The sequence below is a fragment of the Zea mays genome, chromosome 3 (assembly GCF_902167145.1).
Source record: "Zea mays cultivar B73 chromosome 3, Zm-B73-REFERENCE-NAM-5.0, whole genome shotgun sequence".
NCBI lineage: Eukaryota > Viridiplantae > Streptophyta > Magnoliopsida > Poales > Poaceae > Zea > Zea mays.
Window position 1 is genome coordinate 215,395,162 of NC_050098.1, and position 70,822 is coordinate 215,465,983.

General features: G+C 48.8%; 3 protein-coding genes across 4 annotated transcripts; 2 read left to right on the top strand and 1 right to left on the bottom strand.

Annotated features, from left to right (window-relative positions):
• Positions 1–31,515: 31,515 nt before the first annotated feature.
• Positions 31,516–33,103, bottom strand: LOC100381571 (Cyclic dof factor 2). The gene is made up of 3 exons (NM_001174396.2): positions 32,459–33,103; positions 32,189–32,267; positions 31,516–31,983 (listed from the first exon to the last, which is right to left on the bottom strand). Exons 1-3 carry the CDS (start codon positions 32,885–32,887, stop codon positions 31,802–31,804), a joined length of 690 nt encoding a protein of 229 aa, NP_001167867.2. The 5' UTR covers positions 32,888–33,103; the 3' UTR covers positions 31,516–31,801.
• Positions 33,104–39,629: 6,526 nt separating this feature from the next.
• LOC103651370 (ubiquitin-conjugating enzyme E2 36) lies at positions 39,630–42,902 on the top strand. Its single transcript, NM_001347940.1, has 8 exons — positions 39,630–39,871; positions 39,993–40,020; positions 40,113–40,199; positions 41,566–41,624; positions 42,044–42,085; positions 42,163–42,236; positions 42,435–42,532; positions 42,622–42,902. Exons 1-8 carry the CDS (start codon positions 39,836–39,838, stop codon positions 42,657–42,659), a joined length of 462 nt encoding a protein of 153 aa, NP_001334869.1. The 5' UTR covers positions 39,630–39,835; the 3' UTR covers positions 42,660–42,902.
• Positions 42,903–45,196: 2,294 nt separating this feature from the next.
• On the top strand, positions 45,197–48,143 carry LOC100194193 (Hydroxyproline-rich glycoprotein family protein). Of its 2 annotated transcripts, none has more exons than XM_023301829.2 (3): positions 45,197–45,924; positions 46,055–46,339; positions 46,647–48,143. In XM_023301829.2, the coding sequence occupies exons 1-3, from the start codon at positions 45,826–45,828 to the stop codon at positions 47,856–47,858; spliced, it is 1,596 nt and encodes a 531-aa protein (XP_023157597.1). In that variant the 5' UTR covers positions 45,197–45,825; the 3' UTR covers positions 47,859–48,143. The 2 variants fall into 2 exon arrangements, with proteins under 2 accessions (XP_023157597.1, NP_001266367.2); NM_001279438.2 differs by having other exon boundaries at positions 45,360–45,924; positions 46,046–46,339; positions 46,647–48,142.
• Positions 48,144–70,822: the final 22,679 nt, after the last annotated feature.

A 70,822-nucleotide genomic window follows, 5' to 3' on the forward strand; every position in this document is an offset into this window, starting at 1 on the left:
TATGATGCCTTCGACAGGGCCTGACTGCCTGTCAGTTTCACTCTATCAAGTGGCACCGCAGTCGGAGTGGCGCAGGCGGCGCTGTCCTTCTGTCAGGTCGGTCAGTGGAGCGGCGAAGTGACGGCGGTCACCTCGGCTCTGCCGGCTGGGGGGCGCGCGTCAGGATAAAGGTGTCAGGCCACCTTTGCATTAAATGCTCTTGCGATTTGGTCAGTTGGTGCGGCGATTTGGTCAGGGTTGCTTCTTAGCGAAGGCAGGGCCTCGGGCGAGCCGGAAATATGTTCGCCATTGGAGGGGGGCCTCGGGCGAGACGGAAATCCTCCGGGGTCGGCTGCCCTTGTCCGAGGCTAGGCTCGGGCGAGGCGTGATCGAGTCGCTCGAATGGACTGATCCCTGACTTAATCGCACCCATCAGGCCTTTGCAGCTTTATGCTGATGGGGGTTACCAGCTGAGAATTAGGAGCCTTGAGGGTACCCCTAATTATGGTCCCCGACAGTAGCCCCCGAGCCTCGAAGGGAGTGTTAGCACTCGCTTGGAGGCTTTCGTAGCACTTTTTTGCAAGGGGACCAGCCTTTCTCGGTTGTGTTTCGTTCCGGTGGGTGCGCGCGAGCGCACCCGCCGGGTGTAGCCCCCGAGGCCTCGGTGGAGTAGTTTCACTCCTTCGAGGTCTTAATGCCTTGCGTAATGCTTCGGCTGGTCTGGTGGTTCCCTCATGCGAGCTGGTCGTAGCCCGGGTGTACGGTCGGGTCCCAAGTTCTCGGGCTGGTATGTTGACGCTGTCAACGGTTCGGCCGGAGCCGGGTTTGCGAGAGCAGCCCCCGAGCCTCTGCACAGGGCGAGAGGGTGATCAGGGACAGACTCGGCTTTTTTGTATACGCCCCTGCGTCGCCTTTCCTCAAGGAGGAGGGGGGGAAAGCGCCATGTTGCCCTCGATGGGCGCCGAACATGGTGTCTCCGGTGAGCTGCAAGCGGGTAATCCGAGTGGACGTCTGTGCCCCGTTCGTTAGGGGTCGGCTAGGGGCCCAGAGGCACGCCCAAAAGTACCTGCGGGTGATCTGCCGGACCCGGTCCCCTGGCGACGGGGTCCGAGGGCTCGATGCCTCCCTCTGATGGGATTCCGTTACAAGATCGTTCCTGCTGGTCTCGAAAATGTCCTAGGGTACCTCGGGAGCGCAGCCCGAGCCTTGGTTATGTATCGAACGTACCCGTGGTCATCCCTCGCTCGGCGTCTGAGGCGGCTGTGAACCCTTCGGGGGCCAGCCTTCGAACCCCTGATCAGTAGTGGGCGCGGAGCCCGAGCAGCCTGAGGCGGCCGTGGAACCCTTCCGAGGGGCCGGCCTTCGAACCTCTGACCAGTAGTGGGTGTAGGGCCCACGCGATCTGAGGCGGCTGTCGAACCCTTCCGGGGGGCCAGCCTTCGAACCTCTGATCAGTAGTGAGGCTCGGAGCCTGGTTCCTTCACGGGGAAGGATCCTTTTCGGGGTATCCCCCTTTCCCGGTCCCTGTTGCAAGAGAGAGAAAGAGGAAAAAAGGAAAAGGATACGAAATCGAACGACGCGGCGTACCTTTTTTGGTGTGGTTATTATGGCGAAGGCGAAGCGTCGCCTGCTTCTCCTGCCAGAGGCGCCGCCTGTCCCACCGCGGAGTTAATGCGACGAGGCGAGTGGTTCGCGGGGCGACCGTTGCGCGTGCGCGAGCCGTCCGGGGAACAGCTGTTTCGCTTTGCGTTTTCGAATCCCGCGTCCGGTCCGGGCGGAACGTTTGAACCGGTCTCGCCTTGGTCTTTATATACCCGGGAGAGGGTCTGGTGACGGTTCTTTGCTCCGCTTCCTGCCTCCCTCTTAGGTTTTCGCAACCCGAGAGACTTAGCCAGAGAAGAGGAAACCGCCCTCCCTGCCCCTTGCGCCGCCACCCCTTCCGCTCGGTGATGGTTGACCGGGTGACCATCATCTCGCCGCGCGACCCATGGCCTTTTTCCACGGTGACGGCGAGTGATCTGGAGGATCTTGTTGGCGAGGGTTTACTTCGCCCTCTCACCGATGAGCAGCGACCGGAATGGATTCCTCCTGTGGGCGGAGCCGCTCCGTCCCCACCGCCGGGGTACATCGTGAGCTTTGTCTCCTTCCACGAGCGGGGATTTGGTGTGCCGGCGAGCCGCTTCATGCGGGCGATCCTGCACCACTACGGGGTGGAGTTGCACAACCTCAGCCCCAACTCCATCTCGCAGGCCGCCATCTTCGTAGCGGTGTGCGAGGGGTACTTGGGGATCGCCCCCCATTGGGATTTGTGGACCCATCTCTTTTTCGCGGAGCTTTTTGCTTCGCCGACGGGGGAGAGGAAGGTCCGCGCAGCGGTGCGGGCCGGCAGCTGCACCCTCCTGCTGAGGCAGTCGCGGGCGTCGCTGTATATTCCCGCCATCCTCGCGTCCTCGAACAAGGGGTGGCAGCGCCGGTGGTTCTACCTCCGGAATGACGGCGAGTTGCTCCCGTCGTTCTCCCAGCGAGTAGTCACCACCGCCACCGATGCTTGGCGCCACGGGACCCCGCACGAAAGACAAAAGAACCTCGAACCCCTTCTCAAGGCCTTGGAGGCGTTGCGGAAGGGGGGACTCACCGCTGCGGGAGTGATTGCCGCCATCCACCGTCGGAGGGTGCTTCCCTTGGCGGAGTGACGGCTGTCGCTTTGGGAGATGAAACCTGAAAGGGTAATGTGCCCTTGGGCCATTTCTAAGTATTTTGGTGATTTAGTGTCTAACACAAGTGCTTAAATGTAAAATGGTGGACAAAGTACAAACCAAGGATAAAGGTATGTTTCTCAGACTTAGTACATTGTTTTATGGACTAATGTATTGTGTCTAAGTGCTGGAAACAGGAAAAATCGAATTAGAATTGTCTTGGCTCGAGCAGCCAAGACTCTGCTCAGTCTGGGAGCACCGGACTGTCTGTTGGTGCACCGGACAGTGTCCGGTGCGCCAGGCTGGTCCGAGCGAAGTGGCTGCTCTCGGGAATTCACCGGCGACGTACGGCTATAATTCACCGGACTGTCCGGTGTGCACCGGACTGTCCGGTGAGCCAACGGTTGGCCGGGCCAACGGTCGGCCGCGCGATCTGCGCGGGACACGGGGCCGAGCCAACGGCTAGAAAGAGGCACCGGACTGTCCGGTGTGCACCGGACATGTCCGGTGCGCCAACGGCTCCAAGTCTGCCAACGGTCGGCTGCGTCTGTTAAGGAAAGAAATCTGGCACCGGACAGTGTCCGGTGTGCACCGGACTGTCCGGTGCGCCAGACGGCAGAAGGCAAGAATTGCCTTCCCAGATTGCTCTCAACGGCTCCTAGCTGCCTTGGGGCTATAAAAGGGACCCCTAGGCGCATGGAGGAGTACACCAAGCATTCCTACAACATCTCTAAGCACCAAGACATCGATTCCGCACATTTGTTTCATTGTGATAGCATATAGAGCTCTAGTGGAGTTGTGAACTCATTGAGTTGTGTTGCGAGCTCTTATTATTGCGACTTGTGTGCGTGGTGTTGCTGTGATTTCTTGTCTTGAGTGTGTTGCTAATCCCTCTCTTGCTCCGTGCTTCTTTGTGAATTTCAAGTGTAAGGGCGAGAGGCTCCAAGTTGTGGAGATTCCTCGCAAACGGGATTGAGAAAAAGCAAGCAAAACACCGTGGTATTCAAGTGGGTCTTTGGACCGCTTGAGAGGGGTTGATTGCAACCCTCGTCCGTTGGGACGCCACAACGTGGAGTAGGCAAGCGTTGGTCTTGGCCGAACCACGGGATAACCACCGTGCCATCTCTGTGATTGATTTATTGTGGTTATTGTGTTTTGACTCCTCTCTAGCCACTTGGCAATTATTGTGCTAACGATTAACCAAGTTTTTGTGGCTTAAGTTTTCAAGTTTCACAGGATCACCTATTCACCCCCCCTCTAGGTGCTTTCAATTGGTATCAGAGCCGTTCTCTTCAAGAAGGGACTAATCGCCCGAAGAGATGGATCCTAAGGGAAAGGGGATGGTGATCAACAACAACGAGAAGGAGTCTTATCTTCAATGAGCCGAAGGATGACAAGCCTACCGACTCGGGCTCGAGCCACAAGCGCAAGGACGGGAAGAAGAAAAAGACAAGGCGCATCAAGGAGATCGTCTACTACGACAGCGACGAATCTTCCTCTTCCCAAAAGGATGACGACGACTACGAGAAAAAGAAAACGGTCAATTCGAACTTTTCTTTTGATTACTCTCGTATTCCTCAAAGTAAAAATGCTCATTTATTATCTATTCCACTTGGTAAACCTCCTTATTTTGATGGAGAGGACTACGGATTTTGGAGTCACAAAATGCGTAGTCACTTGTTCTCTCTCCATCCTAGTATATGGGAGATTGTAGAGAGTGGAATGCACTTTGGTAGTTCAGATAGTCCCATGTTCATTAATGAGCAAATTCATAAGAATGCACAAGCTACTACTGTTCTTCTAGCTTCATTGTGCAGGGATGAATATCACAAAGTGAGTGGCTTGGATAACGCCAAGCAGATCTGGGACACCCTCAAGATTTCACATGAAGGGAACGACGTCACCTTGCTCACCAAGATGGAGTTGGTGGAAGGCGAGCTTGGACGATTCGCGATGATTAGGGGCGAGGAGCCAACTCAAACGTACAATCGGCTCAAGACCCTTATCAACAAAATAAGGAGCTACAGAAGCACACGATGGACGGATCACGACGTCGTCCGATTGATGCTAAGGTCCTTTACCATTCTTGATCCTCATTTGGTGAATAACATTCGTGAGAATCCCAGGTACACCAAAATGTCGCCCGAAGAAATCCTTGGAAAATTCGTAAGCGGGCGAATGATGATCAAGGAAGCGAGGTACGTGGACGACGCTCTAAACGGTCCAATCAATGAGCCTCAACCCGTTGCTCTCAAGGCAACAAGGAGCAAGGAGGCGTTACCCAGCAAGGTAGCACAAATTGAGGCCGCCGGACTTAATGATGAAGAGATGGCCCTCATCATCAAGAGATTCAAGACGGCGCTTAAGGGTCGCAAGGGACAGCCAAGCAAGACCAAAGCCAAGGGGAAGCGCTCATGCTTCAAATGCGGTAAGATTGGTCATTTTATTGCTAACTGTCCCGACAATGATAGTGATCAGGATCAAGGGAACAAGAGGGAAAAGAAGAAGAACTATAAGAAGGCAAAGGGCGAGGCGCATCTAGGCAAGGAGTGGGATTCGGATTGCTCCTCTTCCGACTCCGACAATGAAGGACTCGCCGCCACCGCCTTCAACAAGTCATCCCTCTTCCCCAACGAGCGTCACACATGCCTTATGGCAAGAGAGAAGAAGGTATGTACTCGAAACTCTACTTATGCTTCTTCAAGTGAGGACGAATCTAGTGATGAGGATGAAATAGATTATTCATGTTTATTTAAGGGCCTAGATAGAACCAAGGTAGATAAAATTAATGAATTAATTGATGCTTTGAATGATAAGAATAGGCTTTTAGAAAAACAAGAGGACTTGTTGTATGAAGAACATGACAAATTTGTTGAAGCACAAAAATCTCATGCCTTAGAAGTTAAGAGAAATGAAGTGCTTTCTTGTGAATTATCTTCTTGCCATGAGACAATTTCTAGCTTAAGGAGCATTAATGATGATTTGAGTGCTAAGTTAGAAATAGCTAGTAAATCAACAAATTGTGTAGAAAATGTTGTTATTTGCAATAGATGTAAAGATTTTGATATTGATGCTTGTAGTGAACACATAGCTTCTATTGCAAAGTTAAATGATGAAATGACTAGTCTTAATGCCCAACTTAAGGCTAGCAAAAGTGATTTTGATAAACTAAAATTTGCTAGGGATGCCTACACGATTGGTAGACACCCCTCAATTAAGGATGGGCTTGGCTTCAAGAGGGAAGCCAAGAACTTAACAAGCCATAAGGCTCCCATCTCCGCCAAGGAGAAAAGGAAGGCCCCTATGGCAAGTAGTACTAAAAAGAACCATGCTTTTATGTACAATGATAGAAGACAGTCTCATAGGAGTTGTAATACTTTTGATTCACATGCCTATGAATCTTATGCTATGTATGCTTCCAGTTCTTCCTATATGCATGGTAGAAATATGCCTAGGAAAAATATTCATCATGTGCCTAGGAAGAATATTGTTCATGTTCCTAGAAAAGTTATGAATGGTCTCTCTACAATTTATCATGCTTTAAATGCTTCCTTTGCTATTTGTAGAAAGGATAGGAAGATAGTTGCTAGGAAATTAGGGGCAAAATGCAAGGGCGATAAAACTTGCATTTGGGTCCCTAAGACAATTGTGACTAACCTTGTAGGACCCAACAAGAGTTGGGTACCTAAGTCCCAAGCCTAAATTTGCCTTGCAGGTTTATGCATCCGGGGGCTCAAGTTGGATTATCGACAGCGGATGCACAAACCATATGACGGGGGAGAAGAAGATGTTCACCTCCTACGTCAAGAATAAGGATTCCCAAGATTCAATCATATTCGGTGATGGGAACCAAGGCAAGGTGAAAGGTTTAGGCAAGATTGCAATATCCAATGAGCACTCTATCTCTAATGTGTTTTTAGTTGAGTCTCTTGGATATAATTTACTATCTGTCAGTCAATTATGTAATATGGGATATAATTGTCTATTTACAAATGTAGATGTGTCTGTCTTTAGAAGAAGTGATGGTTCACTAGCATTTAAGGGTGTACTAGACGGCAAACTTTATTTAGTTGATTTTGCAAAAGAGGAGGCCGGTCTAGATGCATGCTTAATCGCTAAGACTAGCATGGGCTGGCTGTGGCATCGCCGCTTAGCACATGTGGGGATGAAGAACCTTCACAAGCTTCTAAAGGGAGAACACGTGATAGGTTTGACTAACGTGCAATTCGAGAAAGATAGACCTTGTGCAGCTTGTCAAGCAGGTAAACAAGTGGGAGGAGCACATCACAGCAAGAATGTGATGACCACTTCAAGACCTCTGGAGCTGTTGCATATGGACCTCTTCGGACCCGTCGCCTATCTGAGCATAGGAGGAAGTAAGTATGGTCTAGTTATTGTTGATGACTTTTCCCGCTTCACTTGGGTGTTCTTTTTGCAGGATAAGTCTGAAACCCAAGGGACCCTCAAGCGCTTCCTCAGGAGAGCTCAAAATGAGTTTGAGCTCAAGGTGAAGAAGATAAGGAGCGACAACGGGTCCGAGTTCAAGAACCTTCAAGTGGAGGAGTACCTTGAGGAGGAAGGGATCAAGCATGAGTTCTCCGCTCCCTACACACCACAACAAAATGGTGTGGTAGAGAGGAAGAACAGGACGCTCATCGATATGGCGAGGACGATGCTAGGAGAGTTCAAGACCCCCGAGTGCTTTTGGTCGGAAGCCGTGAACACGGCTTGCCACGCCATCAACAGGGTCTACCTTCATTGCCTCCTCAAGAAGACGTCGTATGAGCTTCTAACCGGTAACAAACCCAATGTATCTTACTTTCGTGTATTTGGGAGCAAATGCTACATTCTAGTAAAGAAGGGTAGAAATTCTAAGTTTGCTCCCAAAGCGGTAGAAGGGTTTTTGTTAGGTTATGATTCAAATACAAAGGCGTATAGGGTCTTCAACAAATCATCAGGTTTGGTTGAAGTCTCTAGCGACGTTGTATTTGATGAGACTAATGGCTCTCCAAGAGAGCAAGTTGATAATCTTGATGATGTAGATGAAGAAGATGTTCCGACAGCCGCAATACGCACCATGACGATTGGAGATGTACGGCCTCGGGAACAATTGGAGCAAGATCAACCGTCTTCCTCAACTATGGTGCATCCCCCAACCCAAGTGACGAACAGGTACCTCAAGTGGAGGAGCATGATCAAGGGGGAGCACAAGATGATCATGTGATGGAGAAAGAAGCGCAACCGGCACCTCCAACCCAAGTTCGAGCGATAATTCAAAGGGATCATCCCGTCGATCAAATTCTGGGTGATATTAGCAAGGGAGTAACTACTCGATCTCGATTAGTTAATTTTTGTGAGCATTACTCCTTTGTCTCTTCTATTGAGCCTTTCAGGGTAGAAGAGGCCTTGCTAGATCCGGACTGGGTGTTGGCCATGCAGGAGGAACTCAACAACTTCAAGCGCAATGAAGTTTGGACACTGGTGCCTCGTCCCAAGCAAAATGTTGTGGGAACCAAGTGGGTGTTCCGCAACAAATAGGACGAGCACGGGGTGGTGACGAGGAACAAGGCTCGACTTGTGGCAAAAGGTTATGCCCAAGTCGCAGGTTTGGACTTTGAGGAGACGTTTGCTCCTGTGGCTAGGCTAGAATCAATTCGTATCTTGCTAGCATATGTCGCTCACCATTCTTTCAGGTTGTACCAAATGGATGTGAAGAGCGCTTTCCTCAATGGGCCGATCAAGGAGGAGGTGTACGTGGAGCAACCCCCTGGCTTCGAGGATGAACGGTACCCCGACCACGTGTGTAAGCTCTCTAAGGCGCTCTATGGACTTAAGCAAGCCCCAAGAGCATGGTATGAATGCCTTAGAAACTTTTTAATGGCTAATGCTTTCAAGGTTGGGAAAGCCGATCCAACTCTTTTCACTAAGACTTGTGACGGTGATCTTTTTGTGTGCCAAATTTATGTCGATGACATAATATTTGGTTCTACTAATAAAAAGTCTTGTGAAGAGTTTAGCAGGGTGATGACGCAGAAATTCGAGATGTCAATGATGGACGAGTTGAACTACTTCCTTGGGTTCCAAGTGAAGCAACTCAAGGATGGCACCTTCATCTCCCAAACGAAGTATACGCAAGACTTGCTAAAGCGGTTTGGGATGAAGGACGCCAAGCCCGCAAAGACTCCGATGGGGACCGACGGACACATTGACCTCAACAAAGGAGGTAAGTCCGTTGATCAAAAGGCATACCGGTCAATGATAGGGTCGTTACTTTACTTATGTGCTAGTAGACCGGATATTATGCTTAGCGTATGCATGTGTGCTAGATTTCAATCCCATCCTAAGGAGTGTCACTTAGTAGCAGTGAAGCGAATCCTTAGATATTTAGTTGCTACGCCTTGCTTCGGGCTCTGGTATCCAAAGGGGTCTACCTTTGACTTAATTGGATATTCAGATTCCGACTATGCTGGATGTAAGGTCGATAGGAAGAGTACATCGGGGACGTGCCAATTCTTAGGAAGGTCCCTGGTGTCATGGAACTCTAAGAAACAAACTTCCGTTGCCCTATCCACCGCTGAGGCCGAGTATGTTGCCGCAGGACAGTGTTGCGCACAACTACTTTGGATGAGGCAAACCCTCAGGGACTTTGGCTACAATCTGAGCAAAGTCCCACTCCTATGTGATAATGAGAGTGCTATCCGCATGGCGGAAAATCCTGTTGAACACAGCCGCACAAAGCACATAGACATCCGGCATCACTTTTTGAGAGACCACCAGCAAAAGGGAGATATTGAAGTGTTTCATGTTAGCACCGAGAACCAGCTAGCCGATATCTTTACCAAGCCTCTAGATGAGAAGACCTTTTGCAGGTTGCGTAGTGAGCTAAATGTCCTAGATTCGCGGAACTTGGATTGATTTGCAGCATACATGTATTTATGCCTTTTGATCATGTTCCTTCTGCATTTTGTTGCTTAATAATGGTGCTCAAGTTGTACAAACACTCCCTGGACCTCACAAGTCCGTTGCAAAGTGGTGCACATGTTTAGGGGGAGATGTGTTACAACTTGACCCTTTGAGACTAACCATGTGCTTGAGTTTGCTTGTTTTAGTCTCAAAGGAGGTTTGAAAGGGAAAAGGTGGACTTGGACCATGAAAGTCTTCCACTGCACTCCGATAAGAGGGTAACTTATTCCAAGTTCATCTCATGTACTCTTATTGCCTTTGTATTCTTATTGAAGATTTTGGTGAGGCAATGGGGTTCAGGGGCCAAGATTTATCTCGTTTTGGTGCTTGATGCCAAAGGGGGAGAAAATAAAGGCCAAAGCGATAAATGGATCAGCTACCACTTGAGGGATTTTGAAAATAGTCTACCACTTGAGATATTTTGAAAATAGTAGAATAGAGTTTTTTGGTTTTTGGTTTGTCAAAACTCTTTTATTGTCTCTCTTGTCAAAAGTTGGCTTCTTGTGGGGAGAAGTGTTGATTATGGGAAAAAGGGGAGTTTTTGAAATCTTGAATCAATTTCTCTTGGAATCACTCTCTTTATGTCTTAACATGTGTGTTTGACTTAGAGATAGAAAATTGAGTTTGATTTGCAAAAAAAAAAAACAAACCAAGTGGTGGCAAAGAGTGATCCATATATGTCAAATTTGAATCAAAACAATTTGAGTTCTTATTTGAAGTAAGTATTTGTTCTACTTGCTTTATGTTGTGTTGGCATAAATCACCAAAAAGGGGGGAGATTGAAAGGGTAATGTGCCCTTGGGCCATTTCTAAGTATTTTGGTGATTTAGTGTCTAACACAAGTGCTTAAATGTAAAATGGTGGACAAAGTACAAACCAAGGATAAAGGTATGTTTCTCAGACTTAGTACATTGTTTTATGGACTAATGTATTGTGTCTAAGTGCTGGAAACAGGAAAAATCGAATTAGAATTGTCTTGGCTTGAGCAGCCAAGACTCTGCTCAGTCTGGGAGCACCGGACTGTCCGGTGGTGCACCGGACAGTGTCCGGTGCGCCAGGCTGGTTCGAGCGAAGTGGCTGCTCTCGGGAATTCACCGGCGACGTACGGCTATAATTCACCGGACTGTCCGGTGTGCACCGGACTGTCCGGTGAGCCATCGGTCGGCCGGGCCAACGGTCGGCCGCGCGATCTGCGCGGGACACGGGGCCGAGCCAACGGCTAGAAAGAGGCACCGGACTGTCCGGTGTGCACCGGACATGTCCGGTGCGCCAACGGATCCAAGTCTGCCAACGGTCGGCTGCGTCTGTTAAGGAAAGAAATCTGGCACCGGACAGTGTCCGGTGTGCACCGGACTGTCCGGTGCGCCAGACGGCAGAAGGCAAGAATTGCCTTCCCAGATTGCTCTCAACGGCTCCTAGCTGCCTTGGGGCTATAAAAGGGACCCCTAGGCGCATGGAGGAGTACACCAAGCATTCCTACAACATCTCTAAGCACCAAGACATCGATTCCGCGCATTTGTTTAATTGTGATAGCATATAGAGCTCTAGTGGAGTTGTGAACTCATTGAGTTGTGTTGCGAGCTCTTATTATTGCGACTTGTGTGCGTGGTATTGCTGTGATTTCTTGTCTTGAGTGTGTTGCTAATCCCTCTCTTGCTCCGTGCTTCTTTGTGAATTTCAAGTGTAAGGGCGAGAGGCTCCAAGTTGTGGAGATTCCTCGCAAACGGGATTGAGAAAAAGCAAGCAAAACACCGTGGTATTCAAGTGGGTCTTTGGACCGCTTGAGAGGGGTTGATTGCAACCCTCGTCCGTTGGGACGCCACAACGTGGAGTAGGCAAGCGTTGGTCTTGGCCGAACCACGGGATAACCACCGTGCCATCTCTGTGATTGATTTATTGTGGTTATTGTGTTTTGACTCCTCTCTAGCCACTTGGCAATTATTGTGCTAACGATTAACCAAGTTTTTGTGGCTTAAGTTTTCAAGTTTCACAGGATCACCTATTCACCCCCCCCCTCTAGGTGCTCTCAACACCGGAGGTTGACTTGGAGGGCTCGCGGATGTCCTCTGATCCTCTTCCCTTCGTCGTCCTCCACGGGCGGGTGTCCGTCGCGTTGGGGAAGCCGGACCCCAACGCCTTCTCCCAGCTTTTGATGCGCCCAGACCAAGGGTGCGTGACTCTGGTGAGTGTCCGCTTCTTCCTTTCTCTTGCATCGGGTTGCTCCTGGTTCTTACGATTGGGGTTTTCCCCCTTCTTCAAGAGGTGGGGTGGCACAAGCCTTCCCTGCCACGGGTCCCGCAGGATGCGGTGGACCGAGCAGCGCGGCGGGTTGCCGCGGAGGAGAAGAAGAAGAAGAAGGACGCGGAGAAGGCCCAGGCCCGCGAGCGGAGGCGGGCTCGAGACGCCTTGGAAAAGCTTCGTCGCCGGCAGGAGAGGGAGGGGCTCCCGAGGGAGCCGTCGCCGGAAACGCTCGACGACGACGACGATGATGAAGATGATGACGAGGAGGACGACATGGCTGCCCGCCTTGGCCTCAGCCCCGGCTTGGGGTTTGGCCAGGAGCCGTCAAACCAGCCCCCGAGCGGGCTGATGCCGTCAGTCCCCAGAGTCGGGACGCCGGGGTCCCGGCCCGAGGGGCGGGGGCAATCCGAGAGGGTACCTGACCCCTCGGCTGGAGGAGCTGAGGCGACCCCAGGGAGCCAGGCCGGGGTGTATGCTCCCCGAGAGCCGCCGCCCGCGCCGGCAGCGCAGGGGAGCGACCCTCAGGTCGTCGTGACAGTGCCTGGGCAGTCTGCCCCCCGGGCGTCCAGGGCGTTCAAAGCAAGGGTGGTGCCGAAGCTGCCGGCGAAGCGGACCTCGGCGGCGGTTCCGGGGGTCGAGATCCAAGAGACCTCCCCCCAGGCACGGTTGATCATGGCCCGGAGCGGTTAAGTATCTCGGAATGTCTTCGTCCTGGCTTTTCATTCATATGTCCCGGCTGTGATTTTCCTTTTTCCCCCAGCAAGCGGAGCCATGGCCAGACCGACCTGGCACCCCGGAAGGCCCTTAAGACGGCGCCAGCTTGCGCGGCCAGCGCCGCTCCGGGCCTTGCCGTTCAGCCGACCTTCTCGCAAGGCGCTCCACAGCAGGGGGCTCAGGCGGCACCAGTCGCCGTGGAGCGGGTTCCCAAGGCTGGCTCTTCTGCTGAGGCGGCCATTGTGATAGGGGAGGCGGCTGACGCGGACATGGCCCCGTGCCCACCGGACGTGTCGGCCATGCCGGCGCCTGCCGCTACTGAAGTCGTCGCCGTCCCAGTCGGGGAGCGACCGGTCGCTGCCGACATTGAGACGGCTGATGCGTCGGCGCTCGGTGCCTCGGAAGAGGGGGGCGTGGATACGCGATCCGTCCCGCCGAGCGGCAGCCTCGTCGCTGTGCGGCGGAGCTCCGAGGGCCGGCGCCAGTTGCTCCGGTTCCGGACCCGTGAGGCCTCGAGTCCCGTCTTCGTTCTCGATGATGAACGGGAGGACCAGTCCTGGGACGAGCTCCGCGAGTGTGCCGAAGCAACGGTGGGGTCGCTCCGGTCGTCGCTGGAGGTTTTCTGCAGGGACGTCCCCAAAATCCTCCAGGTAACGGTTTCAGGCATACCTTTTCTCTTTTGTGACCAAGGCGTCTTTCGTGATGCCCCGCTTCCTTCCCTAAGGATCTGACGGATCGGAGCGCCGCCAAGTCGTCGTTCATCCGCCGCGAGGTCAACGTCTGGGGCTCGCTGTGATCCCTGAGGTCCTCGCTCGCCGGGGCTACTGCGCGCCTCTCTCAGCAGGGTGCCGAGGTAGCAAACCTTCAGTTGCTCTGCACCGATCTGAGAGCCGAGGCGGCAGCGGCGCGCGCGGAGGCGGCCGAGGCGCGTAGAAGCGCAACGACAGCGGTCGGAGTTCGACCGGGTCGTCAAGGAGTGGGACCAATCTCGGGGCCGGGCTGCCGAAGCCGAAAGCCGGGCCGAAACCCTTGCAGCCGACTTAGCCGTAGCCCAGGTCGCAGCCTCGGAGCAGCGTGCCCGAGCCGGAGGTACGCCTTGGCCATCCTTGGTTTTCGTTCCTGCTTGTTTCCTCTGCTTGTGTTTGAGATCTTTCTTCTGGCTGTTCGCAGAGCTCGAGTCCGCCCTTGATGAGTCCGCCAAGGCGCTTGCCGAGGCGCTTGCCGGGGCGGCCGAGTAGAGGGAGGCCGACCACGCGGCCATGTCCGAGGCCGTCTCGGACGTTTACCGGGTCCTTGGCTCCGGCGACGTCCCCTCAGGAAGCTCCCCTCAAAGTCGCCTTCAAGTCTTGGGCGATCATGTGCGCGGCAGACTCCGCGAGGCGCTACACCATGGCGTCAGGCGAGCCTTCGCCGTGCTCGCTTCCCACTACGTTGTGGACCTGGAGCGGGTTAGCGAGGGGTATTGCCTTCCCGACGAAGATGAAGCCGCCCTGGCAGAAGTCCAGAGGCTCGATGCGGCCGCCGCGGGTCCGAGCGCAGTGTTGGCGACCACCTTTGAGGCGGAGATCCTCCCACCTGCGCCGTCGCTGGAAGCCGAGATGGACTTTGCCAAAGGTGGGGACGGAGCTGAAGGCGCGGCTCCTTCCCAAGGCGACGCCTAACTCTGTTGGAACAGTTTCTGTTGGATGCGCGTGTGTCTTTCTGCGGCCGCTGAGGCCTAAACACTTTGTTACCGTTGCATGAAGTCGTACTCCTTTTCCTTTTATTTTGCGTGTCCGGCTTCGCCTGTCAGTAACAGGGCGGCTTCCCCAAGTAGGGGTCACTTTTCGTGGCGGGTGACGAGTGAGGTGTCCCTAACCCGGAGGCATGGGAGTCCCTCGGCTCAGTCGGCCTTGCCACTTACATGCACCCACGTTCGCTCCTTGGGGTCCTGCTTCTGACATAGCCGGGGGAACGCAAAAGCCTTTTTGATTGAAAATTTTGAACGCAGAGAGGTTCCCCAATCTTGACGCAGAGGGGTTCCCCCCTTTTTAGCCCCCGAGGGAGGGTCGGGCTCTGCCGAGGCGAGGCTGACCCTTCCTTGACGACTAAGACTTGCGTGGGAGCGAGGTATACGAACAACTTGAAAACATCTTGAGGGTAGAAGCGACGTAGCTGTTGGATGTTCCAAGCGTTGCCGTAGACCTCGCCTTGACTGTTGGCCAGCTTGTATGTTCCGAGCTTCAGAACTTTGGCGATGACAAGCGGCCCTTCCCGGGGGTGCGTGTAGCCCCCGGGTGCCCCCAACAAGGGCTCGGGGTGCTGTGCGATGGTCGCGATCTTCTCCGGGTTGGCTTCGATGCCCCGCTTGGAGACGATGAACCCCAACACCATGCCCTGGGGCACCCCGAAGACCCACTTTTCGGGATTGAGCTTGACGCCTTTCGCCTCTTTGATGGACTCCGCCGCCATTAGCTTGTGGATCTCCTCGCCTATGGTTCTGCGCTCCTCCCCGTCGAATCGGCGCAGAGGCTGCTTGACGGGTCGGGCTCCGGCTCGAATATCCAGCGAGTGCTCGGCGACATCCCTGGGTATGCCGGGCATGTCCGAGGGACTCCACGCGAAGACGTCGGCGTTCGTGCGGAGAAAGTCGACGAGCACTGCTTCCTATTTGGGATCGAGCCCGGAGCCGATCCGGATCTGCTTGGAAGCGTCGCCACTAGGGTCGAGGGGGACGGCCTTAACCGTCTCCATTGGCTCGAAGTTGCCGGCATGACGTTTCACGTCTGGCACCTCCTTAGAGAGGCTTTCCAGGTCGGCGATGAGGGCCTCAGACTCGGCGAGGGCCTCGGCGTACTCCACGCACTCCACGTCGCATTCGAACGCGTGTTTGTACGTGGGGCCGACGGTGATGACCCCGTTGGGGCCCGACATCTTGAGCTTCAGGTAGGTGTAGTTGGGGACGGCCATGAACTTCGCGTAGCATGGTCTTCCCAGTACCACGTGGTAGGTTCCTCGGAACCCGACCACCTCGAACGTCAGGGTCTCCCTTCGGAAGTTGGAGGGTGTTCCGAAGCAGACGGGAAGGTCGAGTTGTCCGAGGGGCTGGACGCGCTTCCCGGGAATAATCCCAAGGAAGGGCGCAGCACCTGCTCGGACGGAGGACAGATCGACACGCAGGAGCCCGAGGGTCTCGGCGTAGATGATGTTGAGGCTGCTGCCTCCGTCCATAAGGACCTTGGTGAGCCTGACGTCGCCGATGACGGGGTCGACGACGAGCGAGTATTTCCCCGGGCTCGGCACGTGGTCGGGGTGGTCGGCTTGGTCGAAGGTGATGGGCTTGTCGGACCAGTCTAGGTAGACTGGCGCCGCCACCTTCACCGAGCAGACCTCCTGGCGCTCTTGCTTGCGGTGCCGAGCCGAGGCATTCGCCGCTTGCCCACCGTAGATCATGAAGCAGTCGCGGACCTCGGGGAACTCTCCTGCTTGGTGATCTTCCTTCTTGTCATCGTCGCGGGCCCTGCCACCCTCCGCGGGTGGCCCGGCCCTGTGGAAGTGGCGCCGAAGCATGACGCACTCCTCAAGGGTGTGCTTGACGGGCCCCTGGTGATAGGGGCACGGCTCCTTGAGCATCTTGTCGAAGAGGTTGGCACCTCCGGGGGGTTTCCGAGGGTTCTTGTACTCGGCGGCGGCGACAAGGTCCGCGTCGGCGGCGTCGCGTTTCGCTTGCGACTTCTTCTTGCCTTTCTTCTTGGCGCCGCGCTGAGTCGACGCCTCGGGAGCATCTTCCGATGGGCGGCCCTGGGGCTGCTTGTCCTTTCGGAAGATAGCCTCGACCGCCTCCTGGCCGGAGGCGAACTTGGTGGCGATGTCCATCAGCTCGCTCGCCCTGGTGGGGGTCTTGCGACCCAGCTTGCTCACCAGGTCGCGGCAGGTGGTGCCGGCAAGGAACGCGCCGATGACATCCGAGTCGGTGATGTTGGGCAGCTCGGTGCGCTGCTTCGAGAATCGTCGGATGTAGTCCCGGAGAGACTCTCCCGGCTGCTGCCGGCAGCTTCGGAGGTCCCAGGAATTCCCGGGGCGCACGTACGTGCCCTGGAAATTGCCGGCGAAAGCTTGGACTAGGTCGTCCCAGTTGGAGATCTGCCCCAGAGGCAGGTGCTCCAACCAGGCGCGAGCGGTGTCGGAGAGGAACAGGGGGAGGTTGCGGATGATGAGGTTGTCATCGTCCGTTCCACCCAGTTGGCAGGCCAGACGGTAGTCCGCGAGCCACAGTTCCGGTCTCGTCTCCCCCGAGTACTTTGTGATAGTAGTCGGGGGTCGGAACCGGGTCGGGAACGGTGCCCGTCGGATGGCCCGACTGAAGGCCTGCGGACCGGGTGGTTCGGGCGAGGGACTCCGATCCTCCCCGCTGTCGTAGCGTCCCCCACGCCTGGGGTGGTAGCCTCGGCGCACCCTCTCGTCGAGGTGGGCCCGACGGTCGCGGCGATGGTGTTCGTTGCCGAGGCGGCCCGGGGCCGCAGGCGCAGTGTTGCGCGTGCGCCCGGTGTAGACCGAGGCTTCCCGCATGAATCGGGAAGTCGCGGCATGAGGTTCCGAGGGGTACCCCTGCCTTCGGGAGGCAGAGCTCTCGACCCATCGGACCGCGGTGCCTTCCAGGAGATTCTTGAGCTCCCCCTGGATTCGCCGGCCCTCGGTGGTTGATGGCTCCGGCATCGCGCGGAGAAGCATCGCTGCTGCAGCCAGGTTCTGGCCGACCCCACTAGATGCGGGTGGCAGCCTAACCCTGACGTCGTCGGCGACGTGGTGCTGGAAACCCTGGGGCAGATGACGTATCTCTTCGGCCGGGGGTTGGCCCGCCCATGCCTGCCCGACGTCCTGGTGGATCGGCTCAAGCGCTCCTGCTCCCTCGTCGAGCCTGGCCTGCACCCCGCGGATTTGCTCGAGCTGTGGGTCATGGCCCCCCGCCTGAACGGGGACCACAGCTAGCTCCCGTGGGATGTCAACGCGGGGCACCGACCTAGGGAGATCACCGTCCTCCGGCATGCCGAGATGATTGCCTTCGGAGGGACCCCCTAGATCGACGTGGAAACATTCGCGGCTTGGGCCGCAGTCCTCGTCGCCGAGGCTGCGGCTACCGTCGGAACAGTCGGAGAGGCAGTAGTCACATGTGGTCATGAAGTCCCGCATGGCACTGGGGTTGCCAAGTCCAGAGAAATCCCAACAGATGCTGGGCTCGTCGTCTTCCTCAGACCCAGAGGGCCCGTAGGTCGAGACGTCCGTCAGCCGGTCCCAAGGCGACCGCATGTGAAACCCCAGAGGGTTTGGACTCGCCTCTACGAGAGCGCCCGCCAAAGCGAGGTCGCTAGGCGGGTTGAGGCTGAATCCAAATGACGTGGGATGGGAATCGGTCGGTACCTCTTGGTCGACGAGCGGCGATAAAGTCACGTCGGGGACTGACTGCATCGTCGTCTCAGGTACGAGGGTGACGTCCAGCAAGCTTTCCGCGAGCGTGCTGGCGTCGTCCGCTAGCTCGGGATTGGCGTGTCGCGGGGAGACGGCGCTCGTCTTCGTCTCAAGCGCGAAGTCGATACCCGGTGCGCCCCCCGTTGGGGTGCCGGCGCTGTCGACTCGCTCGACAGCCGACGAGGCGCTGCCTCCTGCTTGGCCTTGGTTGCCCTGCCTTCCCCTCCGTCGGCGGGGGAAAGGGCAGGATGAGCTCGAAGGTTGTTCTTCCACCACGCGGGGAAGACGTCGTCGATTCCGCCGCCGGCGGGCGGACTGTCGGTCGCCATTGCCGCTGTCGCCCGACGGTGGAATGAGTATCATGTCGTAGCTGCCGTCGAGGGACATGAACTCAAGACTCCCGAAACGGAGCACCGTCCCGGGTTGGAGAGGTTGCTGGAGACTGCCCATCTGGAGCTTGACGGGAAGCTGTTCGTCAACACGCAGCAGGCCCCTACCTGGCACGCCAACTGTCGGCGTTTCGAGACCGAGGGGTCCCTGGGCCGACGAGTGAATGTCGCCGCGTGCCCCAACCCAGATGGGTCGAGCGCGAGGGCAAGCGCGAAGGGGGGAGAGCGAGGCGGCCGAAGACCGGCGTGAGAGAGGTGGGAATCCCGCGGCCTTCGTGTTCGTCCCGCGCCTAGGTCGGGTGCGCTTGCAGTAGGGGGTTACAAGCGTCCACGCGGGAGAGGGAGCGAGCGGCTCCAAGCGAGCGCTGTCTCGTCCTCGTCCCCGCGCGGCCAACCCCCTCTAAGAGGGCCCTGGTCCTTCCTTTTATAGGCGTAAGGAGAGGATCCAGGTGTACAATGGGGGGTGTAGCAGAGTGCTACGTGTCTAGCGGAGGAGAGCTAGCGCCCTAAGTACATGCCGTTGTGGCAGCCGGAGAGATTTTGGCACCCAGCTGGTGTGATGTCGTGGCCGTCGAAGGAGCGATGGAGCTTGGCGGAGGGACAGCTGTCGGAGCGGTTGAGTCCTTGCTGACGTCCTCTTGCTTCCGTAAGGGGGCTGAGAGCCGCCGTCGTCACAGAGTACGCGGGGCGCCATCATTGCCTATCCGGCGGAGCTAGCCAGATGGGACACCGGTCTTGTTCCCTGCGGCCCGAGTCAGCTCGGGGTAGGGTGATGATGGCGCCTCCTGTTGACGTGGCTGGTCTGCGCCCTAGGTTGGGCGATGTGGAAGCTCCTCCGAAGTCGAGGTCGAGTCTGTCTTCCGTGGTCGAGGTCGAGTCCGAGCCCCTGGGTCGGGCGAGGCGGAGTTTGTCATCTTCTAGGGCTGAGCCCAAGTCCGAGCCCTAGGCCGGGCGGAGCGGAGTTCGTCGTCTTCCGGGGCTGAGCCCGAGTCCGAGCCCTGGGTCGGGCGGAGCGGAGTTCGCCGTCTTCCGGGACTTAGCCCGAGTCCGAGCCCTGGGTCGGGCGGAGCGGAGTTCGCCGTCTTCCGGGACTTAGCCCGAGTCCGAGCCCTGGGTCGGGCGGAGCGGAGTTCGCCGTCTTCCGGGGCTGAGCCCGAGTCCGAGCCCTGGGTCGGGCGGAGCGGAGTTCGCCGTCTTCCGGGACTTAGCCCGAGTCCGAGCCCTGGGTCGAGCGGAGCGGAGTTCACCGTCTTCCGGGACTTAGCCCGAGTCCGAGCCCTGGGTCGGGCGGAGCGGAGTTCGCCGTCTTCCGGGGCTGAGCCCGAGTCCGAGCCCTGTGTCGGGCGAAGCGGAGCTTCCTATGATGCCTTCGGCAGGGCCTGACTGCCTGTCAGTTTCACTCTGTCAAGTGGCACCACAGTCGGAGTGGCGCAGGCGGCGCTATCCTTCTGTCAGGTCGGTCAGTGGAGCAGCGAAGTGACGGCGGTCACCTCGGCTCTGCCGGCTGGGGGGCGCGCGTCAGGATAAAGGTGTCAGGCCACCTTTGCATTAAATGCTCCTGCGATTTGGTCGGTTGGTGCGGCGATTTGGTCAGGGTTGCTTCTTAGCGAAGGCAGGGCCTCGGGCGAGCCGGAAATATGTTCGCCGTTGGAGGGGGGCCTCGGGCGAGACGGAAATCCTCCGGGGTCGGCTGCCCTTGTCCGAGGCTAGGCTCGGGCGAGGCGTGATCGAGTCGCTCGAATGGACTGATCCCTGACTTAATCGCACCGATCAGGCCTTTGCAGCTTTATGCTGATGGGGGTTACCAGCTGAGAATTAGGAGCCTTGAGGGTACCCCTAATTATGGTCCCCGACAGTATATTATCAAAACCGGCAACCTTATTTTTCCATTTGAAACAAAGCATTCATGATTTCAATTTCATGAAATCCCTACATAAAACTTGATTGTACATATCATTCAATTGCTCTAGATCATACCAAACACCCATGTCCACCTGAAACATATTAAAAGGATCAGGCCCAAACAAATTTGCATAATATTGGGATGCATGTTCTAGAAGCTCATCCCCTATAGTTTTCCTATCATCATCTTCTAGGGAAAGAATATTATTTTTCTCTTTCTGCCATTAGCAATATAGTGGAAATACTCATTGTTTCCATCACATTTCATCAACCAATTTTCATGAGATCTTTGTCTCAAGAAAATCTCTTCTTCTAACATCAGCAAGTTCTCGCTTAACAAAGAACACCTTAGATCCAAATGAGTTTCATCAAGGCCTCCCTACTCTTCTTTTTCGTCAAGAATATTCGGATCATGTATAATTTGACCTTTTCTCTTCATTTGATTGTCTTTCCTATTCCAATCCTAAACTTTCAAATATTGCTTGCATAGTTTCAGTTTCTGTAGAATTTTATCCAGTGTACTTTTAGCCCTACAAGGCTTGTCCCAAATATCTTCGATAATTTTTGTAAACTCAAGGTGAGCCAACCACTCATTTTCAAAGTGAGAAGGTAAACTGATTAGTTTTTATGTCCCTATTGGTTTCCACAATCAAGGGGTTATGGTCTGACAGTTCTCTAGAAAGCTTTGTCAATCTCACAAAAGGGAACATGATTTCCCAAATCTTACTCATCATTACTCTATCAAGCTTCACCAGAGTGGGATCCTTCTAGTTATTTGACTAAGTATATCCACCATCAGACATATATATTTTTCAGTCCGTATTTCTGTATAATATCATTAATTCTTAGCATAAGACAATCTGATAATATTGAAGTCACCACCCACAATAAATGGATCTCTACTATTTTCACAAAATTCTAACAACACCCTCTATATATTATCCTCTATATGTAAATAACTATATTAGAGATCTATTTTATTTTTAATCTGTTGTTTAAAGTATCAAAATGAATAGATGAGAGAGACAAATTCTATATATAGAGGATCTAACAACGTCTTTAAAATCTAAAGAATCGTTTAGAGAATGATGTACGTGTAGAGGATAAAATTATCGTCTACAATTTAGAGTACACGTCCTTTACAAGCCTGTTGGAGACGATCTACGATCCGATGACACGTGACACATCAATACGTGACATACATAGGAAGCTCGTGACCTAGAAGCCCGTTTTCGTGACCCGTTAGGAGCCCAACACGACCCTCTTTGTACGGGCCCGGGCTGCCCCAACATAAATAGGCGGGCTGGGCCCAGATAGAGAAGTCGACCTGTTGGACTGACCCGACCCGGCACGTTTCACGTCTGACCCACTAGACTTAGTCGCTAAAGAAACTCGTTTGGTTCCAGTGACTAAACCGGACTAAAGAGCATTAATTGTTGTAAATAATGACTATATTATCCCTATTAATTAGTGGATGTTTGATGTACGAAGAAAGTGTACAGGGCAAATAAGGTAAACTCGGTCGGGGAGGGAAAGACTGACTTGGAGGTGCTACTCAGAAGTTCTTAACCGCTAGGCTAGAGGCCCTTTCACGCAGTCAATCCTCTTAGTAAATAATTATTTATTTATCATAGAATGCATACTCTATTTTGTTTTCTGCAACATTGTACATGAGGATGTGACATATCTAAAATAGCTGCTAGGCAGCTTGTAGAACTTGTTTGTGATGAGGACAACCCTTGAATTTGTTATGGTGTACTGCAGCACAACCAAGATTGCTTATTCCAGTGGTACTTGTGATGATGTATAACAGATGGAATGGGTAAGCAGATGAAATTCTCTGAACTTTTATGATTGATTCAGAATATTTGAACAAAGTGTTGCTTACAAGAATCTATCTTTCTATCGTGATTCAGGATATTAGTTCCGGATTATGGTTTCATGCAACTGGAGTTAATACCAATGCTTGTTGGGTTTTTTTACATATAAGATTGCTACGTTCGCTCAAGCAATCCAGGATTCTATACCTGCAGTTGGAAATCGTGAAGTTTGAAAAGTGTCCTGTTGTATAAACAAAGATGGTAGCTCTGATCCCTGGTTAGTGGTCACCCAGATAGTAAGGTACCAATCTTCCTTAATCATGAAAGCAATATGAGTCAACAATAGTTTTCTTATTTTTTTAGAAAACAGCAAGCAGAATGCCTAGCTATTATTCATATAAAAGAAAAGAAGTTAAACCCAGACGCACAATACATTAGCCACGAAAAGGGAAACACCACCCAGGACACACACCAATGGGGAAACTCCAACCAGTTTTCTCTCTCTCTCTCTCTCTCTCTCTCTCTCTCTCTCTCTCTCTCTCTCTCTCTCTCTCTCTCTCTCTCTCTTAAAAAAAGTGTTTCCAGTATGCTTGCAACCAGTGCATGTGCTTCTGATCGTCAAGGGCCATTAAGGATGTTCGTTATTGTGTATTTGTGTCCTGACCTCATGGTACCCTTGAAAGTGTACTCGGTACTCCGCATGACCCTAGACTTGAAGGAGCAGACGCCTATTCAGAATCTCAGATGCGCTACTTTTTGATGTCGACAGTGGTTTTAAATTGCAATGAGTGCGCTCCCAGCTAATACATGTGACTCTGACCACGGAAGAATTGTAAAATATTCTGCGTATAGGGTTCTTGAAGGAGCATTGTTGCAGGCAGCAGATCTTTTAAAAAATTCATCCTTGCACCTTAAGAAATGAAAAAGAAGTACAATCTTTTCCTGTTAATCATGATCCAAATGCTTTGTTTTATAGGTCTATTTGGAAGAATCTGATCTGGTGTCATCACCAAGTAGATGAGATGCTCGTTGAGGATGCCGTTTGAAAAATCTTGAGTGCTTAACTACAATGTTTTTTGCGCAAATATTCTGATGGAAGGTGGTGCAAGGTGATGTTACCACATTCATTCCATATTACACGCAGAACATCAGTATATAAGTTTACGGCTCCGAACTTTTACCACAATGATTAGTTGTCAATCTAATTGTATGGTTGAATTCACATTTAGCACTGAAAATTACGCAGGCTGTAAGGGGTCAGACTAATTTAGTCCGTATTTTAGATGTCAACTACGAGAACTAAATATGAGCTAATTATAAAACTACTTATATAAACCAGGATTAATTGATGAGACGAATCTAAACTAATTAATCATTGATTAGCACAAGTTTAATGTAGAAAAACATGAGTTAATCATGGATTCATTAGGAATAATATATTGGGCACGTGAATTAGCTACGATTAGTTAATTAGTTTTATAATTAGCTCATATCTAGTCCTTAACTTTAGCCCAAGATATCAAACAACCCTTAAAGGGGTGTTTAGGATGACTCTAGGTTCGAGCTCCAATATGGGATTATAGTTCACAATATCAATTTAATTAGTTTTAAAAAATATTTTAATTTAAATAATAAACAAAATATGACTCATCTAAATGTATTCTAAAGGGTTACAACTCTAGCTCCACGATTTTCTGGAGCACCTAATGACCAACTCCACCAACTCTACCAAATTTTCTAGAGCTGAAGCTGTCCCAAACATGGCATAAATACTATAGTTTAAAGAAAGGCGGACACAAGTACTTATGGATGTGGAAGTTCTCGGAAATAAGTCTCATTAGTGCTGCTACAAGATACACTCTCCAGAATATGTCTTTAACTATTTAATTGGTGTGATGTTGTGTCTATAAGAATGGACCCAAATATTTTTTGACGTAACCTAAGATACTATGTTAAAGCAGTATCTTACTTGGGCTATTCTCGGTGTATAGTGTCATACTCATTTAATACATGTTATATAGGATGGAAAGATGATGTGGTATGTGAGTAAACAAGAAAGAGAATAAAGTAGTACCTTGGGGAATACCACTCAGGCACAAGATCATAGGGGATACCACTCAGGCACAAGATCATAGGGGATACCACTCAGGCACAAGGTCATAGGCATTGAAACCTGAACCATCTAAATGGCTCATAATTCATACACTCATACACATCTAGTATTTAATTGTCTTATAAGGACTATGAAACAACACATAATACTATACGTTGGGACAATTGTATAGTTACACATGATGTGGAACTTTGGATATTGTGACAAAAAACAATGGGTTGGGAATAGATTTAATATACAACTTTTCTCTTCTATTAAATATCTCGTCACATCAACAAAAAAATCTTAAATCTTATGTGACACCTTATCTAAACTTAGTCGATCGAATTAAAAAACTAACATTAGACAGAAAAATTAGACAAGTTGTGATGTCTTTGGGCATGTACAACCTAGAGCCTTAGGAAATTGCATGATACAACCTAGATGTCCTAGATCATAAATACAATCAAGACACACTATGTATAGAGAGTTGTGTAAACCTGGGCTCGTCTCTTGATCTTTTTTCACTTACACCCCCTAGAGACCCCTCAGAGCTAGTTGGGTACTCTAGTATTGACTTCAATCCACATGTATTGATGTGGATTAGTGTGTAACTTATAATAATTTACACCTCAATCCAACTCAACACATGTTAAATACTAGATTACCTAAAAAAAGCCTCAAGAGACCACATAATTTATGGGCTTGTATATGTCTTTAGGGCATGTACAACCCTGAGACAGTGAAACGGTTTTCTAAGTAGAGACAACAAAGAAGCTGTATGGTACAACTCAAGCCCCTGAATCATAAATACAATTAAGAGACAATACGTATGCAACATTGTGTAGAGACAGACTTTTCGCGAAGAGACTGTCACTTGTATTTTTTCAGATAAGCCCTAGAGACCCCTTAAAACCCCTTATTAAATAAGGTTGTACTTGTACATACCCTTTGACAAGAACTAAACAGACCTTAACTAAATCACTTTCACTGCGAGGAAGGGGCACTGTCATCGAGGCTTGCGGGTGGCTTGACTTTTCTTTGGAACAACACTATCCAAATTCCAAACTCGGTTTGTTTGGAACAACTAGGGGTGTAATCGGATCGAATACGGACGAATACCAATGAAATCATATTTGTTTTCATAATTTTTAGTCGGATTCGAATTCGAATACAGATAGCTTTGAATAGGAATACAAATACGGATGTTCTCGAATACAAATACGGATAGTCGTGGATCGAATACGGAGCTAATCGGACACGGATAGCGTCGGTAACGAATATTTTTATCGGATATCGTGTAAGACACCATTTCACACATATCATAGTTGTTATCATTTAGTCCCTCTTTAGTACAAACATTTTTGAGGATTATATGTGCACATATGCTACACCTCCATAAAATTCCATGAATTTCTAAGGCTATTTTGATTATTATTAATTTCTTTATGTAGAAAATCATTAAAATGCAATTAAATTCATAAAATATTGATAACTATGATATGTGGTTTCACGTGTTATTATGATATGTTGTTTCACTTATTATTATGGTGGTTTCACATGTAATCATTACGGGTTTCACAAATAAGTGGAAATGAAATGAAATAATTGATGACATCTTGTGGTTTTTATGGTTCAAACATTTTTGAGGATGCTATATGGACATATGTTACTCATACGCCAAATTTCGTGAATTTCTAAGACTATTTGTGTATTATTAATTTCTTTTTGCAGAAAATCATCAAAATACATTTAAATTCATAAAATATTATAGTATCGACCAAAAATTGCAAATAAGTTATCAAGACTAATAAACATTCCATAAGAAGATAACCTCAAGTCCCTACATGAAAATGAGAAAGTGAAGTAAAGGTTATGTTGAAACTTGGATACTTAAGCTGATTTCACATGTAACTCACACAACAAGTGTAAGAAAATGAAAAGAATCACTGGCATCTTATGGACTTTATGGCCCAAACATTTTTTAGAATTTTATGTAGACAAATGTTAACCCTCCGTCAAAATTTATGAATTTCTAAGGCTATTTGTGTATTATTAATTTCTTTCTAAAAAATCATCAAAATGTAATTAAAATCATAAAATAATCTATTGTCTACCAAAAAATGCAAATAAGTTACCAGGACCAATAAACATTCTATTAAAGATAATATGAAGTCCCTATGTGAAAATGATAAAGTGAAGTATTGATTATGTTGAAACTTGGATAACTATGGTGATTTTACATGTAACTCACGCAATAAGTGGAAGTGAAATGAAAGAATCCCTAGCATATTATGGAATTTATGGTCCAAACATTTTTTAGAATTCAATGTGTACATATGTTACCCCTCTGTCAAATTTCATGATTTTTTAGGATATTTGTGTATTATTATTTTCTTTCTATCGAAAATCATTTAAATGCAATTAAATCCATAAAATATGATAATGTCGACCAAAAATGGCAAATAATTACCAAAACTAATAAACATCATATAAAAAGATAACCTCAAATCCTCGTGTGAAAATGATAAAGTGAAGTATTGATTATGTTAAAATTTAGATAGTTAAGGTGATATCACATGTAACTCACGTAACAAGTGAAAGTGAATTGAAAGAAACGCCGGCAATCTTTAGATTTTATGGCCCAAACATTTTTGAGGATGTTATATGGGCATATATTGCTCCTCCGTCAAATTTCATGATTTTTTTGAGACTATTTGTGTATTATTATAATTTTTCTACAGAAAATTATCAAAATACATTTAAATTCATAAAATATTCCACTATCGACCGAAAATTGCAAATATGTTACCAGGATCAATAAACATTATATAAGAACATAACCTCAAATCCACATATGAAAATGATAAAGTGAAGTATTGATTATGTTGAAACTTGGATATTTAGGGCGATTCCACATGTAACTATCCGAATATCTGAAATCTGGTAAGATATCTGGGTAGATGTCCGGATATCCGAAATATGAAATCCGGACAGTTATCCGAGAAGATATCCAGATATCCGAAATCCGACGGATATCAGTCATCTCATATCCGTATCCGATATCCGAACTGTATTGTTCGAATTCGAATCCAAAATCCGAAAATTCTACGGATATCCGAAAAAAACTATCCAGCCGAATAATTAGCCTTTTCGGACGGTCGGATGTGAAAGGGAAATGTGCCCTTGGGCCATTTCTAAGTGTTTTGGTGATTTAGTGTCCAACACAAGTGCCTAAGTGTCAAATGGTGGACAAAGTACAAATCAAGTAAAAAGGTATGTTTCTCAGACTTAGTACATTGTTTTAGAGACTAATGTATTGTGTCTAAGTGCTGGAAACAGGAAAAGAACAATTGGAAATGTCTTGGCTCGAGCAGCCAAGACTCTGCTCAGTCTGGGAGCACCGGACTGTCCGGTGGTGCACCGGACAGTGTCCGGTGCGCCAGGCTGGCTCAGACGAACTGGCCGCTCTCGAAAAGAATTTAACGGCATACGGCTATAATTCACCGGACTGTCCGGTGTGCACCGGACTGTCCGGTGTGCACCGGACTGTCCGGTGAGCCATCGGTCGGCCGGGCCAACGGTCGGCTGCGCGATCTGCGCAAGACACGTGGCCGACCCAACGGTCGGAAGGGGGGCACCGGACTGTCCGGTGTGCACCGGACAGTGTCCGGTGCACCAACGGCTCCAAGTCTGCCAACGGTCGGCTTCGCCAAATAAGGAAGGAAATCCGCACCGGACAGTGTCCGGTGGTGCACCGGACTGTCCGGTGCACCAGGCGACAGAAGGCAAGAATTGCCTTCCCGGATTGCTCTCAACGGCTCCTAGCTGCCTTGGGGCTATAAAAGGGACCCCTAGGCGCATGGAGGAGTACACCAAGCATTCTAAAAGCATTCCTAAGCACTAAGACATCGATTCCGCGCTTTTGATTCCTTGCGATAGCAATTAGAGCTCTAGTTGAGTTGTGTTGTGAGCTCTTGTTGTGACTTGTGTGCGTGGTGTTGCTGTGATCTTTGTGTCTTGAGTGTGTTGCTCATCCCTCCCTTACTCCGTGCTTCTTTGTGAACTTCAAGTGTAAAGGCGAGAGGCTCCAAAGTGTGGAGATTCCTCGCAAACGGGATAAAGTAAAGCAAGCAAAACACCGTGGTATTCAAGTGGGTCTTTGGACCGCTTGAGAGGGGTTGATTGCAACCCTCGTCCGTTGGGACGGCACAACGTGGAGTAGGCAAGCGTTGGTCTTGGCCGAACCACGGGATAAACCACTGTGCCATCTCTGTGATTGATCTCTTATGGTTATTGTGTTTTGTTGAGACTCCTCTCTAGCCACTTGGCAATTATTGTGCTAATGTTAATCAAGTTTTTGTGGCTTTAAGTTTCAATTTTTTGCAGGATCACCTATTCACCCCCCTCTAGGTGCTCTCAGAATGGTCGGATAATATCTGTACCATTTACACCCCTAGGAACAACAGAGATCATTTCCCCTGAGTATAGATGTCCAATAAGCACGAGGCTCGTGAGCCCGACACGAAGCCCGTTGTTTGGGCCCGGTCCGAGCCCGGCACGACCCGCTTCTATGCAGGCCCAGGCCGGCCCGGCACGAATAAGCGGGCCGGGCTCGGACAAGAAACTAGGCACGGTGGGCTAGCCCGGCACGGCCCGTTTACCTCTAAGCCCGTTTTTTTACACTAAAACGTGCTTACCGGCCCGCATAGCCCGTTTTTTGGCCCGTTTTTTCATGCTAAATGGGCCAATCCGGCCCGTTTAAGCCCGCTGCGGGCCAGGCTCGGACAGGAAATTGAGCCCGCGTGCTTAGACGGCCCGGGCCGGTTTTCTAACCGTGTCTGGCGGGCCGGGCCCAAAATAGGCCGGACTTCACCGGGCCTAGGCCGGGCTTCACCGGACCGGGCCGGGCGGCCCATTTGGACATCTCTACCCCTGAGTTGAAGAAAAAAGTCCACGCAAAATCATCTGATCGAAAAAGCCTGCTACAGCAGCCTCTACCTAGGTATAGTACGTAGGTACTACTCCTTTTCGGCTTTTCCGTTCCATTCAAGTTTCCAGATCTACGGAAAGCTGAATGTTGTGTCACAGATTTCACATTGAATGTCACCTGCACACAGATTTCACATGATCCGTCCATTTCAATGAATGTCGACTGCACGTACCGCTCGCAATAACTGACTGCGCCGCGGACGGTAAGGACACGTGAAACAACCGGGGCGTGGAGAATGATTGATTTCTTTCCTCCCAACAAATCTCATGGCATGAATCTGCCACCTGACCTGGCCCACCTGAGTCAGCAATTCACTCGCCGTTGCCGAATTTCAGAGCAGCCATATTCGGTATAGTAGTTAGGGGTACCTAGATTACTACCATAAAAACACGCTTAAATCCTGAAAACATCATCAAGGTACGTTCCCCAAGGTCGAAGGATCAAGAGTCACGCCTGAGGTACCCCTCAGGGTCTCCACAAACTCTGCCTCGCCCGAGCCTGTTCTCGGACGGGGTGAGTTCTCGAGAGAATCTACGTCCCAGCCGAGGTCCCCTCACCTCATAACAGCGGTCTTCGTCTCGCCCGAGCCTGCCTCGGGCAAGAGAGACAAACTCAGGGCAAGACCATCCGAAGTCCGCCGCAGATAGCCGCATTCAATGTGTATACCTAACCTGCTCAGGCCTGCGGGTGTACAGGGACAACAAGATCGCAGCCTTGTCAAAGATTCACCAACTATGATTACTCGTGCGACTACTGTTCATGCTTGTCGTCTGCCAACTCCCGATGGGACGTATAATACAACAGGAGCACAGGCTAGCTCTCGGGCACAAACTCTGTCTCGTCCGAAGCAGAACTCATCCTCGGGTCAAAAGCTCCGCCTCGCCCGAGCTCGGTCTGGGCTACCTGCTCCCCCGCGAGTCCTGCAGGAGGCCACTCCTTCAACTGTGGCGTACGTCTTCGAATCTCAGAACGGGTTCGGTCGCAACCTCGGCCAGACTTCCGGCTCGCCCAAACCCGGCTCTGACCTCGATATCCACAATGGAGGACGCTCGACATCATCAGACACTGCAGAGATGACACACTACTTAGAGAAGCTTTTCCATACTTAGCACTGCAACCATTACGATATGGGCAACATCTCGCTAGGGGTCTCGGATACGTGACTGAGCCCTCGGGCTTGGCCTCAGCTCTCAGCAGAAACCAAGAAACCAAGAGGACGCAAGTCGACAACAAGTACAAGACCATTTCTCAAGCCATACCATCTACAGGGGTACGATGACATCTCCTCACATTGCGCGACCAATTCCTGTCCTGCAGGCAGCTCCCTTGGGGCTATAAATAGGATGGTCCATGGCTCCTGAAGGACGACAAGGCAAGCACTCCACAAGTTTTCTCCCCCACACGGTATTGGTACTTGCCTCAATCAACCTCTGGGATTTGGGATCATTCCGCCTCCCGCTCTGCTTGTATTTCCTACTGCAAGCACTTAAGTGCGAGTAATATAAGTCACATCCCTCTGCTGGAAGTAGGGCCTCTTCTTGGCCGAATCAGGATAAAAGACGTGTGTCCACTTGCATCACCATCTAGGTCAAGGACACGCGATATATCACTGGTTGGTTAGGTACTCGGATCCAAACATCGATAGTATTACAATAAAATCTTCTAAGGGCTTGTTCGGTTAGCTCTCAATCCATGTGGATTGAGTGGGATTGGATGGGTTTGAATCTCAAACAAGTCAAACTTCTTAAGAATTTTTTCCAATCTCATCCAATCCATGTGTATTGGGAATAACCGAACAAGGCCTAATGTGGAATAATCCTTTTTGAAAGATTTGAAAATGCTCATAGCCAACGATTTTCGATCTCACCCCTCACCAGCTCCTAATCTTTTAGCAATTGCGAAAAATCAACTCTTGCGCTAAAAAATCCATGCCCTCCGTAATCGCGCGTATGCGTATCCCTAGCAACGCGCGCATGGAGCCCGGGCGGCCGTACCCGGCCGTGTTGTGCAGCGGCGTGAGCCCGCCCCACGCGTGTTCTCGGTGGCCCACGTCCGACCCAGCCGTCGTGAGCGCACGAAGGCACTCCTCTCCTCGGACCCCAGTGTTAGCAACCCACTTCATAGATGCAAGGATTATGGCGACTTCAGCATTTCACCCAAAATTTACTAATAAGCGCTGTTTTGTAATATTTTGCATTGTTTGCTGAGTGAAGTTTGAATATAGATAAGATACGAAAGAGTAAAAGCCTGGAGAAGAAGAACAGGAGAGGTGGATGCGACGAAGGCAATTGCGGTTTAGCTTTTTGTTGTTTGATGCCCCTACAGTTGTTCCCCTTTATACTTCTCTAATGGTCTAGCCCAACTCACGCTTACATGGCCCACTCTGGTCCAGTAACTCGGACATTGTCGTGCCTCTGCCGACGCAGCCGCACTTCGTTCTTCTGCTTGGAACACTCTTGAACATCTGCTTACAGCTGCTACAGCGGCGTCGTCTGATGCCAGCACGGTAGTTGCCTGTGCAGCGGCTAACACCCAGCCCCGCGTGGCCACCCGCAGCGACGCCTCCGCTAGCTTCCAGCTCGGAGCGCAGCGCAGCGCGGCGCGAGGAGGGACGCTGCCGACGGGTTGAGGACGCCTGTGGGGTTGGCCAGGACCCTGACGAGCTCGTTGGAAGCGGTGATGAAGCATGTTTTTTTAGAGCTCCTGCATCTGCACTGCTCTGTCACCCTGGCGTGCTGGAGTGGCGGCCCTGAGAATGGTTCCATAGATTGTTCAGATCGGCAAATGAACATTATTAACTTGGAAGATGTTGATTCAACAGATAACCAATGGTGCTTCAGATGAAATGATCAGCAAGCTACATGCGGACCGGAAAGGGCCCAATAATTCCTCGGAAAAAAAGTTTATTGAGTACTAGTAGTTTGGAGATGATCTAAACATTCGTAAGGACTCACTTTTTGACTGCCTACCAAACTGAACTCTCTCGCGGTCGCAGAGCAGGCCGGCAGCATCCTTTTGGCCACCAAAAGAATCCTAAAATGGTATATTTAAAAAAAAAGCAGAATCTAATAAACCAAAAGGACAGGGCTTGGACTACTGGTAGGTGCGAAAAGGGCGCCGGGGCCGCGGCCGCAAGCTTCCGGCCGTCCGGCATCACGCGGGAAGGAAGGCGGAGCCCTACCCCGCGCCCCCCTACGACCGCCGAGTCAACGCGGCCCGCCCACCTCCTCGGCGGCTGCGGGGGCGGACGACGCGGCGGCAGCGACGGGCGCCGATCGGGCGGTGGGGCGCGGCCTGCGGCGGCCCGGGGACGCGGAGGCCACGCGGCGGAGCGCGCCGCCGGCCGTCCAGTAGCGGCGGCAGGCGCGGCAGAGGTGGCGCGGCTGCCGCACGTTGTAGTTGTTGAAGTAGCAGAACTTGGTCTCCCGGCTGCCGCACCGCGGGCACGGCAGCGGCTCGGCGCCGGGACCCCCAGCCGCGGGCGCCTGCTGCGGGGGCGGGGGCGGGGGAGGGGGAGGAGGAGGAGGAAGGGCCGTCTGTGGCGTCGGGTCGTCGCCCTCGTCCGCCCCGCGTTTTTGCGCGTCGGGGGGCTGGATGACCTTGCCGAACAGCTTGAACCCCGCGGCGTCGGCGTCCGGGAGGTTGGCGGCCATGGATGGAGCGGGAGGAGGGGCCCGGGGTGGGTGGGTGGGTAGGGGACGACGGCCGGCGCCGGCTTTTTATACACTACTAGGGAGGAGAGGGAGTGGAGATGGTCATCGCCTCGCCTCCCCGCTCTTCTCACTTTTGCTTCATGCGCCTGACTTCTTTGCGTGACCACCCGCCCGGCCCCGGTACTAGTAGTAATAAGCCATGTGGTCGGATAGATGGATGGATCATGCACGGATTTGGTCTCTCTCTAGTAGTCTCCCTCCCAGCTGTTAAGATTGGAAGGTCTGGCTGGAGGCTGGACTGGAGCGGAGATTTGGCCGCGCAAGGGTTTGATTGGTCCGCCAGGGCCAGGCCACACAGATCGATCGCTCGCTCGCCCAGAACCACCAGTGCCACTTTTTGGTCGCCAGCCTCTCGTCGGGTTGACCTTTTTGATGAGTATCATAGTAATTCATAACCGGTTGACTTTCATGGTCGCAGCTTAGTTTTTTTTTTCTTTTTTTGTGAATAAAATGGATTGGGCGCATGTGGGGAAGCGATTCTTGTGTGTGGGAGACTCAAAGCTCGATCGGAAGCGGCAGGGGAAATAAAGGGGTCTTGTTTAGTCGCTAAGCAAACACGGACAGTACAGTACTGCATGGTTCATGGAAGGGATTGCCTGGTTGGTACTAGTACTTGCTACGAGGCCGACATGTGCCAGAGAGTACCCAACTGATCTCTCTCTCTCTGTTTTTTTTTTTTTTGGCTAGGCGTTGACATTGTCGCTCTCTGGTTGAGATGAGAGAAGGAAGGCATTTCCATGGCTAGGATCTGAAGAAGCTGGGGTTACTAATCTTCCAAAAGATTACCACGTACGACTAATTAACTCCTGGTGACCAAAAAAAAAAAGAGTCTCCAAAATCAGTGATAGAGAGGGGAAAAAAAACGTGTGCTGACCGAAGCATACACACGACGAACAGGTGCAACGAACCGGTATGAATTAACGTGTACGTATGGCCCTACTAGCTATCTGTCTGGGATGCATGTAATAATAAGCTAATCCTCGAGAGTTGACGCGCCGGTCCAAAAGTTAGGTGGAGCCCGATTTTCCGGCCGTGCATGCATCAGCTCCCCAGCAGTCTTGTCGTCCAACCAGCAGTGCTCCTGCCACCGTGCATGCTTTTCCTTCGGGAGCTCGTCGCACGCAGCAGCCAGCAAGTCACGTGAAATAAATATCTTCGGTTCCTGTCGCGATTAACGCACTCGTAATGACGTCTGCAGCCTTTGCGCGCGCGCACAAATGCGTGGGCCTTCTTGTCAAACAAGCATGGAATAGTAGTATTTCAACCACCCTTTCGCTGAGATCATAGATAGACCTAGCTTAGTTCATTCGATATGTGAAAAGCGCGAACTTGTCGCTTGTCACGTATATATACGTTGTTAGCTCATCCAAGCGTCGTGTGCAGGGCTACTAATGACGTCTGGACAAACCGCTTTGACTAAACATCTATCCCTATCTCTACCATTTTGAATAATGTACCAGTTGTAAACTTTTCTATGGATGTATCATCGAATGCCCTTCTTCTTCTTCTTCTTCATGCGCGCCAAAATAAAATTGCTTTCTAGAAAAGCCAACTCGATACGTTATTAGATGCGAACGAACAACATTTCAACTCTGGCATCTCTCTTCCTCTCCTCCTAATCAAATCCAACGGACGAGGCTCTAGCTTCATCAACACTTCATCACGCATCCTCTCCCTCCCCACACCGCACGCGTGATTCCTCTCCTGCGCGGCTGCGCCCACGTACACGCTCCTACGACTCTCCCGGCCCCACGATCAACGACGACCAAGGCAGGCCACAGCAAGCCGGCCAGATAGGTTTTTTTATTTCGTTATTATGATATTCCCGTCCCGCGGTTTCTCTGTTTTGTTATGGCGCAGCGTGGACTCGCTAAGTCCGTTGTTTGCTATAAAATTTAAGGATCGAATAGGTTTAGAATCAGACTCTATTATTATTCATTTTAAAAGCTCTAATTTATTATAAAAAACATTTAGATTCATTACCACTTTAGGTACAACCAACTTATAACTGCATACTAACCGTTGTGGCCGGTGAAAACTGACCATGATGCCCTTCCATTTGTGACAAGAAAGCTCGAAGAGCAGAGACCACCGAGCTGGCGGGGCGCCGCTTCATGGGGCTGCACCTCCTCGACCTTAGGAGCAGCGTCACCACCTCGTGTCCTCGGCTCCTCCCCCACTATGGCCTCGCTACAGCCATAACCCTGAGGCAAGGTGACGGCTGCAATGGCGCCAACAGTAATGAAATATGAAGATAATATGAAGAGCGACTAAAGAAACCTAAAGAACAATGAATCATCCTAATCTTGTCCATGAAGTGTTGGTGATGTAGTCTGCTAAACACCTGGCATTAGATGACTAAGTTGTCTCATCTTAATAACATGGCCATCTATGCTAAATTCGATCAATCATTCTATTGTGTCTTAATCGATGAAGGAAAGTGCTTATGTACCTTTGTCTTAAGTCCATGCATTTTTCTTTTCTTGTTCATTCTTTCCATGTTAAGACTTGATTATCCTTTCAGTCATTCACCATCCTTTTAGTGGCAGCCAATCCAGTTCAACCTTGGATGTGGACTTAACATATCTCAAATACAACACTACAGTAGAGGTTAGTCCACTTAGTTGTCTCGATTACCAAAACCATACATGGGACTTTAATCTCACCATTTTTGGTTGTAGATGACAACAATATAAAGATAGGAATTTTAAAATTTGAAATTCAAGCTAGTACTTAAATATGAGTTACTAACTTAGTTCGGATTTAAGTAGCTTATATAAGTATTTTAACTATTTATGAATATTTAGACAGGTTTCAGAAACCCAATTTTTGAAAGTATTAGCTCCCCCTACATATGTGCTAGGAATTATGAATTACGGCTTCCACATATGTGAGATTTTGAAATTCTAGAAGAAACTATGCTAGCAAATGATGCTAATGTGTATATGATAAACCTTTGAAGCATGTACACCACTTGAAGTATCAGTTGAACATTCTCATCCTTAGCACTTTGAATAGCTAGTCACCAAATACACTAGAAACATTTGTGAGATCAAAATTAAAAAAGTTTCTAGATACTTGAAAATACATAATTTCGCATCTAACTACTACTTAGATTATGTATGGTAGTTTCTCAAAGCATTAATCAAACATTATCGATGTGGGCATAGGCAAAGATGAAGAAACAAACCAATGAGCCACCGTGACTACTCGTACTGCACACTAATACCAGGGCCAGATAAATAGAGGTATGTTCATAGAAATATCCGAAAACCGATTTATAATGTGCATCACCAAGATGCCCGCGTGCGTGAACACAAATTCGTACATCCAAGGAAGTCCTTCCAAAACAGATGACACGTCTAAGATATGTAAATCAAGGTTTCAGATGCATATCGATCTCTCGAGTTGTTGTATGCACATGTTACAGCACACGCCGTGGACTGTAGCAACCAATCAAGCAATATATTTAATTAGCCGCATGAAACAAATCTATAACATGAAGCATAAAGGAGATAGTAGATTGGTACCATATGAGATAACTAGTAAATCTTACCAACAGAAATGCATAGTTCAATCATGCATGAGAAAGTAAATAACTAGACATCACCAATGCATCTATGAGAGACATCATTAAGGCAACATGATAATATTTTTTTTAACAAGTCACCCTAATGCATAATATTTTTTTTTAACAAGTCAAAAATGCAAAGCAAGAGACGAAGATAATCATTTTTCTTTATTCTCAAGTCGTTTCTTCTTTACGCATGGCACATCCATTCCACAATTACAAGTTTTATAAGAGGGCGATAAACAATCTTTGACACTTTCATTCCTTCGTGTGCTCTCTATGTAGGAGGTTATATTGAAGTTAGAGAAAATTAACTTAGAATAAAACGACGACCTTATAATTTAAAAAATTACTTATCTGTCACCGTAAGCTGGAGTATACTTCCTTTAAAGAGCTAGCTAGGGCTAGCACGAATTAGGATCTAGATCGCAGCACCAACAATCCATGATGAACCGGCTCGTGTTCTGAAAACGACGCGAAAAAAGATACAACCCTGTGGCGCCAGATACAGGGGCTACTTGATCTCGTTGGTAAACCCTTACTACGGTTGGTGAACCAGGAATGGACTAGTCAAGCAGCTTAACTTGCTCCGCCAGAAAGGCACAGCTGATCAACATAATTATGTTCCCCACGTAAGCTTTAGCTGCCGGCCTAATAGACTGTACTAGTAGTACGTATTATGCTGCCTTTTTTGCGTGGAAACGAACAGTACGTGGAGGGGCACGAAAAGAACACCTAGTAAATTCTTAACATCTCCTTGGGATCTGGACGGACCGTTCGTGATTATTAGGTTAAAATAAAAGGAAAGGGGATCGATCGGATGACGCAGCGGTCGTCGTCAGTTGCTTGAGGGGAGTGGGGTTGCGTAGGATCAAGGCTAAGCTTGCCGCTGCCGGGGCCCATTGGCCTCACTGCTGCTTCCATCCATCTCCCCCCGTCGGATTCCTGCGCGCCTAGCTATAGGAATCAAGCAAGTTGATCGATTCCTTCGTTTCCTTTTTTTTCTTCTCTTCTCCTGAACAAAATTTACCGGCTCTGTCATCGCTTGCACGCACAGTAGCGCCACGGCCGATGCATGGCCTCTGCGTTGCGTTGGCATCCTCTCGCATCGCAGTAGCCAAAGGACGACGACTCGCCTTCCGTTGTTCGACCGTCGTCTTCCTTCTCGTCTCCCTCCCCCTACCACGCTCTCGTTCTGTTTTTGGCCCGATACTTAGGGCCTGTTTGTTTACTCCCATGAATTATATAATCTAGATTATTTTTGGAGGATTATATAATCTGGATTATATAATCTAGATTATATAATCTGAGTAGTCCTGTTTGTTTACCCAGATTATTTGAGTTGTTAATAGGATTCTTTTGTATGAGGAAGACAAGAATGCCCTCCATATTTGTACTAGGTTGAAACTCATATATGAGATAAACAATGTAACAAACGTTTCTGAGTATTCATAATTTATTACATAAATAATTTGAAAAAAATAATTCAATTGACATTGGCAAATATTGCATTAGTAATATTATCACGGAAGGCATTCATGTCACCTTTTTCATCCAAGGAAAAAACGATTCGGTGGATTATAATGGCAATGGTGGGTAATTTCTAGGAAACTTGAAAGGGTAATGGGGAAGTGGGAAAAAATAATCTGAAATAAGCACCTCCTCACTTGCTTATGGATTATCATAATCTAAGGGGTTAGATTATATAATCTGGGCAAATAAGCTGGACTGTTTGTTTGCCTCTTAGGATTATTTAATCCAGATTATATAATCTAGGGGGTAAACAAACAGGCCCTTATGGAGTGTTTGGTTTAAGGAATGCTATAGTCCATCATCATATTACTCATCATTTTTTGTTTAGTTTGTGGAATGTAGTGAGTTAATCCATCACCACCTCATTTCTTATAGTTAATTGTTTAGTACTAATATGTAGAATGAAATCATCCCACCAAATTTGAGGAATACACTCATGATACACCATTTCATTTTAGATATAGTGATTCATCAAACCAAACACCTCATTGGTTTCTGCGGCGAGCCTGTGAAACTTGCGAGTTCAAAAGATCATTTTTTTTAACTGTAAGTTCCAATCGGAGCATATGAAACTTATGTATGTTTTTTTTTGCAGCACTCATGTATCGTATATCGGTGTTTATCAAGTGGCTAATTCGGTACTACATCATAGCCAAGGGCCCAACAGCGCGGTGTTGTTCCCTTGGTCTTATAACCACATGCCAATTCGGTACTTCATGATCTAAAGAACAATTTACAATACTAAATATACCTTACCAACATAAGATTGATATTTCAAGATTATATGGGAATATTTTTTCCATAATGTGCAACTACTTTGATCTATACAATTTATTATTATAAATATTGCTAAATATTATGTGAAATCAATCATGTGGGTGCACTCGTGGAGTCAAAGCGATCTAGCGTATATCCGATCAAAATCCAACCGTAAGTGCTAGTTTACATTTAACCATTTTCAACTGAAATATGGTACCTATTTTACATTTAATGTTTTCTATACGAAACCGTTGAATCTTTGTACCAGATAAGTAATTGCACATGACATATCCTCTAAAAATAGTGTTTTTTTTCAAAAATATGCTTAAAACTCAAAACGGGCTTGATGCGATGTTCGACTCAATCATACTACTTTAATGCAGCATAATGCACCTCATCACTTTATCCTTTTTTATAGGATAAAAAGTACGCACGAAAACTACCCATAAAAAGACACAATTAATCTATATCACTATATAATCCACCAATTTAAAATTTGCAAAACATATCCAACCAAATCACACCATATCTATAACCTCCGCTAAATCCGTAAACAAAATTTACTAAAATTTAACACATCATCAAAACCAAAATTTAGCACATCATCAAAATCAACTATTCAGATTGGATAATCTCATCTCTGTTACTTAAATTTAATTGACAATATTATTTAAATTGTCCAACATCATCTCTAGTGTGACCCTCTTTACCTCTATTCTCACTTCGCAACTTTACCATCGTCTCTCGTCGTCGTTATCATTGATCTTTCGTAGCGTTAGCGTGATCTATATAATAACGGCAAATGCGAAAGACTCACATAAAACCCACCCCACAGCAGCCAAAACCGCGTCCACTTTCAATAACGAGCGGCCAACCCAACCCAACCCAACCCACCACTGCCTCCCTCCCCGTTCCCCAGTCCCCACCCCGACCGGCTGCTCCTCCTCCTTTCCCCGCGCCATCCTCGAGGCATCACCGGCGCCGCAACTTCGTTGAGGAGGAAGCCCGCACCCGCCCCCGATCCGATGGCCAACAGCAACCTCCCGCGGCGGATCATCAAGGTGCGCGCCCGATCTGTTGGCCCGGAGCAGATCTCTCGCTCGCCTCCGATCCGATTCGTTGTGCCCTCGCCTGTTTCGTCTGACCTCGTTTTGCTTCCCTCGTGGTTGTGGATCTGTGCAGGAGACGCAGCGACTGCTCAGCGAGCCAGGTGCGCGTGCTCTCTGTCTCGCGGTTTCGGTGGATTTCGGCAAGTTTTGCGTTTTTTTTAAGTCGAATGGTTTGGTTTATTCGTGCGTGCAGCGCCGGGGATCAGCGCGTCGCCCTCGGAGGAGAACATGCGCTACTTCAACGTTATGATCCTTGGGCCGGCGCAGTCGCCCTATGAAGGTGCGAGCTTCTTATTCGGTTTTTTTTATGCGCTGTTCGTGCTGCGTGGTGTAGAGACTAGGGTGGATCGATAGTCGATTCGAGATAATTCTTTTCAAAATATGCCACCGGAAATGGGGGAAATGCTGAGATGTTTGCTTTAGTCTGTGCGCACATAGGTAAGTTTGTATTATTCGGTCGGCTGGTGACTTTTGGCTTGTCAATTTTAGTTTTGGGCGGTATCCTGGCTGATGAGTCTCAGCTTCTATCTGCAGCATTCTATTAGCTATGTTAAAGGGCAGGTAATTTAGTAATGTTTTGCACCAATATAGTACTGTATGTGATAGTCATTACTAGCTTCGTTTTATGTGCTGTTTCTACGTTTGTGTGGGAAACAAAAGACTTTTTTTTTTATTTCGTAGATTATAGCTGTCCGTAGGCTTAGCTATTTTTGATGAATAGGCAATAATATGCTTTGTTCGTTTCATGATCGTAGTCCTTATTCATGTATGCTGTGATGATCTCCTTACCCTCTGATTTGTGTAAATTGTTCACTTGCTAATCTCTTTTCTCGCTTCTCAGAGGTAACTAAGGACTAATGAAGTTACTGGTATGCACCTAGGACATTGGTTTAGTTGATTTCCGTTCTAAAATGGTAGTGAATGACTGAAACTTGTGAGTGGAAACCAGTTCATAAGGTGGCAAGGGGAGGCATGGTGAGTCCGGCCCTTTCCAATCGCCTAGGTTTAGGCACATGTAAGGTGAGGCAAGGTGATGCCATATGCCAGAGCGTAACAAGGGGCTGGCCCAGTCCACCAGACAGCTCATATGCCACTCCCCTTGTGCCTAACTGGGGTTCCCTGATTCATCATCTAGAACCACCAGCGCTCCAGATGTGCTGCTGCCACCTGCAACTTCTCCCTGCCTTTTGCAATTCCTTTCCTCCCTGCTTTAGCAACTGCGTCACAACTGACTGGAGCAGGTTAGGTGCTAGCCACGGGCGCTGTAGCCAGCATGGATGGCAAGGGCTGCATGTTCTTTGTCTTGCTGGCCAGCTCACCTCCCGTTCTTCCTGCCTTCTCCTTCCCTCCATCTCTTTTGCTGATATGTTTTATTGTGGAGACCGGGATAGCCAGAATTACAGCATGTCTCATTGCCTAGGCAACACTTTGAAAACCATGGTAGAACTCACTTCTATCTGTCTTAGGGAATTATTGCATTTAGTTCATCATGTGTGCTATAGCAGTCACCATAATACGCTTGTACTGGTGATATTTGCAACTGTAAAATATTTTAAGAACATTTAGCAATTAATTTATACTTGATTGGTTTCCTTGCAATCGTACTTAGTTTCTGATAGTGTTACTTTCACTTATTGATTGGTCAGGTGGAGTTTTTAAGCTTGAACTCTTTTTACCTGAGGAATATCCCATGGCTGCCCCAAAGGTAACTACAAAATTTGCTTAATGTCTAACATTATTGTGCTCTATACTTTGCAAGCTAATCTTGTTTGCATGTTAACTTTGAGTAAAACTTCTCTTTTCCAAGATGTCTTCTGCTTTCTTTTGCATAGTTATTTGAATCATCAAACGGCTTTGGTATGATGTGTGATATTAGTTTAACTACTTGTTTGCCTGATTTTCTTCTGTTTGAAAAATTCAAACATATCCTGGCTGACTCGGATTTGTAGTATGTATTTGGATTAAGAATTTCATTTGTTAGAAGGGCTAGCTATTTTCTGCCGAAGGGCTAGCTATTTTCTGCCCCGTCTCTTTGGTTTCCATTGAAGTGTTAGAACTAGTCAAATACACTGTTCTAGTGTTTATAATCTCAGTGAACACTTATATTAGATTGTGCTATTGCAGGTTAGGTTTCTGACCAAGATTTATCATCCCAACATTGACAAGGTAGACATCCATATTCCTCTGTAGTGCCAGTTTCATTTCTGTTAACAGTTACTCAATAGAGGACTTTACTGTTGCAGCTTGGTAGGATATGCCTCGACATTCTCAAGGACAAATGGAGCCCAGCACTTCAGATTCGAACAGTTCTTTTGAGGTCTCTATATTTGTCTATGTGTGTCAGTATACATTATGTTTTTGCCAACAAAAACGTTGTTTCTTCTTTTTTAACCTAATAAACCAAATGTACAAAGGGGAGCTGTTTCTCTTTTGTTCTTGTGCAGTACCAAAATACGACTTTATAAACCTTGTTCCATGAACATGCTAGCTATTCTGACACTATTCTGGCTTTCAGTATACAGGCTCTACTGAGTGCACCAAATCCAGATGACCCTCTCTCCGATAACATTGCAAAGCACTGGAAATCCAATGAGGTAGAAGCTGTTGAAACAGGTAAATTGAAGGTGACAAATCAGTCAATGCTGTCTCTTCTGGCCTCCGATTTCCATAGCTGACAATGGGAGTTTTCATATGATTTGCAGCCAAGGAGTGGACTCGCCTGTATGCGAGCGGTGCATGAGAGCGCAGTGCTGTTCTTGGTGTAATAACCCCATCATACTTCAGTCCTAATCCGTTGCCATTTGCTTGATAAAAATAGACTGGAGATATTTGCCATGGAATGAAGTCTCTAAATGACTACCACTCTGAATTGTTTGGTTGTACACCTGTGGTCGGTTCCCTTTACCTTTGGGCACCTTTGACTAATCAGTATATGTGGTAGAACTTGCAGTTACTCTAATATATTTGTCACTTCATGTAGAAGAGCTTCTCAACTGTTCATAATGTTGGAACTGAGGCTGGTTAGCTTGGTTGCATTTTCGCTGTACCTTCCTCTGTTCGCCTGTCGACTGTCGCCTGAGAACGAATTTTGCCGAAACTCGAGTTGCACCTGGTCATGTTTTCTACGATGTGCTTTCTTATTAGGTGATCACAGGTTGGTTTTATCACAACACTTCGGCTGTTTTGCGGGGATTTGTTTTATCGCAATACATTTTGGCAGTCATAATCTCGAGGAATATGAAAATCCATAAATATTATCCTCTGGTTATAGGCTGGATAATATTCTAGATTATTGTGTCTTGGTGGGCTGTGTTGGGCTTCTTTGGATGCTGGCACGAAAAGATTGTATGGCCAGGCACGCCTCCCGGTTTGTTGCCTGGCTTGGCAATGGCTTGACAGGTCTTAATCCAAACAGGAGGCAATGCATGTCAAATATCGATCCAAAACGACGCCCAAGTTTTTTTAAGAGCTCTCGCGCATGGGAGAAGGGGCAAAATAGTCATTGTTGTTCCTCGTCTGAAATCAATCTTTCAAATTTTACCTTTGGGTTTAATTTCATCGTCTGACTATCAAAATGATCATTTACTGCTCAAAGTTTGCACTTGGGGTTCAATTTTATACATGAATGCACAGGTTGAGCTCAAAGTGCGTAGTGTGGGGGCTGAAACAGTTACAGAAACAACAAATTTACGAAGTTCAGTGATAAACTTGTGCATTAAACAATAACTGGGGGAGTAGGATGGCTGGTTAAACGATAACTGGGGGAGTAATATGGCTATTTCGTCGGGTACAGGTCATGGCTGTATGAGAGTATTTATCCTCGGCAGGTTGTGCATTAAACAGTTACTAGCTTGGATTTCGAGAGATTGAGTGAAAAATAGCTAATTTCCCCTTAATCTCTGGGAACCCTGCGAAGATTTAAGTTTCCAAAGTGGCCTTTAAATGATAAATAGGAGAGTAAGATTAAGATGGCTAGTTAAATTATAACTATGGTGAGTAAGATGGCTATTTCGTCATGGGCATCTTTGGTAGATTGTCTTGTGGACACTAATTGAACGTACGGTGTCTAGCAGACCATGGGCTTTTCGGTTGGGTCTACATCGAAGGAGACTAAATTTTTCTTAGTCAAAATTAAATATAGGTGGATTTAATCCTCTTTAACTGATTTAGTGACTAGGGATTATGGAGGGTTTGGAGGGGATTGAGAGAAAATTAGTTCATTTCCTCTCAATCAACCCTAATTGAATAAAGCCTAAGCTATCTTTAGCAGCTTTTCTATTTTATCTTATTTCTTATTTTAAACTTCACTCTATAAATAATATTTTTTAAAGAGTAAAGTTGTGTTCTATACGATCATATACATGATGATCCGTGGAACACAACCTTATAACATTTCGAACGCCCCAGAAAAGTTTCTTGGTACTTGTCCCCTCCACGTATTTCCACATTCACATCCATATTCCGTTGGAACAGACAATTTCTTTTAGCACCCATACCCTTGTACGAGACACTCAATTACAGCATCAACGTTTGGGAGCTGTTGTACATAACATTATAGCACTGTTTTGTATTATAGACAATACTATTTATAGAGAGTAGAGCTGCTAGAGATAGCGAGCGTCTCTAGAAGGCCTTCTAAATTTCACTCTAAATTATCATTTAGTCATTTAAATAAAACCACTTTCTATATTTTTCTAATCTTTAACAATTTTTCTATATCTTGCTTGCACTCTACAGAGTCATGCACGTTTTCTATCTTTAGCTAGCGAGAAACCCAAAATTAAATATGATTATATTTGGATAACCATATAAATAAGCTGTTAGAAGGTATTTAAAAAACTCCATTCATATCATTGAGGAAGAATAGTGTAATTCTGGGTTAAAAAACTTTATTCATATCAATTAAAAAAACTATATTCATATTAAAAAACTCTAGAATGTCTTTTGAAGGCTGTCTGCAGCAGCTATCATATCCCATTCGTATTTTAAACTTCACTATGTAAATAGTGTAATTTACGGTCTAAATCATCTAATTTACATGATTTGATATAAATAATCTATGATCGTGTCCAACAGTTTAGCTATATGGTTACTTAAAATATTGTTTTATATTGTCCTGCAATGCAAACTGTATTTTTCGTATAGTATAGTTTGAATATGAAGATATGAATGAGTAAGCTGCTAAAAAATAGTCTAAAAATTATAAACAGATCAGCCCTACAAGAAGATTACTGCAGGATTAACCGCGCACATGGCACACGAGGTGGACCGCGATGGAGCACCCCGAACAAAGCGGTCATCGGAAACCGATCACATCTCGCCCAGACACCACACAGCAGCAGGACTGCATGAGCAGCAGAGGGCAGAGCACGGGCACGGCCGTCCGCAACGCAAGGTATCCTTCGGTCGGTTCTCATCCCCATCCCCGGCCACCCCTATCCACCGCTGCACCGCCACCCCCACCCCGCCCACGCCAGATTTCGCCAGATCTCAGGCCACATGTGGACGGGCTCCGCCGAGAGCTGAAGCAAAGAGCTTGGCATTATCCGTCTCGCTCTCCGAGGTCCACCACGCTCGCTCTCCGCTTCCCCAGCCCCACCGCCATTTTTATCCCACTTGCTCGGCGCTGCCCCCATTTTTATTCCTCCCCGCGCCTCGAACCCCACCACGGTACCCACAGCTCTCGCCGCTATAGCTCCGCCGCCGCTTTGCTTGCCTCCTCAGTTTTCACCCTCGCAGTCACGGACATCTGGCTGTTTTTACATTGGGACTCTGCTTTTTCCTGCCTGCAACAGCGACTCCTCTTTCCCCGCCTCTTCCTCCTCCCGCTTCGGATTCCCAACCCCCCCGCTCAGGCCTCTTCCCTTCACAGCACCAACCCAAAACCCTAGCCGCAACGCCTACGCATGGCTTCCCCCGCGCGCCCCGCCGCCACCTCCGTCTCCGGCGCCTTCGGCCTTCCCCCCGACGCGCGCTGCTCCTACGACCAGCCCCGCCGCCGCGAGGTGCCCGCACTCTGTGCTCTGCTCCCGTCGCGATCTCTCGGTTTCGAATTTCCTTCCTTCACTCGGCGCCTGACAGACCGACTCTTCTGGTGGTGGGGGTGCGGGGTGCCGCGCCGGGCAGGGCTTGCAGGACGAGAGGATGGTGCAGACGTTCGTGGCCGCCTACGCGCAGCCGCCGCCGCATCAGGACGGCTTCTACCCAAAGGAAGCCGTGATGGCGGCCGTGGAGGAGTGCATGCGGAAGCAGGCCGACGCGCTGCTGCACTCGCTCGACGGCATCGGGGGCAGGCTTTCGCAGCTCGAGCTCTACTGCTACAAGCTCGAGAGGTCCATCGGGGAACTGCGCAGCGACGTCATGGACTACCACAGCGAGAGCACCACCAACTTCAGATGCATCGACAAGAACCTCGGACAGGTGCGTCCGCGCGTGCCTTCTCCGTGCATCTTGGATCCCGGTGTGCACCACCTGGCTTCTGGAGTACTACTGGTGTGCTAGTGTTCTGGTAATGTCGCCGAGTAATGGCAGACAATGACAGTGCGAGATTTCCAATTTCTCACTAATATTTGGTGTAAAATGACTTAACTGATTATTTATTTCCCTGAAAGCTAGTACATTCAGTGGAGTCAACTTATGGTTCCCGGAGATGAGATTTGTATCACTTGGCTCTGAGACTAACAGCTACTAGCATCTTTGGTAACTAGATCTACATTTTGGATGCCAGGTCCACAAATCCTTGCAGGTTCTTCAGGATAGGCAGGACTTGGCTGAAACTCCAAAAGAACTCAGCAAACTTCAAATAGCACATGAGGCACCCTCTCATCAGAAGGGTGAGGCCACCGGTTTTCCCATGCTTGCGCCAAGGGAAAATGACCACATCACACAAGCTCCAAAACATGAGGTTGCCCTTTTGCGACTTCACCAAGTTAATGGGATGCAGTCCCCTGCCGTGCAGGTCCAAACCAGCGGTGGCTTTGTTCTGCAGCACCTGGTGCCTGTCTCTTTGAGCACGCAGCATGATCAGCAGCAATTGAACCAGGCTCCTGTGTACTATGTGCAAAGCCAGGATCATGCTAAATCCACAGAGAGCAAGGCGTTGGAACCTTTGGTTCAAGGTGTGCAGCCACTTGTCCACAACCCTGAAGTCATGGCTCAAGTTGAGCTACCTCAGAAACCTAATCAAGCAACTGAATTGTACCCTCAACCTCAGAATCACAGACTACAGATGCCTACCCAGCAGGTTGATTCGCATACATGGCATCCCCAACAGCCCATGGTGCAACAGCACCAATACATTATCCAACAAGTTTCACGACACATGGCTCAACAGCAGTCCTCGTCTCCTCATTCTCAGAGTGCTCAAGCCACACCCTTGTTTCCTCCATTCAGCTCCCCGAAGCCTGCTAGTTCTAACACTGATCCAATTACAAGAAGTATGGCTGGGCAACCTCCATACTCTTCATCGCAGCAGCAGCATGAAGTCGCCCATTCATTTTATGGCCAAGGCAATACAATATTGGTTCCTGTAGCTGATCATAATGCTCAGCATCAGCAATCGCAATCAGTGCAGCTACACAGCCAGGGCACCTGTCTACCTCAACCAAGCAAGCCCAGTCACTGCAGTGTTGCATCCTATGCTGTTCAAGGAAATGGTCAGACCTACAGCTCCACATACAAGAACCCTTCTAACTGCCCTGCAACTGTCGTAGCTCTTCTGCCTCAGCCTCCAGCTACTGCTTCTATGGCGTATCATCCCTTGGGACCACAGGTCGTGCACAATCATCCATTTGGAAATATGGTTGAAACGGCTAGTGTGGTAGGGTATTCACGGGACCAAGGTGAGATACTCCCAGTGGTGACTGCAGTACAACCCGTGATGGTTGATAAGCTTAATGCTGGCAGCAACGTAACATCCCCTCGTGAATGGTCAGCATAGTGGACGATGTGCCATCGTACACTTCACTGCTTCCACAACTTACTACTGCACATATTGCAGTTGGAAGCTCATCAGGTCTATTTTATCTGGCTCCTTTTTTTCCATCAGCCAGCAGATTAGAATAGATCCTTCTACCTTTTTCAGCTGAAGGTCAGTATGAAATAAGAAAAGTAGGTTAGCTGAGTGATCACTGTTGGCATATGTCCTCACTTTTAATGGGCATATCTTCTTGTAACCGGTTGCGAACTTATATGCCTTATATGAATACATGATGGGTTTACATCAGCTTGCCAGATGTTTGCTAGGTAACATTAGTTTTAAGCGGTAGCTGCTGCTTTCTCACAGAATCTGTCACGCATGATCTAGTTGGTTATGTTACTGTGTATGTCATGAAGACATTAGCTATACTTGAAAATTTTGTTGATGGATTTCATCTCATCTACTTTTTTTAGCTTGCTCTACTGAACACAAGTGCTGCGGTCACATACACAATGCTCGCTGCAGATTTGCAGAACGCACGAGCTACAGTAATTTCAGAATAGTAATGCTGAAAGCTGTAGTTACACTTATTTATAGAATAGCAATAATTCTCAATCATCTACTTTTTGGTGATTTTTGTTCTATCATTGTTTGCTGTGGGTTTCATCTCTAGCCTACTCCAACTTGTTTTGAGTCAATTGGCTGTTGTGTTGTTAAATTGACAAAGCCTCTAAAGCTTGGGTTGTCGGAACTACCGATCTGTGATTTCCATACATTATATGAGTAGAATGTCCACCGATTTTTCTTTAGAGCATCTCCATCAGATCTCTTATAATGTCCCATATTTTTAAGGGTGTTTAGTTTCTAGGAACTAATTTTTAGTCTTATTTTAGTCTCTAAATTGCCAAACACAGACAAGGTTTTAAAGTCGTCCGACTAGTCGCGATTAGCCGGCCTTATCGCCGGAGTTAGCACGATTAGGAGCTTCGACTCGATTAGAGCAACTAGGAACCGATTCGACGTCCTAGTCACTGGTCACAGTTGTTCGATTAGGTGTTAGGCTGGTGGCAATGGGGGCTAGAAGGAAGGCGAGAAGGGCCCTCTACCGCCCCGCGCGAGGCGATAGGCAGGCGAGAGGGAGAGAGAGAGAGAGGGCGACGGCACTCACGCCCGGCGAGAGCAGGCGATATCGCCCCGCTCTCGCCCGTGTTGGCGCGCGCGTCTGGGCGAGAGGGAGGCGAGAGGGGGGCGACGCACTGACAGGGCGAGAGTGAGGCGGGCGAGAGTGCGGTGGCGCGACGTGATTGGTCCATGTGTGCCACGTGGACTAGCCGTTTTTTACCGTTTGGAGTCCAAAAAATTCGAAAAATTGCAAAAAATCACAAATTTCATTCCCAATCCATCTATAAATATCCCTACCTGTTGGAGGTCATAATTAGATTTATGTAATTTTCTATTAATTGTTATCTAATTTTTTAATTGTCATGTACTTTTCTTTTAATTATTATACACTTTGTAATTTTAAATTCAATAAAAAATATTATGTTGTGTGATTTGTAAGCGTTGAAACAAATCTGTGTGAATTATTTAATCCTGAAATAGAAAAGCTGATGTGGCTGTGGGCTGAGGCTATAGCCTGCTACAGCCTTTGCACTGGAGCAGCAGAGGCGAGAGTGGAGGCGAGAGCTGACGTGGCAGGGGCGAGAGAGAGGCTGTGCACTGGACTCAGCCTTATGACCGACTTGTTTATGTCTGGTTCGGGCCTGTAATATGTCCTCTGTTCTATGGGTCAGCGGTCGACCCACCATCTCTACAGTAAAAAGTAGAAATCATGTGTTGCTCTACTGTACCACAGCAACCGTCACCCCTTCTCCATCATGTCGCTTCTGTAGAGGCCTATGCTTCCACCGTCCAACGTGTGACCATCCTGAACTTCAGAGTTCAGATATGAGAGTTCAAAGTTCATACTTCTTCAAAGTTCAGACTTCCTAACCACTCTAGAGAACATCAGACTTCTTCAAAGTTCATAATATGTTCTGAACTTCAGACCGAGATGAGCACCTCTTCAATCGGTAATGCCTTGTTATTTTGCTTGTTCACTTGTTCAGGAGTATTGTACGTGTCTGCTACAATTATAGTGTATTGCAGTCCTACTACAGCTATATCTCTACTAATGTCGGGTACCGTAATTAGGGGTACCCCCAATACTCCTAAACACGGCCGAAAAATATCTTCAGAACAAACCATACACGACTGATAAAGCGCGGTTCAAGTCAGGGCCTCGTATGCCGAGGGACGCGACCTCATCCGAGCCCAGCCTCGGGCGGGAACAGTAGTCCCGGACGAATTCACGCCTCACCCGAGGGTCCCCTCAGTCAGCAGACGCACCCTCGGCTCGCCCGAAGCCCAGCTTGGGCAGACTTTGTCGTGCAACGACCTTGGCCAAATCGCGACAGCAACAACGACAGTCGGCTCGCCCGGCAGCGGCGAACTCGACGATGACTTCCCACCGTGGCAGAAGAGGAACACCCGGGTTTGCCCCGCCACCCTCCTCGCCGGAGGAGGAGGAGACGGGGCAACCGTGGCCATGCAGGAGGCGGCACCTCGTCGGTGTCAGGCCAGAGCGAGTCGACGACGCCGGCACCCCTGCGGGGGCCATGTCGCGTGTTATCCTCGCACCTGAGACAACGACGGGTGTCGCTTCCCCGCTACGTGCCAACCCCAAGCGGACTGATGACGCCAGCACCCTTGCGAGGGACTTGCTGGGCGTTAGCCTCGTACCTGAGATAACGGTACAGTCCGTCCCCGACGCGACTTCGCCACCGTCCATCGACCAAGGGGTACCGTCCGTTTTCCACCCTATCCCTTTTAGATTCAGCTTCGATCCACCAAGCGACCCCGCTTCGGTGAGCGCTTTCGCAAGGGCATACCCTGACCTTCCAGGGTATCCTATGCGGTCATCTTGGGACCGACTGACGGCCGTCTCAACCTCCGGACCCGCGGGTTCCGAGGAAGACGACGACTCCGACTTCGGTTGGGATTTCTCCGGGCTCAGTGATCCTAGCGCCATGCGAGACTTCATGTCCGCATGTGACTACTGCCTCTCCGGCTGCTCTGACGATGGCCACAGCCTCGGCGACGAGGGTTGTGACCCAAGTCGCGAGTGTTTCCACATCGATCAGGGGGATCACGGCGAAGACAACCACCTCGGCATGCCGCAAGATAACAACGCCCCTGTGCCTGCATCTCGCGTTGACATCCCGCGGGAGCTAGCTGTGGTCCTAGTCCCTGCGGGGGGTCAGGACACACAGCTTGAGCAATTCCACGAGATGCAGGCCAAGCTCGACGAAGAAGCAGGGCGGCTTGTGCAGCTCCTACAAAACATCGAGCAGGAGTGGGCAGGCCGAGCACTTGCCAGAGGAGCGCCTCATCGGGCCCGAGACGTCCAGCGCCGTATCGTTGACGATGCCAGGGCAGGGCTGCCCCCGACCTTCAGCGGGGTCGGCCAGAATCTAGCTGCAGCAGCGATGCTGCTCCGAGCGATGCCGGAGCCATCCACCACCGAGGGGCGGCGTATCCAGGGTGAACTCAAGGGCCTCCTGGAAAACGCATCGGTCCGACGAGCCGAGAGCTCTGCCTCCCGAAGGCAAGGGTGCCCCTCGGAGCATCGTGCAACGTCCTCCCGACTCATGCGGGAGGCCTCAGTCCGCACCGGGCGCACGCAGGACGGGACGCCTGTAGCCCCGGATCGCCTCGGCGACGAGCACCACCGCCGCGACCGTCGAGCCCGCCTCGAAGAGAAGGTGCGCTGAGGCTACCACCCCGGGCGTGGAGGACGCTGCGACAGTGAGGAGGACCGGAGCCCCTCGCCCGAACCACCAGGTCCGAGGGTCTTCAGCCAGGCCATACGACGGGCGCCGTTCCTGGCCCGGTTCCGAGCCCTGACTACCATCACCAAATACTCAGGGGAGACAAGGCTGAAGTTGTGGCTTGCGGATTACCGGCTGGCCTGCCAGTTGGGAGGGACGAATGACGACAACCTCATCATCCGCAACCTTCCCCTTTTCCTCTCCGACGCTGCCCGAGCATGGCTGGAACATCTACCTCCATTGCAGATCTTCGACTGGGACGACCTGGTCAAGGCCTTCGCGGGAAACTTCCAAGGTACGTACGTGCGCCCTGGGAACTCATGGGATCTCCGAAGCTGCCGCCAGCAGTCAGGGGAATCCCTGCGATAGTACATCCGGCGGTTTTCAAAGCAGCGCACCGAGCTGCCCAACATCACCGACTCGGACGTCATCGGGGCATTCCTCGCTGGCACCACGTGCCGGGACCTGGTGAGCAAACTGGGGCGCAAGACTCCCACCAAGGCGAGCGAATTGATGGACATCACCACCAAGTTCGCCTCTAGTCAGGAGGCGGTCGAAGCCATCTTCCGGAAGGACAAGCAGCCTCAAGGAAGACAGAAGGAAGACGCCCCCGAGGCGTCCGTCCAGCGTGGCTCGAAAAAGAAGGCCAAGAAGAAAGCGCAAGCAAAGCGCGACGCCGGTGACGCGGATCTCATCGCTGCTGCCGAGCACAGGAATCCTCGGAAGCCTCCCGGAGGAGTCAACACGTTTGACAAGATGCTCAAGGAGTCGTGCCCCTATCACAGGGGTCCCGTCAAGCACACCCTTGAGGAGTGCGACATGCTCCGGCGTTACTTCATCAAGGCGGGACCCTCGACAGAAGGTGGCAAGGACCAAGGCAACAACAAGAAGGGGGGCGACAAGGATGAGGAGTTCCCGGAGGTCCACGACTGCTTCATGATCTACGGCGGATAGGTGGCGAACGCCTCGGCTCGGCACCGCAAGCAGGAGTGCCGGGAGGTCTTGTCGGTGAAGCTAGCGGCGCCGGTCTACCTAGACTGGTTCGACAAGCCCATCACCTTCGACCAAGGTGACCACCCTGACTATGTGCCGAGCCCAGGGAGGTACCCGCTCGTCGTCGACCCCGTCATCGGCAACGCTAGGCTCACCAAGGTCCTCATGGACGGAGGCAGCAGCCTCAACGTCATCTACGTCGAGACCCTTGGGCTCTTGGGGATAGATCTGTCCACGATCCGGGCCGGTGCAGCACCCTTTCACATGATCGTCCCCGGTAAGCGTGTCTTGCCCCTTGGGCAACTTGATTTGCCCGTCTGCTTCAGAACTCCCTCCAACTTCCGCAGGGAAACCCTCACGTTCGAGGTGGTCGGGTTCCGAGGAACCTATCATGTGGTGCTAGGGAGACCGTGCTACGCCAAGTTCATGGCCGTCCCCAACTACACGTACCTCAAGCTCAAGATATCGGGCCCCAATGGAATCATCACCATCGGATCCACGTACCGCCACGCTTATGAGTGCGACGTGGAATGCGTGGAGTACGCTGAGGCCATCGCCGAATCCGAGGCCCTCATTGCCGACCTGGATTGCCTCTCCAAAGAGGCGCCTGATGCGAAGCGCCACGCCGGCAACTTTGAACCGGCCGAGGCGGTTAAGATCGTCGCCCTCGACCCCAACAATGACGCCTGCAAGCAAGTCAGGATCGGCTCCGAGCTCGACCCCAAATAGGAAGCAGTGCTCGTCGACTTTCTCCGCGCAAATGCCGAATTTTTTGCGTGGAGTCCCTCGGACATGTCGGGCGTACTGAGGGATGTCGTCGAGCACTCGCTATATATCCGAGCTGGAGCCCGACCCGTGAAGCAGCACCTGCGCCGCTTTGATGAAGAGAAGCGCAGGGCCATAGGCGAGGAGGTCCACAAGCTGATGGCTGCAGGGTTCATCAAAGAGGTATTCCATCCCGAATGGTTAGCTAACCCTGTGCTTGTGAAGAAAAAAGGTGGGAAATGAAGGATGTGCGTAGACTACACTGGTCTAAACAAAGCATGTCCGAAGGTTCCCTACCCTCTGCCTCGCATCGATCAAATTGTGGACTCCACTGCTGGGTGCGAAACCCTGTCATTCCTCGACGCTTATTCAGGTTATCACCAAATCAAGATGAAAGAATCCGACCAGCTCGCGACTTCTTTCATCACACCTTTTGGCATGTATTGTTATATTACTATGCCATTTGGCTTGAGGAATGCAGGTGCAACCTACCAAAGATGCATGAACCATGTCTTCGGGGAGCACATCGGCAGAACGATCGAGGCTTACGTCGATGACATCGTTGTCAAGACAAGAAAGCCTCCGACCTCCTCTCCGACCTCGAAGTGACTTTCGGGTGCCTGCACGCAAAAGGCGTAAAACTCAATCCCGAGAAGTGTGTCTTCGGAGTCCCCCGAGGCATGCTCCTAGGGTTCATCGTCTCCGAAAGAGGCATCGAGGCCAACCCGGAGAAAATTGCAGCCATCACCAACATGGGACCCATCAAGGATCTAAAAGGAGTACAAAGGGTCATGGGATGCCTTGCGGCTCTAAGCCGCTTCATCTCGCGCCTCGGCGAGAGAGGATTGCCCTTGTACCGCCTCTTAAGGAAGGCCGAGCGCTTCACTTGGACCCCTGAGGCCGAGGAAGCCCTCGAAAACATAAAGGCACTCCTTACTAACGCGCTCATCTTGGTACCCCCCGCTGCGGGAGAAGCCCTCTTGATCTACGTAGCCGCAACCGCTCAGGTGGTCAGCGCCGCGATCGTAGTCGAGAGACGAGAAGAGGGGCATGCACTGCTCGTTCAGAGGCCGGTCTACTTCATCAGTGAAGTGCTGTCCGAGACCAAGATCCGCTACCCACAAATCCAGAAGCTACTGTACGCAGTAATTCTGACGCGACGAAAGTTGCGACACTACTTCGAGTCTCATCCGGTGAATGTGGTGTCATCTTTCCCCCTGGGAGAGGTCATCCAGTGCCGAGAGGCCTCGGGTAGGATAGCAAAATGGGTAGTGGAACTCGTGGGCGAAACAATTTCATTTGCCCCTCGGAAGGCCATAAAGTCCCAAGTCTTGGCAGACTTCCTGGCTGAATGGGTCGACACCCAAGTGCCGACAGCTCCAATCCAGCCCAAACTTTGGACTATGTAATTCGATGGGTCGCGGATGAAAACAGGAGGAGGTGCTGGCCTGCTCTTCATCTCACCCCTCGGGAAACATGTGCGCTATGTGCTGCGCCTCCATTTTCCGGCGTCAAACAACGTGGCCGAGTACGAGGCTTTGGTTAATGGGTTGCGCATCGCCATCGAGCTAGGGGTTCGGCGCCTCAACGCTCGGGGCGACTCGCAGCTCGTCATTGACCAAGTCATGAAGAACTCCCACTGCTGCGATCAAAAAATGGAGGCCTACTGCGACGAAGTTCGGCGCTTGGAGGATAAGTTCCACGGGCTGGAACTCAACCATGTTGCTCGACGATACAACGAGACCGCGGATGAGCTGGCTAAAATAGCCTCGGGGCGAACGACGGTTCCCCCAGACGTCTTCTCCAGGGACATATATCAACCATTCGTGAAACTCGACGACGAGCGCGAGTCCGACGAGACCTCGGCCTAGCCCGAGGTACCCTCAGCCGCCGAGGGTGAGGCCTTGCACATCGAGGGACAGCGGAATGGGGTTGCGCCAAACCAAAACTGGCAGACCCCGTACCTACAATATCTCCTCCGAGGAGAGCTGCCCCTCGACAAGGCCGAAGCTCGGTGACTGGCTCGGCGCGCCAAGTCGTTCGTTTTACTGGGTGATGAAAAAGAGTTGTACCATCGCAGCCCCTCAGGCATTCTCCAACGATGCATATCTATCGCCCAAGGACAAGAGCTGTTACAAGAAATACACTCGGGGGCTTGCGGTCACCATGCAGCACCTCGGACCTGAGAGCACCTAGAGGGGGGGGGGGTGAATAGGTGATCCTGTAAAACTTGAAAACTTAAGCCACAAAAACTTGGTTAAGCGTTAGCACAGTAAATGCCAAGTGGCTAGAGAGGAGTCTCAACAAAACACAATAACCACAAGAAATCAATCACAGAGATGGCACAGTGGTTATCCCGTGGTTCGGCCAAGACCAACACTTGCCTACTCCACGTTGTGGCGTCCCAACGGACGAGGGTTGCAATCAACCCCTCTCAAGCGGTCCAAAGACCCACTTGAATACCACGGTGTTTTGCTTGCTTTTCTCAATCCCGTTTGCGAGGAATCTCCACAACTTGGAGCCTCTCGCCCTTACACTTGAAGTTCTCAAAGAAGCACAGAGCAAGGGAGGATTAGCAACGCACACAAGACACAAGAATCAGAGTGTCAACACACACACAAGTCGCAACAAGAGCTCGCAACACAACTCAATGAGTTCACAACTCCACTAGAGCTCTATATGCTATCACAATGAAACAAATGCGCGGAATCGAGGTCTTGGTGCTTAGAAATGTTGTAGGAATGCTTGGTGTTCTCCTCCATGCGCCTAGGGGTCCCTTTTATAGCCCCAAGGCAGCAAGGAGCTGTTGAGAGCATTCTAGGAAGGCTGATCTTGCCTTCTGTCGACTGGCGCATCGGACAGTCCGGTGCACACCGGACAGTGTCCGGTGCCCGATTTCTTTCCTTAAATGGTGAAGCCGACCGTTGCAGATTCGGGAGCCGTTGGCGCACCGGACAGTCCGGTGCACCCTTCTAGCCATTGGCTCGGCCACGTGTCCCGCGCAGATCGCGCGGCCGATCGTTGGCCCGGCCGACCGTTGGCTCACCGGACAGTCCGGTCCACACCAGACAGTCCGGTGAATTATAGCCGTACGTCGCCGGTGAATTCCTGAGAGCGGCCAGTTCGCTCGAGCCAGCCTGGCGCACCGGACACTGTCCGGTGCACCACCGGACAGTCCGGTGCTCCCAGACTGAGCAAAGTCTTGGCTGCTCGAGCCAAGACAATTCCAATTCGATTTTTCCTGTTTCCAGCACTTAGACACAATACATTAGTCTCTAAAACAATGTACTAAGTCTGAGAAACATACCTTTATCCTTGATTTGTACTTTGTCCACCATTTTACACTTAGGCACTTGTGTTGGACACTAAATCACCAAAACACTTAGAAATGGCCCAAGGGCACATTTCCCTTTCAATCTCCCCCTTTTTGGTGATTTATGCCAACACACTATAAAGCAAGTAGAACAAATACAAAATCCATTCAAATAAGAACTCAAATTGTTTTGATTCAATTTTGACATATATGGATCATCTTTTGCCACCACTTGGTTTGTTTTTGCAAATCAAACTCAAATTTCTATCTCTAAGTCAAACACACATGTTGAAACATAAAGAGAGTCCTTACAAGAGAAATTAATTCAAGATTTCAGAAACTCCCCTTTTTCCCATAATCAACATTTCTCCCCACAAGAAGCCAACTTTTGACAAGAGAGACAATAAAGAGTTTTGACAAACCAACCAAAAGCTCTATTCTATATTTTCAAAATCTCTCAAGTGGTAGCTGATCCATTTATCGCTTTGGCCTTTATTTTCTCCCCCTTTGGCATCAAGCACCAAAACGGGATCAATCTTGGCCCCTTAATCCCATTGCCTCACCAAAATCTTCAACTAAGAGTATAAAGGCAATAAGAGTACAAAGATAAACTTGGAAAAAGTTACTCTTTCATCGGAGTGCAGTGGAAGTCTTGCATGGTCCAAGTCCACCTTTTCCCTAAATCAAGCAAACTCAAGCAAACGGTTAGTCTCAAAGGGTCAAGTTGTAGCACAACTCCCCCTATATATGTGCATCACTTGCACAAGGACTTGTGAGGTCCGGGAAGTGATTGTACAACTTGAGCATCATAGTGAGCAACAAAATGCATAAGGAACATGATCAAAGGCATAAACACATGTATGCTATAAATCAATCCAAGTTCCGCGAATCTAGGATATTTAGCTCACTACGCAGCCTGCAAAAGGTCTTTTCATCTAAAGGCTTAGTGAAGATATCTCCCTTTTGCTGGTGGTCTCTCAAAAAGTGATGCCGGATGTCAATGTGCTTTGTGCGGCTGTGCTCAACAGGATTTTCCGTTATTCGGATAGCACTCTCATTGTCACATAGGAGTGGGACTTTGCTCAGATTGTAGCCAAAGTCCCGGAGGGTTTGCCTCATCCAAAGTAGTTGCGCGCAACACTGTCCTGCGGCAACGTACTCGGCCTCAGAGGTGGATAGGGCAACGGAGGTTTGTTTCTTAGAGTTCCACGACACCAGGGACCTTCCTAAGAATTGGCACGGCCCCGATGTACTCTTCCTATCGACCTTACATCCAGCATAGTCGGAATCTGAATATCCAATCAAGTCAAAGTTAGACCCCTTTGGATACCAGATCCCGAAGCAAGACGTAGCGACTAAATATCGAAGAATTCGCTTCACAGCCACTAAGTGACACTCCTTAGGATCGGATTGAAATCTAGCACACATGCATACGCTAAGCATAATATCCGGTCTACTAGCACACAAATAAAGTAAAGACCCTATCATAGACCGATATGCTTTTTGATCAACGGACTTACCTCCTTTGTTGAGGTCGGTGTGTCCTTCAGTTCCCATCGGCGTCTTTGCGGGCTTGGCGTCCTTCATCCCAAACCGCTTTAGCAAGTCTTGCGTGTACTTCGTTTGGGAGATGAAAGTGACGTCCTTGAGTTGCTTCACTTGGAACCCAAGGAAGTAGTTCAACTCGCCCATCATCGACATCTCGAATTTCTGCGTCATTACCCTGCTAAACTCTTCACAAGACTTTTGATTAGTAGAACCAAATATTATGTCATCGACATAAATTTGGCACACAAAAAGATCACCATCGCAAGTCTTAGTAAAAAGAGTTGGATCAGCTTTCCCGACCTTGAAAGCATTAGCAATTAAAAAGTCTCTAAGGCATTCATACCATGCTCTTGGGGCTTGCTTAAGTCCATAGAGCGCCTTAGAGAGCTTACACACGTGGTCGGGGTACCGTTCATCCTCGAAGCCAGGGGGTTGCTCCACGTACACCTCCTCTTTGATCGGCCCGTTGAGGAAAGCGCTCTTCACATCCATTTGATACAACCTGAAAGAATGGTGAGCGGCATATGCTAGCAAAATACGAATTGATTCTAGCCTAGCCACAGGAGCGAACGTCTCCTCAAAGTCCAAACCTACGACTTGGGCATAACCTTTTGCCACAAGTCGAGCCTTGTTCCTTGTCACCACCCCGTGCTCGTCCTGTTTGTTGCGGAATACCCACTTGGTTCCCACAACATTTTGCTTGGGACGAGGCACCAGCGTCTAAACTTCATTTCGCTTGAAGTTGTTGAGTTCCTCCTGCATGGCCAACACCCAGTCCGGATCTAGCAAGGCCTCTTCTACCCTGAAAGGCTCAATAGAAGAGACAAAGGAGTAATGCTCACAAAAATTAACTAATCTTGAACGAGTAGTTACTCCCTTGCTAATATCACCCAATATTTGGTCGACGGGATGATCCCTTTGAATCGTCGCTCGAACTTGGGTTGGAGGTGCCTGAGGTGCTTCTTCCTCTTCAACTTGAACATCTTGTGCTCCACCTTGATCATGCGCCTCCACTTGAGGTACCTGTTCGTCATCTTGGGTTGGGGGAAGCACCATAGTTGAGGAAGACGGTTGATCTTGCTCCAATTGTTCCTGAGGCCGTACATCTCCAATCGCCATGGTGCGTATCGCGGCCGTTGGAACGTCTTCTTCATCTACATCATCAAGATCAACAACTTGCTCTCTTGGAGAGCCATTAGTCTCATCAAATACAACGTCGCTAGAGACTTCAACCAAACCCGATGATTTGTTGGAGACCCTATACGCCTTTGTATTTGAATCATAACCTAATAAAAACCCTTCTACAGCTTTGGGAGCAAATTTAGAAGATCTACCTTTCTTCACAAGAATATAACACTTGCTCCTAAATACACGAAAATAAGACACATTGGGTTTGTTACTGAGAGCACCTAGAGGGGGGGTGAATAGGTGATCCTGTAGCACTTAAAAACTTAAGCCACAAAACTTTGATTAAGCGTTAGCACAGTTAATGCCAAGTGGCTAAAGAGAAGATCTTGCACAATACGATAACCACAAGGAGTTCAACATAGGGAAGACACAGTGGTTTATCCCGTGGTTCGGCCAAGTACAAAACTTGCCTACTCCACGTTGTGGCGTCCCAACGGACGAGAGTTGCACTCAACTCCTCTCAAGTGATCCAATGATCAACTTGAATACCACAGTGTTATGCTTTTCTTTTCTTATCGCGTTTGCGAGGAATCTCCACAACTTGGAGTCTCTCGCCCTTACACTTGAAGTTCACAAAGAAGCACAGAGTAAGGGAGAGAAGCAACACACACAAATCCACAGCAAAATGCGCACACACACGGCCAAGAATCGAGCTCAAAAGACTATCTCAAAGTTCTCACTAGAACGGAGCTCGAATCACTGAGAATGACAAACAAATGCGCAAAGACTGAGTGTGGATAATCAAGAATGCTCTAAGGTTGCTTGGTGTGCTCCTCCATGTGCCTAGGGGTCCCTTTTATAGCCCCAAGGCAGCTAGGAGCCGTTGAGAGCAAATCTGGAAGGCCATTCTTGCCTTCTGTCATCGGGCGCACCGGACAGTCCGGTGCACACCAGACACTGTCTGGTGCCCGATTTCCTTCCAAAAATGGCGCAGTCGACCCTTGCAGATCTGGGAGCCGTTGGCGCACCGGACATGTCCAGTGCACACCGGACAGTCCGGTGCCCCCTTCCGACCGTTGGCCCGGCCACGTGTCGCGCGCAGATTCCGCGGCCGACCGTTGGCCCGGCCGACCGTTGGCTCACCGGACAGTCCGGTGCACACCGGACAGTCCGGTGAATTTTAGCCGTACGTCGTCGGGCGAATTCCCGAGAGCGGCCACTTCGCGCCGAGTCAGCCTGGCGCACCGGACACTGTCCGGTGCACCACCGGACAGTCCGGTGCCCCAGACCGAAACAGCCTTTTGGCTGTACACAGCCAACTCTTCTCTTTTCTTCTTCTTTCTGTTTCTAATACTTAGACAAGTATATTAGTACACAAAACCAATGTACTAAGACTTAGAAACATACCTTTGCTCTTGTTTTGCACTTTGTCCATCCATAAGCATGAATTCACATTTAAGTACTTGTGTTGGCACTCAATCACCAAAATACTTAGAAATGGCCCAAGGGCACATTTCCCTTTCAATCTCCCCCTTTTTGGTGATTTATGCCAACACAACATAAAGCAACTAGAATAAGTGCAAAAGCACTTCAAATAAAACTCAAATTTATTTTGATTCATTTTTGGCATATATGGATCATCCTTTGCCACCACTTGGTTTGTTTTTGCAAATCAAACTCAAATCTCTATCTCTAAGTCAATCATACATGTTGAAGCATAAAGAGAGTCATTCCAAAAGAGATTGATCAAAGATTTCACAAACTTCCCCTATTGCCCATAATCAACACTTCTCCCCACAAGAGGCCAACTTTTGACAAAAGAGACAATGCAAGAGTTTTGACAAACCAAAAACTCTATTCTACTATTTTCAAAATTTCTCAAGTGGTAGCTGATCCATCTATTGCTTTGACCTTTATTTTCTCCCCCTTTGGCATCAAGCACCAAAATGGGATCAATCTTGGCCCTGTAACCCCATTGCCTCACCAAATTCTTCAATTAAGAGCAAAATAGGCAATAAGAGTTTAAAGATGAACTTGGAAAAGTTACTCTTTTCATCGGAGTGCAGTGGAAGTCTTGCATGGTCCAAGTCCACCTTTTCCCTTTCAATCCTCATTGGAGACTAAAACAACCAAACTCAAGCATATGGTTAGTCTCAAAGGGTCAAGTTGTATCACAACTCCCCCTAAATATGTGCATCACTTACACAAGGACTTGTGAGGTCCGGGGAATGTTTGTACAACTTGAGCACCACAATAAGCAACAAAATGCAGAATGAACATGATCAAGGACATAAACACATGTATGCTACAATTCAATCCAAGTTCCGCGAATCTAAGACATTTAGCTCACTACGCAACCTGCCAAAGGTCTTCTCATCTAGAGGCTTGGTAAAGATATCGGCTAGCTGGTTCTCGGTGCTAACATGAAACACTTCGATATCTCCCTTTTGCTGGTGGTCTCTCAAAAAGTGATGCCGGATGTCAATGTGCTTTGTGCGGCTGTGTTCAACAGGATTTTCCGCCATGCGGATAGCACTCTCATTGTCACATAGGAGTGGGACTTTGCTCAGATTGTAGCCAAAGTCCCTGAGGGTTTGCCTCATCCAAAGTAGTTGCGCGCAACACTGTCCTGCGGCAACATACTCGGCCTCAGCGGTGGATAGGGCAACAGAAGTTTGTTTCTTAGAGTTCCACGACACCAGGGACCTTCCTAAGAATTGGCACGTCCCCGATGTACTCTTCCTATCGACCTTACATCCAGCATAGTCGGAATCTGAGTATCCAATTAAGTCAAAGTTAGACCCCTTAGGATACCAGATCCCGAAGCAAGGCGTAGCGACTAAATATCTCAGTATTCGCTTCACCGCCACTAAGTGACACTCCTTAGGATCGGATTGAAATCTAGCACGCATGCATACGCTAAGCATAATATCCGGTCTACTAGCACATAAATAAAGCAAAGAACCTATCATGGACCGGTATGCTTTTTGATCAACGGACTTACCTCCTTTGTTGAGGTCGGTGTGTCCGTCGGTCCCCATCGGAGTCTTTGCGGGCTTAGCGTCCTTCATCCCAAACCGCTTCAGCAAGTCTTGCGTGTACTTTGTTTGGGAGATGAAGGTGCCGTCCTTGAGTTGCTTCACTTGGAACCCAAGGAAGTAGTTCAACTCGCCCATCATCGACATCTCAAATTTCTGCGTCATCACCCTGCTAAACTCTTCACAAGACTTTTGATTAGTAGAACCAGATATTATGTCATCGACATAAATTTGGCACACAAAAAGATCACCATTGCAAGTCTTAGTAAAAAGAGTTGGATCAGCTTTCCCAACCTTGAAAGCATTAGCAATTAAAAAGTCTCTAAGGCATTCATACCATGCTCTTGGGGCTTGCTTAAGTCCATAGAGCGCCTTAGAGAGCTTACACACATGGTCGGGGTACCGTTCATCCTCGAAGCCAGGGGGTTGCTCCACGTACACCTCTTCCTTGATCGGCCCGTTGAGGAAAGCGCTCTTCACATCCATTTGGTACAACCTGAAAGAATGGTGAGCAGCATATGCTAGCAAGATGCGAATTGACTCTAGCCACAGGAGCAAAAGTCTCCTCAAAGTCCAAACCTGCGACTTGGGCATAACCTTTTGCCACAAGCCGAGCCTTGTTCCTTGTCACCACCCCGTGCTCGTCCTGTTTGTTGCGGAACACCCACTTGGTTCCCACAACATTTTGCTTGGGACGAGGCACCAGTGTCCAAACTTCATTGCGCTTGAAGTTGTTGAGTTCCTCCTACATGGCCAACACCCAGTCCGGATCTAGCAAGGTCTCTTCTACCCTGAAAGGCTCAATAGAAGAGACAAAAGAGTAATGCTCACAAAAATTAACTAATCTCGAGCGAGTAGTTACTCCCTTGCTAATATCACCCAAAATTTGGTCGACGGGATGATCCCTTTGTATCGTCGCTCGAACTTGGGTTGGAGGTGCCTGAGGTGCTTCTTCCTCTTCAACTTGAACATCCTGTGCTCCCCCTTGATCATGCGCCTCCACTTGAGGTACCTGTTCGTCATCTTGGGTTGGGGGATGCACCATAGTTGAGGAAGACGGTTGATCTTGCTCCAAATGTTCCTGAGGCCGTACATCTCCAATCGCCATGGTGCGTATTGCGGCCGTTGGAACGTCTTCGTCATCTACATCATCAAGATCAACAACTTGCTCTCTTGGAGAGCCATTAGTCTCATCAAATACAACGTCGCTAGAGACTTCAACTAAACCCGATGATTTGTTGAAGACCCTATACGCCTTTGTATTTGAATCATAACCTAACAAAAACCCTTCTACAGCTTTGGGAGCAAACTTAGAATTTCTACCCTTCTTCACTAGAATGTAGCATTTACTCCCAAATACACGAAAGTAAGATACATTGGGTTTGTTACCGGTTAGAAGCTCATACGAAGTCTTCTTGAGGAGGCGATGAAGGTAGACCCTGTTGATGGCGTGGCAAGCCGTGTTCATGGCTTCCGACCAAAAACGCTCGGGGGTCTTGAATTCTCCAAGCATCGTCCTCGCCATATCGATTAGCGTCCTGTTCTTCCTCTCTACCACACCATTTTGCTGTGGTGTGTAGGGAGCGGAGAACTCGTGCTTGATCCCCTCCTCCTCAAGAAACTCCTCCACTTGAAGGTTCTTGAATTCGGACCCGTTGTCGCTCCTTATCTTCTTCACCTTGAGCTCAAACTCATTTTGAGCTCTCCTGAGGAAGCGCTTGAGGGTCCCTTGGTTTCAGACTTATCCTGCAAAAAGAACACCCAAGTGAAGCGGGAAAAGTCATCAACAATAACTAGACCATACTTACTTCCTCCTATGCTCAGATAGGCGACGGGTCCGAAGAGGTCCATATGTAGCAGCTCCAGGGGTCTTGATGTGGTCATCACATTCTTGCTGTGATGCGTTCCTCCCACCTGTTTACCTGCCTGACACGCTGCACAAGGTCTATCTTTTTCGAATTGTACGTTAGTCAAACCTATCACGTGTTCTCCCTTTAGAAGCTTGTGTAGGTTCTTCATCCCTACATGTGCTAAGCGGCGATGCCACAGCCAGCCCATGCTAGTCTTAGCTATTAAGCAAGCATCTAGACCGGCCTCCTCTTTTGCAAAATCAACTAAATAAAGTTTGCCGTCTAATACACCCTTAAAGGCTAGTGAACCATCACTTCTTCTAAAGACAGACACATCTACGTTTGTAAAAAGACAATTATATCCCATATTGCATAGTTGACTAACAGATAGCAAATTGTAACCAAGAGACTCAACTAAAAACACATTGGAGATAGAGTGCTCATTAGAAATTGCAATTTTACCTAACCCTTTTACCTTGCCTTGATTCCCATCACCGAATATAATTGAATCTTGGGAATCCTTATTTTTGACGTAGAAGGTGAACATCTTCTTCTCTCCCGTCATATGGTTTGTGCATCCGTTGTCGATAATCCAGCTTGAACCCCCGGATGCATAAACCTGCAAGGCAAATTTAGGCTTGGGTCTTAGGTACCCAACTCATGTTGGGTCCTACAAGGTTAGTGCAAATATCCTTAGGGACCCAAATGCAAGTTTTGTCTCCCTAGCATTTTGCCCCTAACTTCCTAGCAACTATTTTCCTATCCTTTCTACAAATAGCAAAGGAAGCATTTAAAGCATGATAAATTGTAGAGGGTTCATTCATTATTTTCCTAGGAGCATGAATAATATTCTTTCTAGGCACATAATGAATAGCATTTCTCCTAGACATATTTCTACCATGCATATAGGAAGAACTAGAAGCAAACATGGCATGAGAGTCAAAATCATCATAAGCATTATAACTCCTATAAGCATTTCTAGTTTGTCTCCTATCATGATACATAAAAGCATGGTTCCTTTTAGTACTACTAGCCATAGGAGCCTTCCCTTTCTCCTTGGCGGAGATAGGAGCCTTATGGCTTGTCAAGTCCTTGGCTTCCCTCTTGTAGCCAAGTCCATCCTTAATTGAGGGGTGTCTACCAATCGTGTAGGCATCCCTTGCAAATTTCAGCTTATCAAATTCATTCTTGCTAGTCTTAAGTTGGGCATTAAGACTAGCCAATTCCTCATTTAATTTGGAAATTGAAACTAAATGATCACTACAAGCATCAATGTCAAAATCTTTACACCTATTGCAAGTTTCAACAATTTCTACACAAGATGTTGATTTACTAGCTACTTCTAGTTTAGCATTTAAATCATCATTAAAACTTTTTAACTTAGCAATAGTTTCATGACAAGAAGATAATTCACTAGAGAGCATTTCATTCCTCTTAATTTCTAGAGCAAGAGATTTCTGTGCTTCTACAAATTTATCATGTTCTTCATACAACAAATCCTCTTGCTTTTCTAAAAGTATATTCCTATCATTCAAGGCATCAATTAATTCATTAATTTTGTCTACCTTGGTTCTATCTAATCCCTTGAATAAGCATGAGTAATCTATCTCATCATTATCACTAGACTCATCCTCACTTGAAGAAGCATAAGTGCTAGTATTATGAGTGCTTACTTTCTTCTCCCTTGCCATGAGGCAAGTGTGACGCTCGTTGGGGAAGAGGGATGACTTGTTGAAGGCGGTGGCGGCGAGTTCTTCATTGTCGGAGTCGGACGAAGAGCAGTCCGAATCCCACTCCTTGCTAAGATGAGCCTCGCCTTTTTCCTTCTTATAGTTCTTCTTTTTCTCCCTCTTGTTTCCTTGATCCCGATCACTATCATTGTCGGGACAGTTAGCAATAAAATGACCAAGCTTACCGCATTTGAAGCATGAGCGCTTCCCCTTGGCTTTGGTCTTGCTTGGTTGTCCCTTGTGACCTTTAAGCACTGTCTTGAATCTTTTGATGATGAGAGCCATCTCTTCATCATTAAGTCCGGCCGCCTCAATCTGTGCCACCTTGCTAGGTAGCGCCTCCTTGCTTCGTGTTGCCTTGAGAGCAAGGGGTTGCGGCTCGTTGATCGGACCATTCAAGGCGTCGTCCACGTACCTTGCCTCCTTGATCATCATTCGCCCGCTAACGAATTTCCCAAGAACTTCTTCGGGCGACATCTTGGTGTACCTGGGATTTTCACGAATATTGTTCACCAAATGAGGATCAAGAACGGTAAATGACCTTAGCATTAGGCGGACGACGTCGTGGTCCGTCCATCGCGTGCTCCCGTAGCTCCTTATTTTGTTGATAAGGGTCTTGAGCCGGTTGTATGTTTGGGTCGGCTCCTCGCCCCTTATCATCGCGAACCGTCCAAGTTTGCCTTCCACCAACTCCATTTTGGTGAGCAAGGTAACGTCATTTCCCTCATGAGAAATCTTGAGGGTGTCCCAGATCTGCTTGGCGTTATCCAAGCCGCTCACTTTGTTATATTCATCCCTGCACAATGAAGCTAGAAGAACAATAGTAGCTTGTGCATTCTTATGGATTTGCTCATTAATGAATATAGGACTATCCGAACTATCAAAGTGCATTCCACTATCTACAATCTCCCATATACTAGGATGGAGAGAGAATAGGTGACTACGCATTTTGTGGCTCCAAAATCCGTAGTCCTCTCCATCAAAGTGTGGGGGCTTGCCGAGTGGAATGGAGAGCAAATGTGAATTTGAACTTTGCGGAATACGAGAGTAGTCAAAGGAAAAATTCGAATTAACCGGTTTCCTTCTCTCGTAGTCGTTGTGGTCGTCGTCCTTTTGGGAAGAAGTAGACTCATCGCTGTCGTCGTAGTAGACGATCTCCTTGATGCGCCTTGTCTTCTTCTTCTTCCCTTCCTTTCGTCTATGACCCGAGCCGGAGTCGGTAGGCTTGTCATCTTTGGGCTCGTTGACGAACGACTCCTTCTCCTTATCGTTGATCACTATCCCCTTGCCCTTAGGATCCATCTCTTCGGGCGGTTAGTCCCTCTTCTTGAAGAGAACGGCTTTGATACCAATTGAGAGCACCTAGAGGGGGGTGAATAGGTGATCCTGTAGCACTTAAAAACTTAAGCCACAAAACTTTGATTAAGCGTTAGCACAGTTAATGCCAAGTGGCTAAAGAGAAGATCTTGCACAATACGATAACCACAAGGAGTTCAACACAGGGAAGACACAGTGGTTTATCCCGTGGTTCAGCCAAGTACAAAACTTGCCTACTCCACGTTGTGGCGTCCCAACGGACAAGAGTTGCACTCAACTCCTCTCAAGTGATCCAATGATCAACTTGAATACCACAGTGTTATGCTTTTCTTTTCTTATCGCGTTTGCGAGGAATCTCCACAACTTGGAGTCTCTCGCCCTTACACTTGAAGTTCACAAAGAAGCACAGAGTAAGGGAGAGAAGCAACACACACAAATCCACAGCAAAATGCGCACACACACGGCCAAGAATCGAGCTCAAAAGACTATCTCAAAGTTCTCACTAGAACGGAGCTCGAATCACTGAGAATGACAAACAAATGCGCAAAGACTGAGTGTGGATAATCAAGAATGCTCTAAGGTTGCTTGGTGTGCTCCTCCATGCGCCTAGGGGTCCCTTTTATAGCCCCAAGGCAGCTAGGAGCCGTTGAGAGCAAATCTGGAAGGCCATTCTTGCCTTCTGTCATCGGGCGCACCGGACAGTCCGGTGCACACCAGACACTGTCCGGTGCCCGATTTCCTTCCAAAAATGGCGCAGTCGACCGTTGCAGATCTGGGAGCCGTTGGCGCACCGGACATGTCCGGTGCACACCGGACAGTCCGGTGCCCCCTTCCGACCGTTGGCCCGGCCACGTGTCGCGCGCAGATTCCGCGGCCGACCGTTGGCCCGGCCGACCGTTGGCTCACCGGACAGTCCGGTGCACACCGGACAGTCCGGTGAATTTTAGCCGTACGCCGTCGGGCGAATTCCCGAGAGCGGCCACTTCGCGCCGAGTCAGCCTGGCGCACCGGACACTGTCCGGTGCACCACCAGACAGTCCGGTGCCCCAGACCGAAACAGCCTTTTGGCTGTACACAGCCAACTCTTCTCTTTTCTTCTTCTTTCTGTTTCTAATACTTAGACAAGTATATTAGTACACAAAACCAATGTACTAAGACTTAGAAACATACCTTTGCTCTTGTTTTGCACTTTGTCCATCCATAAGCATGAATTCACATTTAAGTACTTGTGTTGGCACTCAATCACCAAAATACTTAGAAATGGCCCAAGGGCACATTTCCCTTTCAGTTACCAGTTAGCAGCTCATATGAAGTCTTTTTGAGGAGGCAGTGAAGGTAGACCCTGTTGATGGCGTGGCAAGCCGTGTTCACGGCTTCCGACCAAAAACGCTCGGGGGTCTTGAACTCTCCAAGCATAGTCCTCGCCATATCAATGAGCGTCCTGTTCTTCCTCTCTACCACACCATTTTGCTGAGGTGTGTAGGGAGCGGAGAACTCGTGCTTGATCCCCTCCTCCTCAAGGAACTCCTCCACTTGAAGATTCTTGAATTCGGACCCGTTGTCGCTTCTTATCTTCTTCACCTTGAGCTCAAACTCATTTTGAGCTCTCCTTAGAAAGCGCTTGAGGGTCCCTTGGGTTTCAGACTTATCCTGCAAAAAGAACACCCAAGTGAAGCGGGAAAAGTCATCAACAATAACTAGACCATACTTACTTCCTCCTATGCTCAGATAGGCGACGGGTCCGAAGAGGTCCATATGCATCAGCTCCAGAGGTCTTCAAGTGGTCATCACATTCTTGCTGTGATGTGCTCCTGCCACTTGTTTACCTGCTTGACAAGCTGCACAAGGTCTATCTTTTTCGAATTGCACGTTAGTCAAACCTATCACGTGTTCTCCCTTTAGAAGCTTGTGAAGGTTCTTCATCCCCACATGTGCTAAGCGAAGATGCCACAACCAGCCCATTCTAGTCTTAGCAATTAAGCATGCATCTAGACCGGCCTCCTCTTTTGCAAAATCAACTAAATAAAGTTTGTCGTCTAGTACACCCTTAAAAGCTAGTGAACCATCACATCTTCTAAAGACAGACACATCTACATTTGTAAATAAACAATTATATCCCATATTACATAATTGACTGACAGATAGTAAATTATATCCAAGAGACTTAACTAAAAACACATTAGAGATAGAGTGCTCATTTGATATTGCAATCTTGCCTAAACCTTTCACCTTGCCTTGGTTCCCATCACCGAATATGATTGAATCTTGGGAATCCTTATTCTTGACGTAGGAGGTGAACATCTTCTTTTCCCCCGTCATATGGTTCGTGCATCCGCTGTCGATAATCCAGCTTGAACCCCCGGATGCATAAACCTGCAAGGCAAATTAGGCTTGGGTCTTAGGTACCCAACTCTTGTTGGGTCCTACAAGGTTAGTCACAATTGTCTTAGGGACCCAAATGCAAGTTTTATCACCCTTGCATTTTGCCCCTAATTTCCTAGCAACTATCTTCCTATCCTTTCTACAAATAGCAAAGGAAGCATTTAAAGCATGATAAATTGTAGAGGGTCCATTCATAACTTTCCTTGGAACATGAACAATATTCTTTCTAGGCACATGATGAATATTTTTCCTAGGCATATCTCTACCATGCATAAGGAAGAACTGGGAGCAAACATAGCATAAGAATCATAGGCATGTGAATCACAAGAATTACAACTCCTATGAGACTGTCTTCTATCATTGTACATAAAAGCATGGTTCTTTTTAGTACTACTTGCCATAGGGGCCTTCCCTTTCTCCTTGGCGGAGATGGGAGCCTTATGGCTTGTTAAGTTCTTGGCTTCCCTCTTGAAGCCAAGCCCATCCTTAATTGAGGGGTGTCTACCAATCGTGTAGGCATCCCTAGCAAATTTTAGTTTATCAAAATCACTTTTGCTAGCCTTAAGTTGGGCATTAAGACTAGCCATTTCATCATTTAACTTTGCAATAGAAGCTATGTGTTCACTACAAGCATCAATATCAATATCTTTACATCTATTGCAAATAACAACATTTTCAACACAAGTTGTTGATTTACTAGCTATTTCTAACTTAGCATTCAAATCATCATTAATGCTCCTTAAGCTAGAAATTGTCTCATGGCAAGAAGATAATTCACAAGAAAGCATTTCATTTCTCTTAACTTCTAAGGCATGAGATTTTTGTGCTTCTACAAATTTGTCATGTTCTTCATACAACAAGTCCTCTTGTTTTTCTAAAAGCCTATTCTTATCATTCAAGGCATCAATTAATTCATTAATTTTATCTACCTTGGTTCTATCTAGGCCCTTAAATAAACATGAATAATCTATTTCATCCACATCACTAGATTCGTCCTCACTTGAAGAAGCATAAGTAGAGTTTCGAGTACATACCTTCTTCTCCCTTGCCAT

Coding starts and splice junctions, on each gene's coding strand:
- LOC100381571 (NM_001174396.2), bottom strand. CDS start 32,887: ATGGCCGCCAACCTCCCGGACGCCGACGCCGCGGGGTTCAAGCTGTTC. Junction 32,268..32,458: donor CCCCCGCAGCCGCCGAGGAG/GTGGGCGGGCCG, acceptor ATACCATTTTAG/GATTCTTTTGGTGGCCAAAA. Junction 31,984..32,188: donor GTTTGGTAGGCAGTCAAAAA/GTGAGTCCTTAC, acceptor AACCATTCTCAG/GGCCGCCACTCCAGCACGCC.
- LOC103651370 (NM_001347940.1), top strand. CDS start 39,836: ATGGCCAACAGCAACCTCCCGCGGCGGATCATCAAG. Junction 41,625..42,043: donor ATCCCATGGCTGCCCCAAAG/GTAACTACAAAA, acceptor GTGCTATTGCAG/GTTAGGTTTCTGACCAAGAT. Junction 42,533..42,621: donor GGTAGAAGCTGTTGAAACAG/GTAAATTGAAGG, acceptor TATGATTTGCAG/CCAAGGAGTGGACTCGCCTG.
- LOC100194193 (NM_001279438.2), top strand. CDS start 45,826: ATGGCTTCCCCCGCGCGCCCCGCCGCCACCTCCGTCTCCGGCGCCTTC. Junction 45,925..46,045: donor ACCAGCCCCGCCGCCGCGAG/GTGCCCGCACTC, acceptor CGCGCCGGGCAG/GGCTTGCAGGACGAGAGGAT. Junction 46,340..46,646: donor TCGACAAGAACCTCGGACAG/GTGCGTCCGCGC, acceptor TTTGGATGCCAG/GTCCACAAATCCTTGCAGGT.